General features: G+C 41.3%; 2 protein-coding genes across 2 annotated transcripts; both read right to left on the bottom strand.

The window, feature by feature from the left end:
* Positions 1–4,520: 4,520 nt before the first annotated feature.
* LRRC8C (leucine rich repeat containing 8 VRAC subunit C) lies at positions 4,521–27,599 on the bottom strand. The gene is made up of 3 exons (XM_021526529.2): positions 27,505–27,599; positions 13,056–13,197; positions 4,521–10,622 (listed from the first exon to the last, which is right to left on the bottom strand). The coding sequence occupies exons 2-3, from the start codon at positions 13,191–13,193 to the stop codon at positions 8,352–8,354; spliced, it is 2,409 nt and encodes an 802-aa protein (XP_021382204.1). The 5' UTR covers positions 13,194–13,197; positions 27,505–27,599; the 3' UTR covers positions 4,521–8,351.
* Positions 27,600–46,299: 18,700 nt separating this feature from the next.
* LRRC8B (leucine rich repeat containing 8 VRAC subunit B) lies at positions 46,300–62,348 on the bottom strand. The gene is made up of 5 exons (XM_021526551.2): positions 62,277–62,348; positions 52,391–52,445; positions 51,484–51,581; positions 48,664–50,822; positions 46,300–47,709 (listed from the first exon to the last, which is right to left on the bottom strand). Exons 4-5 carry the CDS (start codon positions 50,794–50,796, stop codon positions 47,437–47,439), a joined length of 2,406 nt encoding a protein of 801 aa, XP_021382226.1. The 5' UTR covers positions 50,797–50,822; positions 51,484–51,581; positions 52,391–52,445; positions 62,277–62,348; the 3' UTR covers positions 46,300–47,436.
* Between the last annotated feature and the right edge of the window lie 9,741 nt (positions 62,349–72,089).

Here is a 72,089-nt window from a genome sequence, read left to right as displayed (position 1 = left end):
CCCCATTCCTGCCAAGGGAGGGCCCCAGCCCTTCTGGCATCAACACAGGCCCAGGAAAAATCCAACTCTCAACAAAACACCTTTTCACTGGTCCCTCTCTCGCCAGGCCACAGGCCTCTCTTCAATGACTGTAAAAGCCTTTACTCTGCCATGGACAGAACATTCTCTTACAAAGAGTTTGCCTTGCTGCTGCAGCCCTGTTTTTGAAAAAGCACCACAACCCTTGAGCCCTTGGAGCATAATGGCCAGCAGAACCCCAGCAGCCCTCCCCACCCTACATATCATCACACTCCACAAGATGCAGCAGCCTCCTGCTACACTACCTCACTTTTTCAGGCCTGCAAGGTATTATTTGACCCCCTCAGACTCTTGATAAGCACTAATTTTTTTTTTCAGGTTCTTTTCACATGTTTTCAACCAAAAAATCTTTTGCTTTGCAAGATTTATGGCAAAGTTCCACTTGCAGCAGGTACAAGCTTAAGCTCCTGTTGATGCACAAGTTGGACTCACCAAGTCCCAGCCTCATTTCTCTGAAGAAAACAACTACAAGTACTTGGCTGCTCACAGGAGAGTATGGGTTATGATGCTAAGGAAAGAGTCCAGAGGTCTGGAGGAGCTGTGAACAGCACAGGCACTGTGGCAGAGCTGGATCATTGATGCTTAAGGTGCCTGGATGCTGGTGCCAGCAGGGATGAGGCCCTTGTGCAGCTGGTTTCTGATAATGGAATGCTATCAGCAGTTTGGAAGCACTACCTCTCCATTTTCACAACCTCTGTAGAAATACTTGCTGGCAAAGGCAAAGCATGTGCTCAGCAGTTCCTCCAGCAGTGTATCAGGGTGGCCATGCCAAGCTCCTGGGAGGGGCTGCTTGGGCAGGAGGAACCAGCCCTACCTGCCTGCCCAATCCAACCCTCAGCTGGCAGGACCACTTGGTTGCTCCTCATCTGTGCAAGTGCCAGGCCTTGCAAAGCCATTTCCATCAGCTCAGAAAGTTTCTTTGCTCATCTATTCTACTAATTCATGCCCCTGATAAGCTCTCTGGTTTGAAAAAGTATGTCCAGGCCCATGCCTTTGTAGAAACTTTCAGCTTATTGAAGGCACAGGGGTAAAACCCCCCAAAGGTTAGGCTGTGTTTCCAAGGAGCACTGTAGCCACCACCCAGAAGCACATCTCTGATGGGATTAATTTACCATGTCCTACCCCATGCAGAGTACAGTGTGGGCTCTGACGTGTTGCTGGTGACGGTGAGAAGGGTCAGTGTTTCCAAAATGACACAGGTGGCACACTGAGATCTTGCAGTGAGGACACAGCAATAGATTTCTTGTATTTAAATAAAATAATACATTCTGTCCCTTTGAGGCTGTCAGTTCTCCTCAGTGCATCCAGCACAGAGATGCTTCAGTCAAATAGGCAAATAAACTGCCTTACAGGTAGCATCACCTTCAAAACACAGGTGAGAAGTGCTCTGCTGCTTCCAGTTGTCTTGCATCCAACCACATTAAGGATTTTCTCTCATTGCAGAGGATCATGTGCCCTGGGAGGGGGACAAATGAGTAAATGAGGTCACAAGTCTCCCAAGCACTCATCCTGCCTATATTTGCTTCTCCACTTCAGTTTCCCAAAGCTACTCCGCTGAGGGTATTACTTTGCTCTGTGGTTTTGTTTGTAACTTGTTCTGAACTCTATCTAGCTCCTAGATGTAGCCAAAAACTTGATCCTAAGGATAACCTTGTGACTGTACTGGAGTTTTGTGCTACTTAAACTACTTTCTTCTCTCTGCTCACAGCAAGGAAACAGGATGCCAGAGCTTTGCCAAAATATTTTACTAAATAAACAGAACTGCAGGCAGTCTCCACAAGCCAGTCCAACAGTGCCACATGACCCCAGCTGGCAAGAGACAAGGGATACATTTAAATTCAATTTTAATTCAGAAAAACATCAACACTTATTTACCACAGTTCATAAAATTCATGTGACAAAATTCCTCTAAAAGACAGTTTAGCAGCCCTCTTACTGCAGCAATGTAAAAGCACAACAAACCAAGTTAGCCTGTGCTCCGGCGTATCATACCAGGCCAGCAGCAACACATGCACTTCAAAGTGACTCCTTGCTGAAATCTCTGGGTGCTCTGTGGCTCTTAGTGCATCTGGAGGTCCTGAATTCCCTTGCCACCTCTGTCAGGTTCCTGGGGGACCTCACAGTTGTCTGAAGTTGCTCAAGTCTGCCTTTTGTATAATTGCAGCACTGCAAAGAGACATGGTCACTCATGTCCCATTTGGCCCACTGAGAAAGGTTTGGAAGGAAGCCCCATCTTGCCATGACCATTCTTGATGTCCATGCCACTGCCACCTTATCACAAGAAGGATGCTGCTGGATGTGGTCCCCATACCCACTGCTTCATCTTCATGAGCTTGGCAGCAGGGGAGAGGATGGACTGATAAAATCCTAATTGACAGTAGAATGGTTCAAGCGTGCTTGTAATGCAGGTGTTTTACTCCACAATCCTGGGATCACACACCTTGCCACTGCTCCCCATGGGTGGTACCTGGGAATCTGGCCCTCTCCAAAAGCCATCAAATCCCACTACTCATGCTTAATTCACTCTTTGATGGTATTGCATTTTCAAAAACAACTTCCTTGTCAGCACAAGCTCCTTTAAATGTGTGCCTGAAGCCAGAGGACTGGAGTGAGGTCCTTGTGCTGGTCTGGGCTTCCTTATGTAGAAGCTCTGAGGCCATTGCCATTCACTGCATGTCTGCCAATCTCATGCTCCCTCGTGACACACCCAAGTTCTCAATCCCAGTGGGAACAGGGCAAATCCAGCCCAGATTTGTCCCTCAGGTCCTCTGCATCCAGTGCAACAGACAGGAGCATGATGTGTGATGGAAAATCAGGAGATGAGCCTGGTGTGCCAGGCATCTGTGGTTGGAGGCAGACCTGCAGGGAGCTGCTGTGCTGAGCTGTCCTGCTGGTGGGACACTGCCTGCCCGTCCCTGCCCTGCCACTGCCCCAGCAGAGAAGACGCTGAGGGGCCCATCCCCACCCTCTTGTCAGAGCCCCTCCTCTGTCCATACTCCTGCAGTGTCCCCAGCCTCTGCCTGCGTGCCATTGCTCCCTGCTCTGCACAGGGATGAAGGCAGCAGCAGGGCAGACCTGCACCCTTGGTAGGAGGGGCATTTCTGAGGCAATTGCAGAGGAAAAATATGAACACCAGAAACTTTTTCATCTGAATCTTTAGGGCTTCATGTACAACTCCAAGGAGAAAAAAAAGGACATACATGTAATTTTTTTACCAAAGCATGTAGTGCATTTTTCATACGTTAATATATGAAGATGTACAAACAGACTCATGGCCACATGGAATTTCCAGTAGTTATTGACATAAAGTGAAGGACTCACTGGCCCTAGCACTGCTGCTTGCTGGCAAGGAGAGGACACAGCTGCTGGTGGGGTTGTGCCTAGCAGTCCTCTGGGCACAGTACCTGCTCCAGTTAAAGCCCACTCCCAAGCACACATATTGAAGAAACTGCAAGAAGAGGTTTTCAGGGCTCAGCTATCTCAGGCCATGAACATCTCCTACTACCAGCACACCGCAAAAAAAGGGTGACATCTTCATCAGCAGCTGCCATTGCCACAGGATCCCCTTAGCAGTTATACCTGTGCCATGGTTCCCATCCCGCTGGATGTGGCCCTGAATCTCCAAGTCGGTGGGAAGGAGCAATGCTGTGAGGAATGGACCAGCTTTCCCAGTCCTCCACATTTTCAAAATGAACAGCATGAAGATAAAAGCAGGCACTGTCAGGAAGTCTCCTTTGACTCCTCTGTGAGTCCCACCATGGCCCAGGGGATGCCAGCTCCCTGCCAGGGCTTATCCAAAGGGAAAGCCGACTCAGGCTGCTGTGTTTACCACTCTCCTCCCTCCACTGGAACCACAAGCACCAGAGAGAAGCAATTCCTGCTCCACCTTGGCAGGACAGCGCTGTCTTGGTATGAAACACCAAAACTGAAACACACTATTCCTTACAACTTAAAGAAACAGAAATGAGGAAAGCATCCTATACCAAATGCAGGCAGCCCAATTGCCTTTGGAGCAATCTCCAAATCTCTTCAGATTTATAGGGGAGTATGTCAAATGCAAGGATTAACAGCAGCATTCCCCTGGCAGTGCAGGCACATGACAGGGGGGAGGAAAGAGCCCTCACACCCCTGGCTGCAGGCTGGCAGGGCTCCCAAAATACCCCCCAAGCCCTGGCAGAGCACAGAAACCAGAGGGGGGGAGTTGCTCCAGCAGGAATGGCTTTTTTCCTGGCCATTTTGCTGGCTGTTGGAGTCAGGCAATGGAAGGAGGTGCACAGGAAGCGAGACCATGCAGCTGTAAATCCTGTCAAGTATAACAATATTTTTAAAGCATATTTTCTTGATCTCCCTCCCAAGGGACCAAACCCAAAAGATGATTTGATCTTTAGGTAACCCAGAAACAAAGTGTTTCCCAAGCAAATAATCACATTGCAGTCTGACAATGGTCATTATGACAAAAGAGCATTTTATTTCTGTTTTTTTCTGGGTGTACTATATTGCAATCTAACACTATGCAGGTCTGTTATCATATTAAGATTCTTGCTACAGAATTAAGTTTGTCCATTTGGTCAAATTTCAAAGTTTTTTCTTGGCATTCCTGCAGGACTCGTCACCACTTAAGCACATGAATTACTGACGTGCCAGAAAAGTGATATAAGACTTGGAGCAGGCACTTTCCAATCAGAATTTGCAAAAGTTGTTGGGCTGGCTGGATGCACGAGGTCAGCACAAATATCCATTCTAATTTTGACAAAGGGGGAGATGCACATCTCCAGATTTTGATCACAAAGTAGATTTGCTTGTCAGGCTCAATGTGCTATGAAGGTTGTCTTCTTAATTTTGATGCAATCTTTGTCATCTCTAATTCTGTTACCAAGGAAGATTACTATTTTTGAGCAATAACAAAAAAATGCCTTGCTTAAATTCTGGAACTCTCATACTTGTTAGGCACCTGATTAATATAAGTAGTTATAGAAACTCTTTGTATATATACAAACCATGCCAAAGTATTGTCCACAAAATGTCCATCCATTCTAATTCAAACACTATTGGTACAGAAAAGTCTAGTATGAATCACATGTGAATATACATATGAGCAGTACATGATTCACTGAGTAAATATGGCACTTTTACATATTTTCCTGGATGTTACAGAGAATTAGGAAACCATCTTCCCTCAGCTGACTCATTCCTAAATTACTGTAATGTGGGTTTGGAAAATACACCCCAGAATAGACAGTAAGAGGTTTAGAAAAATCGACAGCGCAGCTACCTGAGTTTGTTTCATTACGAAATTAACAGTAATGTGGTATTTTATCATCCACTGTGAGCCTGAGGGTTGTCTACTCACAAAAGCCAAGCTGCCCAACCCTGCTATATATAAAACAGCACAGTTCTCCAAGCATGTGGCTCGGCAAGATGAAGAACTGACCTAGCATCTCCAAAGGGACTTGTCCTGTCTTCCTCTTGTACAGATCCCAGCTGCAGATTCCTGTCCCCTTGTTACTCCCATCCTAGTGTCCATCCAATCCTTTATAGAGCTGATCCAGCAGAAAATTAGTCCCTTTTTTAGACTGGCATAGTTTTCTGCTGGCTTAAAAAGTTGATTTATCCTGTGGAGGGATCAGACCAGCACCAGACCTATAAAGGTACATGAGAAGCAGCTGGAATGTGTTGGCAGGAATAGGGAGCATGGGAGGAGGAGGAAGCTGCCCCTTTTTGGTGACAGTGAGCTGTTAGCCTGAGGACACTGTCTCAGCTCACCAAACCCTTGGAGAAGATACAGTTATTAGCATGAAAGTGCTTAGACTGGTATAGTTTATTCCTAGCAAAATGAATAAAGATATGCCAGCACAAGGCACTTTATACTCATGTAACTGTCCACATGAGGGGTTACACTGATCTAATCAGTTACAAACAAAACCCCACATCCCCTAAGTGATGTATTTACAAAAATGGCATAGAACATATCTCCAACCTTCAGTTATGAGGTGTGCAAAACTTCCATTCAGAAACAAGACCACAAACTACACATTGAACAACATCAGACACAAAATAAATTAGGGGCTAAAATGCTACAGCTAGGAATATAGACTTTAAAAAAAAACTTTAAATGTAATCCCATATTTAAAATCTAAGTAAGAGAACTATACAGCTCCACCAATTACCTGGGTATTTCAAACAGTTTACATTCATCAGGGACAACAGTACTTTGGTTTACATAATTAGGTTAATATGAGCAATGAAATGTTTCTCTTCCTCACATAACATCAAAGTGAAATACATTTAAAATATATATACTGCGAAACTGTTCCAATAAATGCATTCCACACACAAGTAAGGGTAGCTCTTACAACAGCTACATCAATTATAGGTCTTAAATAGAACTAAATGAAACCCCTTTAAAAAAGCTTGATTTGATTCCTTCATGCCTGACCCATTTTTGATTAATCTGGATCTTCGCCAGAACATAGCCAAGTGCAAAAATAAGTCTGACCTGGTACTGTGGCAAGCTCACAGACCAAATGGCTTAGCACACCTGGATTAATGAGAAAGTTCTCATTGTAGTTTGTCTCCCCACCTTTGTAAGTCATACTCTTAAACCAATTGTAAGCTTTTGTACCAAGCTCAAGAACTCAGATGAACTGTAGCTCAACACAATGGCAGTTAGAAAACATTTAAGAGCAACCAATCTGACAACTGTCAAATATTTTACATAAATTTGAACAAACAGCAATTCGACCTCTGCAATTTATGAACAACATTACCTCCTAGAGAAATAAGGATTTATTCCTAGATATTCTTGTGAAACATCTATCAAGTGTCTGCATCTGACTCAAATATGTGTGCTGGATACAATGAAAAGATCTTCCAGCAAAATATTTTACTACTTTTGATTACCTTAAATTAGCTTGTGAGCAGCACATCCCTTTAAAACCTGACTAAAAGAAATCAAATGGCTGGATTAAATAAACATCTGAACATGGCTTCAGAGGATAAAGTTCCCAACCTGATGCACAATCATCTGAGATTACATTCTTTTAAAAAGCAAACTTCCAACTGTAGTATTTCAGATTTAATTGCTCTCTGGGAGATTAAAACATAGCCTTCATCACTATCCTTGGGTAAGTTGGGTAGGCTGAGACTTGTGAGAAATCAATGTATTCATTCAATCTAATTTTTGCAAATCTGCAAATGTTCCTGTGCTGAGCTTGGTTTTATGCCACCCAAGCTAAATCAAGGACATAGTAGAGGCTATTTCCTTGTCAGAAGCTTTACAAACTAAGAATGGTTGCACTTTTTCTGGATGCCATTCCTAGAAGGTGCCAAACAATTTGGTGGGGAAGTGGGCTGAGGGGGCCCAGGGCACTTTCTCTCTTGCAGTCCTGGTGTTTAAGGGAGGATGGGGTTTTTCAAGACAGCATTTCATCTTGCTGAGTCAGCATTTCCAATGCACTGAGTTCATTGCACCCCTTCCACTCAAGTTAGCAGGAAATGGGCAGCCATATCCCTTTTCAGTTAGGAAAACCTTTAACATGAGTCACTTTGGTCCTGATTCCACTGTGAACTGTGACCTTACTCCTCCTGCACCAGAGAGGAAATTGCAGTGAGTGCCTCCTGCTCAGTGCAGGGTGTGAATGGGCAGCCAGACTGAATGGCCAAGAGGCCCTGAAGGAGTTCTGCATGCTCCCTCTCACCTGTTAAAATGCATAAAGAACCTTTTCTACTTGCTTTGATCATCTGAGAAAACCCTGTTGTAAGTAAAAAGGGATTGTCAGCCTAGATTTGATCTTCTTAGATGTTGAACACCTTCTACTGCCACTGAAGAAAAGAGGAAACAAAGACATTCAACACCTGCAGCACCACCTGTTGAAGACCATGTCCTAAGGGATTAACAATAACTAGGAAGACAATATAATAATCTATTACAAACTATGCAACCCAAAGCATACATCTTAAACACAGTTTCCCTAGTGGGATTAGGAAATGGAAAGAAAAACCAACAGACAAAATCATTTACTTTTACCAGTAAAAATTAATTTACAGATGCCCATGTTCTCAGGGCAAAACAAACTAAAAATATCTTAAAACAGTGAAAAAATATGAGAAAATTTTATTTAAAAATATATGTACTCCTTACTCCAAATTTGTTTGTACAGAAAGGATTTGAAAAAGAAAAAAAATAATGACAAATTAAATGCATATTCGGAGTATGCATTCTCTAGAGCGTTTTTGGTAGAAGTGTTATTTCTGTAAAACTGAGCAAGAAGAAGTTATTCAGCTTTCATTTGCTCCCTGACATCAGAAGGCAAAGTTTCGAACAAGTTGTCCTCTACAGTGAAACCAGTCCTCTTCAGAGCTCTACACTCACCGAGCTCAGGTGGGAGGATTTCAAAGTGATTGCCTTTAATATCCAAGTAGGAGAGCAATGTCAAATTACCAATTTTAGGTGAAAGGACTGACAAGTTATTTTTCCCAATTTTCAGAGTCTTAAGTTTTTTGCAAAAGTACAGTTCATCTGGCACACTCTCCACTTTGTTGCAAGTAATGGAAAAGTACTGTAAACTCTGAAGTACTCCTATTTCAGGTGGGATAAAGCGAATGTCATTGTAAGACAAATCCAAATATCTGATTTTGTTGCATAGGAATAGGTGGGACGGAAGAACCTCTATTTTGTTATGGCTGAAGGAAAGCCGCTCTAGACTCGTGAGTTTCTTTATATGTTCTGGGATGTAGGTTATACTGTTGTACCACAGCTTTAGAATTGTCAGCTTTCGCAGATGTTGAAAACTTACTATTTCTTCAATGGATTTGAGGTTGTTTTCCTTTAGATCCAATTCCTGAAGACTGAGAAGGCTGAAGACTGCATGAGGTATGCGCTCTAAATCACAATGAACCAATTCCAGCTGTGTCAAGTTGACCATTTTCTTCAGGTTGTTGAGCATCACTAACTTAGTGCCATCATTATGGATACACAATTTCTGCAGGTGACTTGAAACATCAACTGCAGATTGTGGGATTTTGGACAAATTACTTTTTATGTGAAGAACTTTCAGGCTTTTAAGCTCCCGAAAAGACTCCAGTGTAATGTTTTTAGAAATATCATGACTTAGGGAGCCAATTAAATAGAGCTCTTCCAAATTTCTGAGGCCATACATCCAATGTGGAAGTTCTCTGATGTCATCAAACTTGACGCTCAAGATCTTGAGATTCTCCTTCAGAAAAGCCAAGGCAGCACTATGGATCTTCACAGAGCACTGGTGCAATGAGAGCTCCTGGAGGTTGTCCAACTGTGCAATGGTTGCTGGTATCATTACATTATTAATTATTTCAAGTTTTAACGATTGCAGCTCAGTAATTTCAAACACTGTGTCTGGTAGTCCGGATAGCATGAAAAGCTGTAGCTCCAAATGGCTGTGGGAGTTTGTCTGCAGCCTCTGTCGCAGTTTATCTGCAGTCCACTCATTGTTTAGGTTCAGCTGTTTCAGCTTATTTTCACTGACTTCAGACAGGAAGACAGCAAAGCGCTTGGAGTAGAGAGGATCGTACTGATCGATCATATGAAGCATAAAAGCAAAGTCATTCTTGACATCTGGGATATCATCGATTCCCGTCTCCTGCCGAACATACTCGAAAGAATATTCTTTCAGTGAACGGTAGAACAACCAGTACAGTGTATAAAGGCATGTCAGGCCGTAGATGCTTACAAAGCACAGGTAGCAGTAAGAAAGTTTAGAGAACAAATGTGCCATCGTGTGATTACAGCAAAAGTTCTTGTATCCTGTCATGTCTTCAATATCAACATTACAGACTACTGTAAAATTAACTTCTGAGACAAGTGCTGTGTTGTAAGCAATGATAATAAGGAATTTAATTACCTTAAGTACAGTCTGGCGAACGTACATGACATAGAGTATATCACCCTCCTCAACGTGCAGTCTAAATTTCTTCACCTTTTCAAACAGTGCTTTGGCCTGTTCACCTTCTTTTTTATCTAATGCCCCAGGTGTTCCCTTATCCACAACTAACTTCTCAGGGATTGATTTTAAAGACTGTGTCTTGACCAAAGTGCCTTCAGTGCTTGGTTGAGTAGTATTAGACTTGTTAATGTTGTTCTTCCTGTTATCCTTCTCTTCAGAGTCTTCCCCTGACACTTCAGATAAAGCTCTTGTTGTCCAGGGAGAATCAAAACATTTCCCAAGTATTGAAATGAAGTGTTCAATTTTGGAGCTTGATCCAGGGAATTTGAACCAAAAGTTACTACACAGCATGAAGACCAGTGTGTGTATAAGGACAAGGTAAGGGAAGTACTTGGCATACCAGTGCAGAGCCCGTTCATAGCACACCTGATTTATAAAGCTGTATTGCTGAAGGTCCAAGTCAGTCTTGAGTCCTTTCATTTCAACTGTAGCTGGAGGGGTGGATGGCTTCAATGGTGGAAGGGGGGTGGTATCTGGTATTGTGTTAAACACATTTGAACTATTAGATTGGTTCTGGCAAGGCTGGACGCGCTTTGGAAGGCATATTATCTTGTCTTGCATGACCTGGAACACACAAAAAGATATCTTTTGAACTGATGTACAAACAATGGTGGCAGCACCAATGGGTAACTGTCCTTGGAGTACCTCCAGCTGCCAGGCATTCCTCCACACAGCCTGCTACTTGTCCCCACAGGCTGCACTATTATTATTCTCAACAAGACACTTGTTCTGTATGCCAAGAACTAGGCCACTCTTTTCTATCTACAGCTAGCTTTCCATAATTTGAATAAGAGGGCATTGACACAATCCAGGAAAAGGAGAAATGTGGGGAATGCTTCCAGAAAAAAACAGGGAACTCCTGCTCTGCTCTCTCCAGAGACAGACTGTTACTGCCAGGTGTATTCACCCTGGCTACATGATGTTCAGAGATAGCTTAGGCTTGACGGCAGCACAACTGCATTCATGTGGCTACAATCCCATACAAAAATGGCTGACAAAAGGCTAATGTGAGCTTATCTATGACGGGACATTATTAATCTTCAGTCTATTTTAATAAAGACAGATAAGGACAGTTCTTTCATGGCATTTGTGTGGGCACGGAAATAAATTTTATTTAGTTTCTCACACACATACAGAGTCCTCACAGAATCATAAAATTATCTGGATTGGAAGGGACCTTAAAGATCATCTACTATTCCAGGGATAGGGCATCCATAATTTCTCCAGGAACCTCAACCTGTTCCACTGCCTCAACATCCTCACAGTGAAGAAATTCTTCATAATAGCTATCTAAAACTACCCTCTTTCAGCTAAAAGTCCTTACTCCTTGTCCTATCACTACATGCCCTTGTCCAAAGTCCCTCTCTATGGGGGTCTTTTCTAGGATGGACTGCACACTTGGTGGAAATAATCTAGCTCTGTTCTTGAGTCTGTCTATAAAAAAAACACAAACAAACAAACAAGAAGTTTTCTTGATCCTGGGTGGTCATCCATGTTGCCAAACTGAGGTCAAAGTGCCTCTAGGGACAAATAACCTTTGGTTTAATTTGGGATAACAGTTCTGAGTTCAATGTGAGGCTCCCTACAGGTCTGAATTTAAAATGTTAATCCATGTGATAAACCAAGGAGCTCTCTTACTTGCCCTGAATGATTAACTGCAATTAGCCCAAACTAAGAACACGTGTGTAGTGTAGATGTACTCTTTGACGTCATGGTTGTTGAAAGCACTAAATATAAGGCATGCAACAAGAGCTACCAAAATCAGATGATCTTGATGATCCACCCTGGTGTAGTGAGATGCTGAGATAAGACCACACATGTTTTGAACAGTGTCAGTGCCACAACTGTTGACACATCAAAAACTTCTGTAGTTAATCTAATCTATGTCTGCAAAGTGTCTGCTACTGTGATATACACCCTTGGTTACATCCTGGATTTATGTATCTCACAATAAGTTGGAATAAAAACAATTTGTCTATTATTTCAGTCTTTCCACACATTATTTTCCAGTGTGCTTTCTCCAATCAAGCAGGTAAATTTAAAACAGATAACACATATAACTATTTATATATAACTTTGTGGGGTTAAGCAAACATCTACTAATGCAAGATTTAGCTCTATATAAAGAGATTTTTAAACATGAATGTTGTATCAACTGAAAATACTTGAGAATGGAGAATACAGGCAAAACTACAGCTGATTTCATGTGAAATTTGAGACATAGTATATCTAAATCCTTACTAATGTAAGTGAGCAAATTCCTCTGAAATAAGAGCTCTGTCAATGTGTCCCTTTAGCTCCATTTCAAAGTTGTACCAAGAAATGTGAGATCCATGTTTGAACCCCTGTTGTAACTTTATATTTTTGTGGAGTCATCCCAAACAGTGTTTTTAATTTCTTTCTGCTTTTGGCTCTTCAGCAAAATGTAACTAACAGTGACTGACAATAATGTCAATTGTTTATGTGTAAGCATCCTCAGAGACATTTTGGAATGGAAGAGACATAATATTAGCTGTGGGTGTCATTAATAAATCAGCACCTTAATTTCAAATCTCTTAAAAGCATAATGACAGAAATAATATTAACATCTGCCAAATAAAGAAAAACAGGAATTTCAAAATTCCATTTTTTAAACTCAAACAGCAAAATGGTAACAAAAAAGAACTGAAGGTGATAATATGTTTTGTTATGCCAAACTGAGGTGAAAACAGTGATCCAGACACCAGCCAAACCAACAGCTCTTATCTTAGCTGGCACAGTTCCATTGACTCTAGTGCAAGTCTGCTGATTCACAGCTGCTAAAAGTCTGGTCTGTGTTATTTGATGTTGCTACTTAAACAGCTTTAATCCTGGGACCAGCACATTTTTGCTTTGTTCATGATCAGCCCAAGAGATAAAACAAGATGGGACAAGCATCCTTCCAAGGCTCTTCCTCATTTGTGGTGTTCTTCCAGCAGCCCCAAGAGCACCCGCCACACCTCCGTCCCTTTGATTTACCTGTAAGGTGCACCCGAACACTCCGATCATCAGCATGGCCACCGAGAGATAGTCCGTGAACACATCCCACCAGGGCTTCAGCACGCGGAACGCCGGCTGCTGCTCCGAGAACTGCCGGAACTCGGTCACGGGAATCATCCTCCTGCAAAACAGCAAGGCCGGCTCAGCCTCCTGCAGCTCGGGCCCCTCACCCTGTGCGAGCAAGTGAAAACACCTCCTCTGTAAATGGAGCTCCCAGATGTGACACAGAAGTTCCCAGCTACTGACGCCCCACCTCAGAAGAGGGCTGCTCGTGCTGTCACTACACTGCTCCTGGAAGGGAGGAAAGGAGAGCTTGCAATCCCATCCATGCAGGATGGGATTTGTCTATCCATGGGATAGACGAATAGGCAAATCCCTGTTGACTCCAGCCATCTCTGACGGGTCAGTGAGACCTTTTGCATCCTTGAAAATCAGCCTATTCTGTAGATAGAGATGTTCAGCATCACACAAAATCAGCCTTGATCTCAAAGGTCTGGCTGAAATGCTTGTCCTGCATTTAAACTTCACACACCTTTTGAGTTATCATGTTTCATCCATTTCCATTTTATTCATAGCGGTTTCAGGAATGCTATGGAATATTTTTGTGCATACTTACTGCAATTTTAAATCTACTGTGTTTTGAATGCAAGTTCCTAAAGTGGTTTAGGTAACCAAAACTACAGCCAGATCAAAGGTTTTATCTTCACCTCACATGCGTAGGCTTACATCATCATGTCCTCTGAAAAATCAGCTAACACATGAGCATGTACAGGCAAAGCAACTGACATTAAAGCCTACAGCATACTGTGTAACTAAATCCCTGAGATCAAACCAGTACTGAACCTCCTTAGTATGTTACAGTGGAAAGATAAATTCAGATGGGAATGTAACAAAAATACTCCCAAGGGCAATTAACAAAATTTGTCCATTAACTAACATCATAAATGTTCATCACAATCAGTTCATATCACAGTAACACTGGAAGTCTATAATCCTGATTCAGCTGCACTGGGACCCATTAATGTGGGTTTGGTGACATCCATTTCTGTGCAGGCTTAGTGATAAGCACACACTTGCTGAGAGGCTGCTCAGGAACTTAGGGGATTCAGTTCATTCAGAGCCAGGGAACAGGAAGGGAATGATTCAAGCCCTAATGGCTGCAATTCATTGCAAGTATACAGCCATCCTAAGGATTAAGAACTGACCCTGGCTACCTGGCCATACACGTGTGGAAGGATGCTCACTCTGGCACCTTCTCATGGACTGTTGTCTCTGCCTGCCCATCTGATCCTCAGGAGGCACTGCAGTCCCCAACGCCGTAAGGTGAAGGCTGTAAATGAACTTGTGGTAGTAGTTAGGCTGGGGCTTTGCAGCTGAGTAGCATAAAAACTTTTGTTTCATGCTGCCCTCTCCTCTTGCAATCCTTTCATGTTGCTTTAAAGCACTACTTGGCCAGAATCCTCTCTCAGCCTCCTGTCCTTCTGAAGTCTTCCCCAGGAGGCAGGCTACAATGCCAGATGAAACTCACACACAACACACAACTCTAGCACGACTGGCAATCCCCAAGATGAAGGCAGGCTGTCCCCCATACCCACTTTCAAATTAACAGACCATCAGTGAAAATGTTGGCAATGCAAGCCTGACTTCACACAGCCAGGTCAGAGGCTTGGTGGCATCCTCGCCAACAGACCTGAATTGCTGCAGTGCTGGCAGAGGAATGCATTTGTTATCAAATGGCAGGCAGCCAGGAACCACAATTCTTTTTGTATACTTGTCTTGCAAATGTTAGCAGACATATCAGGGAAGATATACCTCTATGGCAGAGAAAAGAGGGGTAGCTGCTGCCTTTGTTGCCTTTTACTCTTCTTTTATACATACTGGTGGGAAAAGTGGATCTCATCAATTAGAAGTGCCCCATGTAGATTAAAGTACCAGCACCCCTTCAGCTAAACCTCTGCTGGCAGCTCCCAGTGGCACCTGAGCTGAAGATCATCATACATAATCTCACTTCCATTCTCATACACATTTCACCGCCATTGGTAAGGAATTACCCCTCTTATTTCATTTGCACATAAAATGCAGGTGACTGAGTAGTTGCTGTTAAGCTTTCTTTTTTTTTTTTTTCAATCAAGCACTGAAAAACTTAGAAAATTCTCAAAGGAATCCACTAATACAAATGTTAGCTAAGCAGTTGCCATGCAACAGTCCTGCTCAAAGTTTTGTAACACATATACTACTGTTGGCTCAGGTTTTGAGGCCAGCTGGCTGAGTGGAAAGCCATCGGTACACCCAAGAATACCTATCAACAGATTGCTTTAAAGTCACCACATTTTCTTCCCACCCATGCAATAATAGCTTAGGAGTGCTTTTTCATATTCTGATGGTATAGCCTCTAGAAATCCTATTTGTAAAGTTCTTTTTTTTTTTGAAAAGGATGAACAATTTCATTGTCAGGTGAAGACAGAATTATGTTTCCTGCAGTGGAGATTCTTGACAAAACACAAGTGCTCACATGCACGGAAATGTGGGGAAACCCAGGAGTCACTGGTTAGACACCCAAGCAACTGTGGATCAGAGCCACGGTGTTATGAAAGGCAGCAGCCCTAAATCAGGGGCAGTGCCTGACAGCAGATGGGACTAGAAACTATCTTGCAAATTACTGTGCAGTGACAGCTTTCAGACCAAAAAATCCTTTGGCTGTTGTTTTTTATAGGTTTCACTATGTATTTTTAGGGGTCTTTGTTGTATCATATAATTGCTTTATTTCTCCTAAGTGATGTGTGTGGAATTTAGATGAAGGCAGATAGGCTCTGATACCACAAACACATGCTGCCCTGATCCCTTGTATCCTTCAGAAGCTGTTGTTTGCATAGTGTGACTCCTCATTAGTAGAGTGCACATACTGTTACCCCAATTAATGGGCCAAGCAGAGGCAGAGCTGCACACACAAAGCCCCTCTGAGCCATCTTAGAAAACCCATCTCTGGAGGTGGAAGGTTTGCAGTCCAGCATCAGACAACAAAACTGTCTAACACTAATGTTTTCCTATACTGCTAAAAAAAGAAAATAAACATTACTGAATGATAATAGTACTGCACATAAAATAACAGTAAAAAAGCCAACAATGTCTGGTGAGAGATGATATTTTTTAACTTTGGGGAAAAAAGATATTCACAGAAACTTTAAATGGCAATTGAATGTGACAAAGTAGGAAAACCATTTTCCAATGCTCACTGGAGGACCCTATTGCCTCTCCCCTTGCTGTATTAAGAATCAAGGAAAATGCTGGAAAGAATTGCAGAGCAGCCTAGGCTAACCAGCACTGCTGACATCTGCACACAGAACAAAATTACACCAAGTCGCTTTTCATTTGCCTCATTTCCCTCAAGCTTTTTTTTTCCCTTCTGGCATCTCCAGGGATGGAAAGGACATCTATCAGCAGCAACTCAGACCTTCAGAAAAGACACAGCAGGTCCACCTGCAATCCTGAAAAAATCCCTCCTGGCCATGTCCAAAGCCCAGCTCTTTCCCACTGCTGCACCCAAAGGTGCACCACTGTCAGCCTCCTTTATAATCACACACAAACCAGGTAATGATTTAATTAATCATCAATTTGAACAAATCAAGGAATGTGAAAAAGTCACAATGCAGTCCAAGTCACAGCATTTACTGTAGGACACCATCTCTGGGACAGCACACCACACACTGTAGTTTATCTCTCCTTGTAACAAGGAGATAAAAGACAAGGAGTTCAACATTTCAGCTGATGAAGACTAAGACTAATTAGCATTACTAATTTTCGTTCACTCACACTCAAAATGTTATTTAATTGCACAGTACATTGTAGCCAAAATATGGTATCTGACTTATCATAAAGTATTATTCTAACCTACTTTAGTAAATACTAGAGCTCTAAATATTAGATATTCTTTTCAATTAAAACCAGAACTCATTCTTTTTTTTTCTCTTGTGTTTTTAATAATCCTCTGACCCTAGAGAAAATAAAATGGTACATGAGATAAATCATCTGCTATTCAGCTACCAGAAGGAAATAAAAAAGGAACTTGGATTAAAAAACAGTTGTACTGGCTGTTAAGCAGTGTCATAGAACAGAGCTGTGGGTTTGCCAGATTAAATAAAAACAATAATAATAAAACACCAAACAAGAAAGAAAGTAACAAAAATTCCCAAAACAAAAGGAAGAAAACCATGAGAACACTGGAGGGGAGAGAAATCAGTGGAAATTCTTATTTTAAAATTTCTAAGAAATGTAGAAAACTTGGTGAGTGAAAATGAATATGTCATGTTAAGATTAAATACTTGAATCCAGGTGTGAGTGTGATACCTACTCCATAAGAAAACCCAGCTACAGGAATCAGCTAGCTAATGCATAGCAGATTAGGGACGAGACACAACAAATTAATGTGACCTGAAAGAGCTAAGGAGAATAAATAGATCCAAGTCAGAGACAAAAGTATTGGAAACAAATTAGACTCAATAAATCAACAGATTGAATCAAAGGCTGATTGTGAAAAACTGCAGCATGGAGCAAACCAGCCTCTCAGCAATTGGTTTGTATCAGAGTGAATAAAGGAAAGCAGCAAGGACAGTTTGGAAGTAAGAATGGCTCCTGCCAGTGCGGCTAAAGAGAAAACGGAGGCACTGGGCAATCCACGTGATGTGGATTCAATCCCCAAACCTCCTGCCCACGGGGGCTCAAGGGGCAACTCAGGGGCAGCACGGGGGGTCTGCGGGCCTGACTGCCACCAGCCCGGCTGCCACCAGCCCCAGCAGCCCGAGGGACCGCGGTGCCCCGGTGGCACTGCTCGCTGTCACAGCACAAAGCCCTGGGGACAAGCCTGGCCTTGGCTTAGTGCTCCACAGGTCGCACTCTGAGTTCCTGGCACGGCTTCGTGCCCACCGAGGTGCTGTGCCCTGCCTTGCAGCAGCACACAAGGACCCAGTCAGAGCCGGGACACGCCGTGCCAGATGGGCAAACACATGGGGACATGGAGGTTGACGCTCCCCCTTGTTAAGCTGCATTCGTCTTGCATCATGAGAGACTCTTCAAAAGCAAAAACATTATTGCTCAGAAAACAGCCCGTCTACTATAACCCTGAACAAAGCTGCCTTTGGCTTCAGCACCTTCCAGGCCCCAGGCCCAAACTCTTGCTAGGTGACAGCTGCTATTTTTAAGTGGATTCTCATAGAGTCACTTCATTCATTTCATGGAGAGGATTAGCAGCACCCTCAGGAGAATTCAAGGGTCACGCTGCTGGGGAGAGCTCTGCCACCAGTGACACCAGAAGGTGCCACTCCCACTGCCCCACCTCAGCTCTCAAAGCACAGCCTGTAGAGAGAGACATGGCAATTAAAACCAGCACAGTGAGCAAAACAAAGGGAATAACCCAGGCAGGTCTGACAGCACGTGCTCCTCACTGAGGCAGAGCCCCAGCGGCTCCCGCCACTGCTCCCCACCATGCCAAGCACGGCCTGCCTGCGCCGTGCTGGCAGCGCTGCCAGCTGCTCCGTACCCTTCCCTGTGTCACCCTATGGGTGACAGACAGCAGCCACCCTTTGTCCTGGCTATGGCCTCCCTGCCCAGCAAAGCCCAAGAGCCTCTCTCCACACCTTGCTGACCCCTCATGGGACAGAGAAGTGGAGTCACTGCTGCTTCATGTGCTCAGGCAGGAGACCAAGACTTGCCAGAGCTGTTTGCCATGCTACAAGTGTTACTCACCAGAAATCAAGCCCTTGGCTATTTTGTCCTTCCACTAGTGGTTACTCAATCATGTCACATGTGTTGAAGCAATCAGTGTAATCCATTGCTTGTTTTGAGGGAACAACCAAAGCTATGCACCAGAATCAGAATCCCTGGACGTCAGGCAACTATCATCCACAAAGTGCTGGCTTGGCAAGGGTAGGGTATGAATTATACACACGAGGGAAAAAGGAAAAGGAACATAGCCGGAGGATAAAGAAATAGTGATATTGGCATCTGGGAAGCACAAAAAGTTGGTGGGATTTCTTAAGCTGCCTAGAAAAGATGTTTAAACTATTAGCCATTTAACCTCATTTCCCTGACATCCCATCTATCCTCCTCAGATGTAGGATCAGCATCACCACGTCCCATGAGTGGCACAGAGTTCAATCAAGCCCCATGTAGTAGGGATACAGCCCTGATCCCCACTAGGGAAGGCTCTTTCTTCATGAGGAGCCTCGGGTTAGAGGCTGCAGGACCACAGCTGCAGCCCAGCTGAGTATAACAGAAGGGTCAAAGCTCAGATGTCCCCAAAAGCCAATTCAAACTGGCAGTGCTTGGTCTTTCACATCAGAGATCTACTGAAAGGAGAAAATGCTGCTCCCCTGGTTCTTTTAAACATACTTCATGTTAGGGTAAATGATGAAATGCCTTTTGGGAATAGTGCTTCAAGCTCTCTGTGTTGGTTCCCAAACATGATTTACTGCAAATTCATCTTCATTAAAGGAACCGAGTACAGCTCATATATAACACAAAACGAACTTGTGACCTGGCAGCAGGGACTCAGTAGAGCCCAAGGGCTGTGGACCATGTGTGCAGGGGCTGCACACCAGTGGGTTTTTTACACAGGATAAGGCATTGCACACTCCAAACCCCTCCATCCTTCATTGTAAACATTTGTTACTCTGCACAGATACCATAAAGTCACTTTTCAAGTGTTTTGTGCTGTTTGGCCTTGGCTGCTGTGGGCCAGGAGATGAAGTTAAGCCGGAGTGCTTCTCAGCACAGGCCTGAGGCTGCACTGAAAAGCAGAATTTTACATTCCTATTTTACCTGCCTTGGAACTGCACACTGAGACAGTAAAACAAGCATGAGTTTTGCAGTCAGGTTGATGGTGATGTATTCTCAAAGAGGATATTTAAACAAAATCCCTGGTCTGTGCAGAGCCCCAGGGTTTAGGGCAACAGTCTCCTCTAGACAGCTGACAGACACCCCCTGGCATGAAAATGGCTTGGTGCTATAATCAGTCATATATTCTGTCGAATATAACATTGCTAAGTTCCTATTTTTGGGTCCCAAAACAACAATAAGGAAAAACCTGTGTAATTTAAACCAAAATTTGAATGAAGGCCTAGCCAGCAATTGTTCAAACTATTCTAGGAACAAGCTTAGGAAAACAAATTGGATGTGAACCCTACAAAAATTGTGGTCATTTTATTTAAAACTTTTCAGATCACCCATGCCCTAAATTTGACCTGTCTATTGGGAACACAGTTTTTACTGCAGTGTGAACAGCCACCTACAGCTGGCTAATTTATAAACCTTTGGAAACTGTGTGTTTGCGTCCTTTGATATTAGCAGATGAACACTTAATTTTCAGCATGTGCCCAGAAACTCCTCAAAGCTCCTGGCACTGTCCATGCTGGGACCACAGATGACAGATCATGGACCTGCTTCATTTCATCACTTAACCAGGAAAGGACTAAAAGTAGATACAGGGACAAGACACCAAGCCAGGGAAACTAAGATTAGACTAAGGGGGAAATATGATAATAAGAACTGGAATTAGTAACTCCTAATTCCCAAGAGGTTTATGTTCCATTCTTATCTATGTACTCTCACACACGTTGTACACACAGTGAAATAATGTCTGAACTACCCTGACATTCAGTTTTGGTAATTATTTTGCTACATGTTTGCACTGACCAAAATGTCCAGCATTTTGGTAACTGTAGGTGCTTGGTCAGTTCCCATGTAACATATGGTAAAACCTCTGCTACTGACTTCTTGTATTTGCAGCATTTCAGGAGAGCAGTTTCCCTGCTAGGTTATATTGCCATTGGTGTTTCCTGTAATATAAAATTCAATTTTAAAAATAATTTTTAAAAAGGCATAATCTTTTTGGCTGGAAAAACTACTTTGAACGCTGACTTGTGTTGCCACTGTTTGAAACATGATGGCTCCCCTTTTGTTCTGTTGACTGCAACGGAGATTTTCATAGAAGAAATACCATCACTCTTCAGTAAGAAGTACAAACAAATGATGCAGTTTCTTAAACATAAATCCCATGTAAAGGAACCGAAAAGACATTAAAAACAAACCATGTGCATCCAAACAGTTATTTTTAACAGTCCATGAGTTTACTGTGTTTTCAAACAACTGAATGTCCTTGTGGCTGAAGCTGGTGAGGAAATATGACCTGGAGGAACAACAGAGAATGAGTCAAGGGTCCCCACTGGGACACAGGCATGTGCACGCCACATCAACCCACCATGCCACCTCTTCTCTAATGCCACCTCTTCTCCAGCTGCAAAACAGAAAGGTATCCACTTTCTTTAGTACTTTGGTGGGAAATATGAATGAATAGTACTACAAAATCATAACATAGCTTTTCTCCAGTTTTCTGCAATGCCTGAAACCAAACTGATAGTATGTCAAAACTCCCCTAAAAAGCCACTGAAGTGAATTTGATTTCATACTACACATTACCAAAATTAAACATCACAGTTGGTATTAGTTTCCCAATCTGGGGAACAGACAAAACACAATTAGCTCACAGAATACATTATTCCAGTACCCATAGTTTGGCGGTTCTGCAAAACAAGTGTCCCCTGTGTGACAGCTGATCAGAGTAAGGAAGGGGTTTCATTTTCAGGTGCACTGACTGGGGACAGCTAGGCTGTGCCACCTGAATTCCAGCAAGGTCCCAACCAACAGCTGGAAAGCTGTGTTCCATTAAGCCAGCTGCCAGAACCGAGCTTCCCCAGAGCCACAGCTCTGCAGGACCACAACCTGGCACAACAAGGGCAAGACACCAACAGGGGATTTAGTGCTGGAGAGAACTGGAAAGGGTGTAACTTCCAGAAGCATGCTGAATACCTGGTCCACTCCTTCCCTGCAAGTCCCTGAGGCCCACGCTGCAAGCATCCAGTGTACACTGGGTTTCAGCTGCCCCGCTGCCCAACAGCCAGGAGAGAGCGTGGCAGCACTGAGAGGCAGCAGCGAATCCCCCTGCTCTGCTCTTGGTACCATCTGCTGTGGTCACTGGAGACTCAAAGACCTGAACCCAGAACTCAGAGGAGACGTAAGGGTCATAAAGAAGAGACATAAAGGACATAAAGAGGAAGCAACTTTAATAAACTGCATTTCAAAATATATGTTGCAATTTCCACCTACATATACAGCAAGTGCTGCCTTGGCAACGAATCCTAGACAATAACCTTGTTGTTAGTTCCAACTGAGTCATAGCACTTTTTCATGTATTACACACAAAAAAGACTTCTTATTGTCAGCAGCTCTTTGACTTCAGCTTGGTTGGACTAAAGACAAAGAAATGTTCAGTGCAAAATTCTGCCAGATAAAGTCTCAGTGAAATCAATAGGAGTTCCTTCCGTACCAATCACATGGGCCTGTGTGGAGACTTGGCTTTGCTGAGCTATTTCTCCAAATCTAAAGAGTACACTCCACACATTTCCATGTCAAAGACTACTTCAAAGGCAATACTTACCATTTTTCAGCTCTGGGAGTAACATTCTTTGTTTATCAGGGCTATCACTCAAGATGCCTGCCCTCTTTCCAGAGCTGCAAAATGGTTTTAATGTGAGTAAAAGACTTTAACAGCAAACCAAAGAACCAAGCAACTAACTATCCAGTAAGTTCTATTTTAGTATTCCTGAAATGAACCTAAACAATTGAGAAAATAAAATCACATGAAGTTTTAATCAAAGTTATACCAGCTTATCCACAAACATTATTTAAGATACTCAGATAATGAAGACAGAAACAATGCTGTTAAAATGTCTGAGAACAGACAATATCACACAAATCAGTGCCATTCATCATCAAAGAAATAGGCGCCTGAGGCTAATACAAGTGCTCGTATTTAAAAATGTTCAGCTGATATAATTAAAAATTAATTCCTAATTGGGACAGGAAGCACAAAAGGTCCATTCTAAGTCTTAAGCAGCTCAATCATCTGACAAGTTAGTAAAAAACATTTTATGCAGTGACTGAGCCAAAAATATTAAAGAATTCCTGTTTTCATGATTTGGGAGACTTTTTCATATAAATAATCTTTTTTGCTCCTACTTGCATGCAACACAAAAGAACTTTCTAAAACTTCACAACAGTCTCATGAAACATGGATCCCAAAACACCTTTATAAATATACAGGCATTCTGAGCCTGAAGCAGCTAGTGGATTTTCTTCCCCCAAACCATCTTTTGTTACAAAAATCCCTGACAATAAATATAAATTCATGGTCTCATCCATACACCTGAAAGAATGACTAAAATAAATAAATTAAAGCTTGCAAATTGAACGCGATCTACACACACTCAAAGCAATACACTAGTAACTATAGAATCAGAATTGGTATTCACATAGAATTACCTTTAAAGACCATGAACTGGAAAACCAGGACTACCTTCTCTACTGGACCTTTTCAGGACAGTGTCCGTCCATAGACCACCAAAGAGGGATTAGCTCTAACATCATTCCACCAAAAAGTCTGTTTCTGCATAAAACAGAAAAAAAAGGCTGTTTCCATCAAGCCATCAAACTGTGAGATAAAAGCAGTTGCTGGGGGGGATTCTGACAACACTATAGCAGGTGTGCAAGTCTTTGAAATTACATCATCATGGTTAAATGATTGCAAAGAGCAAATACTCTTTTTAGTCACATTACAATTAAAAGGGTTTTTCCGAGACTACTGTCTCTGAACACTGGTGAAAACTACCTACCTCGAGACAGCCCATCAAACATTCACATCCACTGGAAAATGTGATCTATAATGGTCTTTGCTCAAGAGCACCAAACCTCTGACAGCAATCTGCACATCTGAGCTGTTGCAATGTGCTCTAAGTGGCACCTGTATCAGGATCTTACATTGCTGCTTGCTCAGGGCAGGGCTTGATGTGTCCTCTGCTTCACTTTATGCTCCAGAACAAGCAATTAGTCCAAACTCCCACTTTCCTTTCAGTGATAAGTAAATTAAACTGGAAATGTTCTCAGCATGTTGGCAGTCTTATTGCTGGATTGTTGAATTGAGGTTTCCCATCAATAAAAAGTCACTATGTACTATTGCCACCAAAGGGAGATGTGAGCTAGCATCTCCACTTTCAGCAGATGATAGGTCAACCCAGGATTAGAAGTTGGTATAAAAGGCTGTATTTTGCTCACCTGGAAGTCAATGGAAAAGTTAAAGTTTACTTTGACAGAGAGAGATGGATTTTTAATACTATGGTACAGAACCAAATGTTTTTATATATTCTGGTTCAAATGCAGTGGAACTTGATACACCTGTCGTAACAGTGGCGTTAGCAACTTGCCCCGGAGAACGGTGCCATCCTGTGCTTCAGGGGAGGCCTTTGTTTTACTTTAAAACCAAGAAAAAATATGCACTGTATCTTAAGGTAGGATTCTCCCAAACAAGTGGGAAATGTGCAAAGCACATGCACAGTGTTATCCTACCTTTTAAGAATCTGACCAGATCAAACACCAGATTGTAAATCAGTCCTTCAAGGGAGAAGGAGACTACAGAAACTGCACTGGAAAAATTCCAAATAAACCCTCACCCTAGTCCAAACCTAAGACTCTCTGAGTGATACAGTTGTAAAGTTTATGCTGTGTCTGATTAGCTGCATGTGCCAGGTACTAAAATGTAAAATAAATACAGTGACAGAAAACTCATGTAGGGTCTAACAAGTCAAAAGACAACTCTAAGACTTTACCTACCTGGAGATGGGAAGGCAGAAGGGCCTGCCATGTGTTATGAATGAAAGCAATGGAACAAATGACATAATCACACCTGGCCAAGAGGCTGAATCAAATCTAGTATCTTCCTAGCCAGAAAGAGGTCCTAGAAACACAAACCCAACAAAAGTCACTACACTATAGCTTGAATTTGCAACAGAGTTTTGTTGCACAAAATCCCTGGGTGAACAGCTCAAAGATGAAGAAGAGAGTAAAGTTTCCATTATGTTGAGCATCTGAAATCCAACACACGTTAACAGCCCTTTGACAAATCATTTTGGAAGGAGAATGGCTTCTTTGACTTATTAAGAAAGGCTTTAAAATCTTTAGAAGGTTTCTTTTTCCTGTGGTCAATTGTTTCATTTTCAGTGTTTTCTTTACTATATAGCCAGTCCTCCCCTGCCCTTCATAACTCTGACAATGAGGATAGCATCTTTCTACCAGGTTTCCTTAAAGAGGAAAAAAAAACTATAAAATTAAACTCTAGCTCCTGTTATTGTGAATTGTTTGGCTAGCAATAGAGGTTGTTTTTTTTTTTTTACACTTCCCACAGCTCTCAAAAAGCCTTGAGTTGGGAATCTGGCGGTGAATACGGCCCCCTTCAAGCAGCTGCACTGAGGTCAATGGACAATCAGGGGAACTGCTCCTCCCAGCACTGAGCCAGTCCATTACCCTGGGTGTCACTGTGCTGTCCCTCCGGCCTGAGGCCACCTGAGTATTGTTCAATGCTCTGGCCTGCCCAGCCCGGATGCTGCCCCCCTGCTGCTCACAGCTCCTTCTGGTGGGCCTCAAAAGCCAGAGACCGAGGTGGGATGAGGCTGCCTCAGGAAATCAACTTCAACTGGTACAGGAACTGACTGCAAGATAGCACAGAGCACTGAGTGAGCACTTGTAGGGAGAATTTAGCAGTCTCTGATTTCATTTTTCACTGAAATCCACCACTAGCATTTTCCCATACTGGGCATACAAAGCAAATAGATTTCCAGCCTTTCCATCAGAAAGCTATTTCTAAAACTGCTTACAAGAGTAAATAATAACAAATAAAACACAGAGAATGTTATACTGTGGCAAAACCTCTAGCAGGACCTGTCAGTATTTAGACTGGAAGAAAACAGCAGCACGGATGCCACAAATTTAGCAAACTCAGAAAGTAACTGGAAAAGGAAATGATTCAGAAACCACAGGTGCTCAGCACCAGGCTGCTGTGCCTTGCTGGCAGCCCTGGGACATAGTCACTTGTGAGACAGCAGGAATACAAGGGCAGGTTAAAATTAGGAATCATCTCAGAACTCTGCTCAGCCTAGCTCTCCACGCTGATCTGCACCACAGGAGCAAACAGGTTTTTCCAGAAGAAGAATAAGCCCAGGGGAGTGCTACCCTCTTGACTGCTTTCATCATACCAAAAAGAAAAGTAAAAGCAGGTCTAATACACCCAGGGGAAGGAGGAGGGGGGGGTGATTGGTGGGGAGAAGGTAAGATGCATAACTGGTTGAATTGGGAAGGGAGATTTTAAAATTTCTTGATTTCCAATATTGTCATGTTTTTCTCCACTATCTTGCAAAGTATTTTTCTGCCTGTATGATCTTTTACAGCATCATTCAAACCTACAGTGCTTTGTGGGAACAAACATTATGTGGTTGTCTTCAAACAGTTGTGCTAATAATACTGAATCTCTTGTTACAGGAAGTACTAACTCCAAAAGTAAAAAAAAAAAAAGGAAATAATTAAAAAGCCAAACTACACCAAACATACTTATCTGAGCAATAAAATTCCTTACTTTTAAACACTAACCCTCATGAAATTCTGGTAGGATACATTCAGTGGTCTTTCGTAAGCGTCTCATTTTGCTTGGTCAACTCTTTCTAATGAACTGGACAACCTACACTTGGTGAATAATGGGCAAAACTGCCCATCACTCTGCGACAAGGCAGCGCTGGTTTTAAACTGATATAAAATCGGGCGGGTTTTTTTTTTTTGTTTGTTTGTTTGTTTGTTTTTTTTTTGTTTGGTTGGTTGGGTTTTTTTTGCTAATCTCTTCAAAAACCTTGCTATGGACGCCGGAGCAGCCCCCGGGGAAGGGACCGGCGGGCGCGGTGGCGGCGCGGCTGGACCGCCCCTCCCAGTCCTGCTCGCATCCTCCCCGTAACGCGGGCTGGTCTGGGGCTCGTTTTCGGGGAAAATAAGGCCATGGGCTTCCCCAAGCCCTTTTCCCCAAAGGCTTTCCCAAGCCGCCCGTCTCCACGGCGACTGTTTCCCACCAGTGCCCCCTCGGCGGCCCCGCTCCCGGGAAGCCCCGCTTGGCTCGGGGCCGCCGCCGTGCCGGGAACCCCCGGGGCTGCCCCGCCCGGCAGGGGATGCGCTGGGGTGGATGGGGCGTGGGGGGCTGCCGGGGCCGCTTCCCGGCGCCCCTCCGCGGGAGCGGAGCCGGCGGCGATCCCAGATAAAGTTTGGCTCCTCCGGCACTGCCCAGCTTCGGGAGCGGCAGCGCTGGTGCCGCCGGCGGGCAAAGGGGGCCCCGCGGCCGCGGGCCGGGCCGGGCCCCGTCTCTTCTCCCCGCGGGGGCGCAGCACCGGGCCCTGCGGGACGGCTCCGCTCCCGCGCGGCCCCCCGGGGTCCCCTCCCCGCGGCGATGCCCCGTCCCCGGCGCGGGCAGCGGAGCGCCCCGGGAGGCGCAGCCGGGCGCGGCAGCGCTTACCTGGCGAGCGGCCGGGCTGCGGCGCGGGGTCACGGGCGGCGGCGGCCGGGCGGCACCGCGCACATCCCGCGGCGCGGTGCGGGGCTCAGTGCGGCGGGCAGGGCCGGGCCGGGAGGCCGCCCGCAGCCGCGCTCCGCCCGCCGCCGCTCCGCCCCCGCCGCCGCGGGGCCACGTCTCCGGTCTGACGCACGCGGCGGCGGCCGGGGGGCGCCGGTGGGGCCGTGCCCGGCAGCTCCGGGGCCGCGATGGGCGGGACGGGCGCGCTCCGCCCGGAGACGCCGGTAACGGTACCGGGAGCAGCGGCCGCCGGGCGCGCCCCGGCATCCCCCGCCGGAGGAGCGGCGAGGCGGGGGCTGGCGGAGCAGCCGCGGCACGGACGGGCCGGGCTGGGGCCGCTCCACGGCCCGCACGGAGCGCGGCCGGTGCCGCGGGAAGCTGCGGCGGGCGGGGAGAGCCCGAGTCGGTCCCCCCGCGGGCGGGCGGCTTCGCGCCGCGGCGGGAGAATGACAGCACAAATTGTGGTGGAAAGATCTGGACCTCAACACGCAGGGCCGTGGAACGACTATAAAGAGACCAGGCTGTAAAGCGCCTGGGACTGTATTAACAATGGAAAAGCGTCTCAGAGAGTGACAATTGGAAACACAAACTTCTGGCCCAGCAATTCAAAAAGCGCAGTCTGAAAACTGCTGCTGAAAGAAACCGCATGTTTAAAGGGACTGTGGTCTAACATTTCCAGAAAGATTTACATTTCTAGCAGAAAAAAGAGGCAGGACAAATTCTGCATCAGAGGGAGGTACTTGCCCTCCAATAACTTGCCCCTAACCTTAGGGGTAGTGTGTATATCCCCCTAGGGACACTACAAATATGTAAACAAGGAAATACAAATATATAAGCCCACTGGGGAGGAGTTAATGAAAACAAACACAACATGATGCCTCACAGCTGTTTCGCTGCAAAAATATTAACTACATTAGGATGTGAACCAAAGGTCTGCCAGGGATAGCTGTGGGGAATTCTGACTTCGTGTACTTTGTGACCGTCTGGTACAGGGTCTGCTGAGGGCAGACGCAGGTTCCTCGTTTGGGGATCATGGATGTGATTTATAGCTGTGGGAGTTTGGGTCATCATTTGCCTGAAGTGTTTGCTTAAGTTCTTTGTTGTGTAGAACTGCTTTTCTCAGCTGAAACCTCAAGGCATTCTGAGGCACCTCAAGAAACGAGAGTCTGAGTCTGACAGGAGCTGGAAGAGGATGTCGGCACAGCTCCCTCACAGTCCTTCAGAGCCGCCAGCCTAAAATATTTCGGCAATACTGCACCATTACATAATTTTAAGTGTTCCCCCCATGCTTTGTGGGACACGGCTAGGAAATAAAACAGGACAAATGAGCTAGGCTTTCACACTGATAAAAGCACTGGGTTTCTTTTTCTGAGCTGAAGAAATAGTTATGGTGACTGCTGTGTTCATTTTATTGGTTTCTTTCCATTACTCTTAACTCCTGGCAGCAGCTTAGAGAATCCCTCCCTGTCCTGGATGGTTTCTTCTTTCAAACATTTGGAGGCAGTTGTTCCGTTCACCCTTTCATCATTGCTTAGCTCATTTAATCTTTCCTCATAAGTCAGTCCCTCCTGTTACTTAATGGTGGTGCTGCTTTTCCCTGAACTCCCTCTCAGTTGCTCGTTTATTTTACGGTGACATGGTGGCCAGTAATCCTGCCATTGTTAACGTTTCCTGTTGTGGACTTTGGGGTTATTTTTGTTCAGAGTTACTGCAGTACTTGGAGGACTGAGCTAAGCTTCCCCTGTGAAGAATAATTACAGGCAAGGTCACTGATACTGCAGTAGAAAACATTGGTCCATGGATAAATATAGCTGCTGAGTTTGGGGATGGAGGCTTAATGCAGTTCTGGTGGAAGAAGGCCCAAAAACACATTTGATACTAAACACACAACTGGGGCTCCAAATACCTTTGCTCTAGTGGAAAAATTTGGCTGCCTGCAGAAAACTGTGATTTATTTGTGAATTCCAGCATTATTTTAAGACCATCTAGGCCAGTGAAATCTGAAGTAACTTTGGAGTATTTATTTTACTAACATGGTAGGCAACAGTAACTGGATTCAACCATCTGTATGACTGCGAGTTTTTGACATGCTTTTGACACTGTTGCCTCTTTTTCATTAACTCCAGAGGAGTGTGGGACAGATCACATAAGAAATGTCATTTCTCCAAACTTACTACATTTGCCTTTTACTGTCAATCGGCCTATTCTGTCATTCATAACTTAGAGATTCTCCAAGTGTCATTGCTGCTACTGAGTGCTACCTTGCAGTACTTACACTGCGGCAGAACCAGGGGCAGGATTTGATTTGCACCCAAGTTAAAACTATCACAGACCAGCCTGCAAACTCATTTGAACACAGGGATAGATTGCACTGCCAGTGCTTACACTACAGTTACCCTCTGTTCATGGAGCCATGGGCTGATTCTCACATGTGATCCAGGTTCAGGATGCCTAATCCTGAAGTCCTTTCTCAGGACCAACTTCCAGGATACAGCCCTCATCTTCTACTGATTCCTGTTCAGAGTTCTGGAGGGTTTTTTTCCCCCTCTCCAATCCCTTCATGATTTAAGGATGCACCCTGAAAAAACACAAAGCCATCCCATACACTGAAATCTGGGGTCCCAAGAGCCACACTGAAGCTGGGTCTGAGGGAATAGTGCTGCACAGAGCTTGACAGACCATTTACCCTCAGCTTCAGAAGAGATCTGGGGAAGAAAACCAGGGTTTGAGTGCCACAGCTCTGTCTGTGCTTGGGAGCACACCCACAATGAAAATGCTTTTCATCAGTCATCTTTCCAACAACTGTTGAAAACAGCATAATCTGCTAACACAGAAAAGCTAAATTGCTTTCAGACGAAGCACTGAAAAAGCGCTTCTGTGATTTGATTCAGCTCAAACCCAAAATGCATTATTTGACAGCTCTAGTACTTCTTAGCTGCTTGAAGTTTCTGTCAGAATTTATCTTTTCCCTAGTTTGTTTTTCTCTAGTTTCACATTTTAACCTTTCTCCCCCCAGATTAGTGTTTTTGAAATATGATTTTTAAGTGCACCAGATGTTTAAAGAATAGCAGTGCACTGGGAATACAGACTTCTAAAATAAATTGCATGGATGCTATGGGCTGAGTCTGGGAAGCTGAAGCAAAGCTTCAGAGCAGAATGAAGAATACAGTCATTTCTTAAGCCCACAGCATTTTCTAAGTACTAAAACTTGCTTTAATGAGAATGAAAGCACTGAAAGAATGTTTAATCTTATGAGCTCTTTTGTTGTTTCTAAGTGAAGAAGAGCCACATTCATCACCGGTATGATTACAATGAAAGCAGTGCAACCACCTCAGGGAAGAATTTGGCCCAAGTAGATGTCTCTAAACCTCTAGAGCTATTGACAGCTGACCCCACATATTGTTGAGAAAATACAAAGCTAAAGACATACCAAAAGAAACAGAACTAGCTCCCATTTTTCTTTGGTTGAACTGGAGCTCCTGGATGTGAAGGCTGTTTTACCTCTGTAACACTTCTGATCATCAAGTTTTTTCAGTGATCTGTCTGAAAACATCTTCCTAACTGAGGAGCTGTGCAGCTGTGCCTGGTCCAGCCCTTGCAGCTCTGAGCTACTGAGCCCTGCACTTCACAGGATACAGCATCTTTTCTAATTTTAGATGTGATGCAATGAGTGGGGGTAGCTCACATGAGGCAGGAGGGATGAAACCCAGCAGCTCAAGCTCAGAGCATGCACTTGATAATTATCAACTGCTACTTTCAAAATAACAGAGGCATTTATTACTAGCAATACACATTTATGGGTGTGATTTAATAAACAAGCTGTAGCAAGGACAAACACTTCTAGTGGAGGATATCAGGACAAGAATCAAGCAGCAGGCTTGGTGTCCTCAGGTGGCAGCTGAGGCTGCCTCAGTGCTGTCCCCCAGCCTCCCCCCTCTGATGTTCTCTACTGAAATGCTGTAGCTGGATCAGACATACACACAGGCTTTCTTCTGCATGGCAACCATCTCTTCCCCTCATTCAAGCACTCACAGAGAGATGGCTTAATTCAAGTGTTTGGTTTTCTCAACAGCTTTCTGCCTCTCACCAAATTAGTCCGCTCACAAGCAAACCCATGCACAGAATCTCTACATTAGTATGAAGAAGCTCTACTTTTAGGGGAGTCTCTACTTGCCAGAGCAGTGACCTCTCCTGACCAGTATCTGGCTCCGTGCTGTACTGGATGGAGTCACTGGTTACATGACCTGCTTCCCTGGCTGACATCCTGCAGAGATAACAGGCTGTTGGTGGTGCTCCAACTTGCATCATGCTTTGGGCTTGAATCTTTTACAGAGGATTCAAGTCCTTCACTGTCCTTAAACCAGATTAGAATGTTTATGCCTAGTTCCCCTCCTCTGAAATTCCACCATGGAATCACCCACCCTTTTGTTCACTGTCTTTAAACAGTTAATTGTATATCTTTTAGTGGTAGCAAACCTGTGTCAATAAATCATTTTCTAAAAAGCACAAACAGCACATTCTTAACGAAAATATCTTTTACACATCTAAATGATAAAGTAAATGTTTGAGAAAGAAGTCTCTAAATTTTTTTTGTGGTATTTTAAAACAGTCATCTCAAAATAAACAAGAAGAAATGTTTGTTAATCATCTGGAATTTTTAATTTCCTATTTTGCATGGGAACCTGAGTAATCAGACATATGGTATGCTTGTTAGTTGGGAAAGGGTCAGGATTAGAATAGATTCTCAAAATTAGAAAGCACTAAAATACAGCAGCAGTCTTGGCTGCCTAAACTTAAATAATGTTTTGCATTAATTGCTAGAAGAGAACACCACTGAAAAAACACCACACATCTAAATGATTCCCTGAAATTCCTCTTGATTAGCAGGAGAGGAAGTCTCAGGGGATTGGGGATGAGCTAGTCCATAACTTACCTGCACAGGGGGTTATCTGATAGAGACATAGCTGATAAGGAATTAAATGTGTTGGTGGCTTCTGTATAAGCTCAGTCGCTTTAAGAGTTGCGAGATTAGACAGTAGAGGCTGTTGAGATCAAACCAATGGTATTTTTGGATTTATAGTGCTAAGCATCACTGAGGCAGTCAGCAGTGAAAGCACACCCTGCTGTCAGTGCTCCCGCTGGGTGGAAGGCACAGTTGGTGCAGGTACGGGGAATGACCATCAGCCTCCTTTGGGGCGAGTCCTTCCCTCAGTCAGGAGGGCAATGGATGGCAGCAGGCAGCTGCCAGCACTTCCTGCCCCATGGGACACGGCCCACACAGCGATGCATGGGAACGTGTTTTGCCACTTATCCATGACACAGATCCAGGTCGACTCCACTTCTGCCAGCGAAGTCGGCGTGGATCCTGTGCTGTGCTTCCTGCATTTTCGTCAGCCACTTAACGTGGAATGCCTCTGACCCCGCTGCAATTATGTCTGCTGTGTTCAGACTTGCCTCCATTTCAGGGCTCCACAGGTAAAAGAGTTTTCTTCCACTGTTGTTTTTCAGTCATGTATTTGCTCCTGGCAGTTCACTAGGAATCAATTTGAATCCAACTATTGGAAAAACATCCCAGCACAAAAAGCTTTGGGATAGTTTACAATTTCAGTTCTGGCTACTTCCCTCTGCTTCAGTGGTGGAACAGCTAAAAAGACCATGCATTTCATGGCAGTGTTTGGGAACACTTTGGAATAAGCTGTTGTGATGAGGGGGCATAAGTAATAGCAGTCTGTGGCCTGCACTAATGTCAGTCCAATGTCATGACCTCATATACACAGTATGCACCTGATATTTTCATTTTTACTCTCACCTTTCCTTGATTGTCAGTGGTTTGGTCTCTCCTGGGACCACCAAATTCAGCCAAGTCAGTGACTTCACATTTAAAAGTCTCTATCATTATTTCTAAAGTGCCTTTGTATTCTCCATGGTCTGGCTGTAAGCCATTCACACAAGTAAAATATGATAGTCTGAGGGCTCTAGTCTTCCCTTCTCACAGCTGGAGGTGTTTCTGGTGGATGTGATTTGCAGACTTGTACAAGCAGTCCAGGCTGCATTGCCAACACTTTCTATCAATATGAACAACTATCACATTATTCAGAATTAAGGCTGTATTTCCATATAAATATATAAAACAAGCCCTCATACAGCTGAGATAAGAGATATAGAACAAATACAAGGAGATGAAACATCCATACAAGCTGTTTTGGTCCAGCTGTTGGTTGAAATGGATGTGGTACATTAACCCTTTTTCAGCAAGAGGTTGATTATATACCTGCACTTGAGACATTTAAAACTCAATGCTTCAAACAACTTCCCCTATAGACTGGTTAATAATAATTTAAGAGACGGAATTGTGCATTTTTCTTTGTCTGCCTTCATCTGCTGTATTGTGGTTTTAGAGCACCATATATGACAAACCTTCCAGGAATCTCAAACACAAATTGAAGTTCCACAGAATCACTTAGAGCAGTTGAAAAACACCATCAGAAAGGCCACACAACTGCATGGAATGTGATGAATTTCCAGGAATAGGATTGTTTCCTGGAGATTATTGTGTAAAATACAAGCATAAAGAAGGAACAAAGGTAATGCTGACAGAGTCTACACCACCAGGCTATTTTAGTTTGTGAAAAGAAGAATGAAGAAAATAGACATGCTGTAAGACCTTTGCTAGGCTAACAGGAAGCAGAGATGTCAAGAGCAGACTCTGAAATAAAGCAGTACAAAATTATCTCAGCATAAAATATAACTTCGCTGTGATTTTATCTTTAAGCCAGATCCACTTTTAGCTTGAATGGAGTCCTAATAGAGAGGTTAGGAGCTTTATGTCCATACTTCCATCCAGCAATAATAAAAGAATGACTAGGTAAAAGGCAATAATTATATAGAAAGAGGTGAAGTCTGCAGTTCTGAGGAGAAAGGGGCACACAAGCAACAGGAAATCTGACCATTCATTTTCATTAAGAAATCAGTTCTGCTGACTAGGACCTACTCTGAAGCAGAGGTTATACAGAGAACTTTCAGAAGAAAGTACCACATAGCACGTGCAAAAATTCGGATTCTGTATATAACAAAAACAATCCTTCCAGGAGAGCTTTTTGCTCTTTTTCTTCAGAGAGACATACTGGAAGAAGCCTGATTTAAAAATAAGTGGACTATTACAAGTAAAAAAAATCTGTTATGGTTTCAATCCTGAAAGTGTTTGCTTCTCAGCTTTATCAAGCAGATCTCAGGTCCTGGTTATTAGTGAGTAAAGTCTGCAGCTTCTACTTAGACATCAGGTGTCAAACCCAGGTGACATTGGGGTTACTATTCAGTGTTCATGTTCCTCCTGTTTCAGGAGGTACTTGAATGTACAAAGATGCTTGGATGGAACACAGAATCAATGTATAGCACTTCATGAAACAGGTTTTCAAATGCTCTCATATTTCTATTACTTATTTACTTTTTGGTGCAGCAAAGAGGAGATGTGGGAATTTAAAAAAAAAAAAAGCCACTTATGTGTTTCCAAGGATGAGCAACTAGCCACAGGCAGCTTATCAAAATTTAAACAACAAGGATATGATACTGGAGTTACTTTTCATATTCACATATTGCCAAGAACAGCCTGTATCCATACAGCTAAACTCCCTCATTGCCATCAACAGAGCTACACCCAAAGTGCCAGCAGGACACAGTCCCTGGCCCCCGTGGCCCAGAGTGTGACAGGGAAGGTGCAGCCCAGCCCGGAGCCGTGCCGTGGGTGCACAGCACGCGGGATGAACGGGGAGCGTGCCCACGCCCAGGCTGCTTTAGCTTACCCCTGCATTTCTGCACAGCTGCAGGAATAGCTGCAGGGAGGGAAGGAGGGAGAGGGCAGCAGAGCCACGTCCCTCAGCAGAATCATCAGCTTGTGCCAGCTCATGCTGTTCATGGAACTTCAGCTCAGCCCTGACAACAACACTGTATGCCAGATAGATAGAACTCCTCCAGGCTTATACTGGGAAAACATGCAGCAGTGCCAGCCTCCCAAAAGTGATACACTAGCTTTGAACAGAGAACTGGAAGGGATTTTTTTTGCCTTGCACCTGTATTTTGCCATTACCTCCACAGCATCTCAGCGGTGTGGCCTTTAGTCCATGCATCAGAGTACAGTTCCCCCACACAAGGCACCGCTGTGCAGAGGTACTGAGCCAGTCCTGAGGAGCTGGGAGAGCTGCCTGGCACAGCCCACAGGCCTGTGCTTATAGCCCAGAAACAGTCAGGCTGCATTAGCTGAAAAGGAAGACAGCAATGCAGGCAGCCAGAATGGAGAGCAGTCTGCATTCCCTCTTCTGGCATGTTTGTTAACAACAACTGAGGCGAGAACTCCTACAGGATTGAAAAAAAAAAAAAAATTCTATTACTGTTTAAGTTCCTTTTTCTTCCAGTCTAACAAATAAAACACTGCTGGCTACACATTCTATGAATTTGACAAGAACATTAAGTCATTATGAGAAAACAGAAAGACAGGAAATGATGAGCAACTTTCCAGCAGTAGCAACAGCAACAACAAAACCCCTGATTAGTGAAAGCCTTGATAATTACACCCAGGATCACCCAGGCAATCTTGTTTTGTGCCTTTCAATAGGTCCATCTTCCTTTTCTCTTCTCCCATCTGTTAATGTTAGACTTTGCTGATAAAGTTAAAAGCTGAAAGGAGATTAGGTATGTATAGATGCATACTTGAAACCCTGATCCATCCTCTCACTTAAAGTATTGCTTTCTTCACCTCTTTCAAAGTTCAAAATGTGGAATGGATGCATTGACCCAGAGGTTACTGCATTTGTAGTAACAAATACAGCTTCTGCAGATTTCTTAGGAGGAAGACTATTTACATTATATTCCCAGAGGTAATTAGGTAAAGCATAAACATTAATAAAGCAATCTCTGTCATTCCTCTAGAAAATATTGAATGTGCTGGTTGACTTCAAACAAATATACCAAAAGAAGTCTCAGTTATACAGGAGTTCCTTCAAGTTGCATGAAGAGAGATAAGTGGCTACCTAGAGGAGGAGGACAGTATTTCCAAAGTTCTAGCCAAGAAAAAACTTCAACAATTAAGTTAAAACACCAGAAAACCTGTAAAAGGGAGGTCACTTTTAAATAACTCAAGTATGAGGAAATCTTCAGGGACACTGATCTGTAGACCAGGCTTCATTCCTTCAGCTGTTTATGAAATGATGCAGTATTAGACTTTTCCTCCTGGGTCTCAGTCTTCTCAGCTTCCTTCCAGTTATGAAATAGTTTGCCAGACTTCAGACTGATTGTATGCATCTCCAAGCTAGAAACAGTAAAAATCATCTTCAGGTAGGAATGTAAAGACAGTACCTGTGTGTCTTGAAAGTCCTAGGGATCCCCAAGAGTCCTGACACTGAGAAGCATCTGTGTTGTACTGACAGGAGCCCCTGGCTACACACATTAGCTGCAAGACCTACAACTCTGACACACAGCTCTGGCTCCAGACCAGTTGCATTGTTCCATCCTCTTGGCTTTGCCACTGTTCCTCACCAAAAGCTGCCTCAGGCACAGAAAGGCAAAGGCCTTCAGATTTATTATTTCTTTTGCTCCTGGTACCTTTAAAAAGCTCACACTGAGAAATTACTAATTCCAGTGTTCCATTTTCTGTTCTCCTAACCTTGGAGAGTGGCAGGATCAGGAATATGCCTTCATGAACATTCAAAGCATTTTGGAGTATGTTCTCCTACAAGCAAGCAACCATCCTATAATGATGTGGTAGTTGGTGCTCCAGCTGGAGGTGATGTTGACCTCTAGTGATTAGTCTGGGGATGTCTGGTGGCATGATCACAGATTTCTGGGAGCAGCTAGCCAACTGAAGCTGGCACATGAACACAGTCACCCTCTTCATGGAATTATGGAGTTGCACATCCCTTCCATGGAACAGAAACACCCCACTGAAACAAAGACCCCCAAAAGGCTGCCTTATAGCCTCAAATATGCACACAGAGAAATTTAACTAGAGGACAACTGCACAGTGGCTGCAAACTCAAAAGAGAAAATGCACACAGACTGACAGGACTGAACAAAGCAGTCTGTGGAGACAGACATCATGGTATAATCCAGTAGAAAATCAGAGAGTGAGGAGTCAGTTGAGAAAGCAACTTAGCTGGCAGCAATGTATTAAATAGATTCCTCAAAACACAGAAATGAAGCAAAAAATGACATTTGGGATTCACTGCAAATAAGTAAAACAGCAGAGGAACACCCCAACTAACCATCTATTTGTTTGCTGACATAACACAATAGACACAACACTTTGCCAGACTGTAATGTAATGTATTATTAGACACTTAAAAATTCATTACCAGCAAGCTATGCATTTGATTTTTAAATCTCATTCATTCTACAAAATGAAACCACTTTTTCAATTATATTTGAATATCATGTAACTTGTGTTATATTGCACATTCATAGAATAAAACCAAAAGACAATACATAATGCCTTAGGAAGTTACTCAGAACTTATCTACGGATTCAAAATAGCAAGTGTTTTGTTTTCCCACTTATTCAAAATCAATGAAGAAAAAAACACTTTCCAGCAGAGCCACTCAAGATACCTGAAGAAAATAAGGCACTCAAGAAAAGATCTAACAACAAAAATTACTTGAGAACTGGAAAGGAGAGTACATTTCAATCTAGTGACACAGCCTAAGTGATGTAGTGACTTTAGTGCCCCATGCAGAAAGAGATACCAGCAAAAGGGAAATTAGGTGAGCAGAGCATGCTTCCAGATAACTATTCTGACACTGGGAAGAAGATTAAAAGAAATTATATTCCCTCCAGAATTAAACTGTTTCTCAATGGAAAAGGATTCCTCATTTCCCAAGATGTTTTCCATTTAATACAACTTCTGTAATAGTAACATCCATCTTAATAACTTATTTCTCAGCTTAGACTGATTAGGATCAAAACTGGGCAGACACCCTAACAGGAAAAAGTAAACTGAAACTGCACATTCTTCATTCCAATTCATACATTAAAATAAGGAATTCCTTAGAGTTTTGCTATTTGGGTATAGCATTTGCTTTGCACACAGTGAGGACAAACTGGTATTGCTGCCCCCATATAAGCTTTCCATTCTGGTTTCTAGTGTATTGCTCCATACCGCAGAGACTGGAACTCAAGGGTGTGTTTACAGTCAAACCTCAAGAAGCTTACCTTATAATTTGTATTTAATTAATTTAAATGCTTTTTTCAGCCGGTCTTTGCAAAGCAGAAGCCGGGAGCTGCAGCCCTGCCGCGGCTGCCAGCCGGGCAATAGCGCCGTCAGGGGGAGACGCAAGGTACCATTGCCCGAGGCGGTGGGAAGTACGAGAATGCAGTAAAAACGCCTTGTGCAAGTCCTTGGAGCATTTCAAAGCCGAAATAAATTGGCATCTCAATAGGAGATTAAAAAACCAAAAAGAAAAACAAAACACTGCAGAGCTTTTCAAACGCTCGCTTTAGCTTCCTGGGCAATATCTGATCATTTCTGAACACTTAACCAGTAGCTGAATTTTTGAATCTTTAATTATCATACACACATACCTTTTACATTTGTGTAACTGTTCATAAATTACGGCAGTCCTTTTGTTAGCATTCCTCAGCATATAGTTTCTCTTTCAACTGGAGATGTTCTCAGGATCCATTATCATTTTGGGAGGGAAAGGCGAAGACATGATTTGACAAATATGTCAGGTCCCCAGTTGCACAGGATGGATTTTCCATGTTTCACTGGCAATGTGATTCAGTATCAGTATATTCAGCTTACACTAAAAAGCTCCCGATTCTCTAACATATACTTTTGCTAAGAAAAGTTTATGGTAAATGTTACTCCCTCCCCACTGACCTCTGGACTTAAATAACTGCCAAGGAGCCATTGACTTAACTGTATGAAGATGGCAAAAAGTCCAGCTGTTAGCTAAACACTGCTAAGGATGTGACAAGAAATGCTGGTAAGGGGAGACTCTGACCTACAACCAAAGCTTTCCCTTCCAAATAGTATTTTTCCAGTACCCTTTGCCAGCTCAATTCTTTCAACATACAGTAAGGACAGCCTCTAGAATGACTGAGTTTCCTCCCAGTCTGTGTTTCTTACTCCATGTTTTATAGTTGGATATGGCCACTATGTAGGTCTATCTATGGATGATCAGAAGTGGCACAGCCACTGAAACAATCAGTCCTACTGTGCCCTTCCCAGCTCCTTCTCTCATGCCAGCATTAGCCTGAATTCTCTTACATACCAGGTTGTAATTTGGTCATCAGCTGGACCCCAAGAGAGAGACAGCAACCACAGTGATGTAGTATTCCCTGACCTCAATACAGAAGCCAAAGGAATGCTTACCTAGACACACAGGAGATAATTTTCTCTGTCATCCAGAAGCTTCAGGGGACTCTGTTGCCTGATGGAATTATTATTATAATTAAAACTCACTTAGGGGTGGGCTGTTAATGAGAAAAGGCAGTTGAAATCAAATGGCACACAGTTAAAGATGGAAACCTCTGAAAAATGCAAGAGGAATTTTACAACTTAATGGAGCTCAAAGCCTTATTAACCATAGAAGATTTCGGCTGCACAGCTTTGTTATTTTCTGTTAAAAACCCCAAACCAACCCAAAACAGAACAAAACAGCAGCTTTTTTTCAAGGAAAAAAATTCCCAAACCTCAGCTTTTACTCTGCTCCACTTCCGTTTTGAGTCTGCAGTGCCCTGGATCAATACTCCAAGGAAGCAAATGACTGAGATCTGAACAGATTATCCCTGAAGTCTTAAAAGACAAGTTGTCATGCACTATTTGCTACTTCACTGCTGACTCAAGAACATTCAGCTCGTGTGCATATTCCACTTCCCCATCTGCTCATTGCTTCAGCTTCTCTCTGACAGTTGTGCATTTCCAGAACAAACATCTTTGATATATTAAGAACTAAGTGCAGGGCAGCATAAAGCATTCACCACTTTTCATCAAGGTATCAGAAGCACTACTCTATTCACTATTAATTTTTATTTGTGAGCTTAGCTTATTAAATGCCTCCATTTTAACATAATAAATAATGTAACTATGTATGGAAGCCTACTGCAACCTGAACTGTTATGTAGAATTTCAGTCTCCTCTGCTATGGAATATGAGGCTCTGTTTACATCATGGTGGACCTGTGTAAATCTATGGCCATGAAAATCAACCTGTTGTAATAACATGCTAGCATTACTAAATCCAGAAAAACAGGCAGCTATAGCTGAAAGCAAGACTCAGCAAATTTAAATTTTTTTACCTAAGCTTATCAGTTTTCTCTGAAGCAATGCAGGAAAGAATACATTCTCAGTTCAGAATGTTTAGTGGATTTATTTCTCAAGCCAGCAAAACAATGCCCACTTGGCATAAAAACAGATTTAAATCAAATAAGATTCGTAAGTGCTTGCCTTTGACATTGTTACTCGTTTCTAGCTATTTTTTATACCAGAAAACTCACCCATTTCATTTTCATGCATATAATGTACAACCACACAACAGAAAAAAAAAAAAATCTTTGTTTTACAAGATCCTTTTACCAACACATCTTGAAGAATGAGTGGAATAACTTGAAAGAGTTATTTGGAATGATGTGAATACTCTGAACTTCTGCTAGCTTTGGGTGGGAGTCCAGTACCATCACTAAGCAGTTACTCAAAAACTCAGCACTTACAGAATCAATCCCCTGCACAGCCCTCAAGTTACTTCAGCAATTCAGTTACTTTTCTTTAATGAGACAGACTGCTTTGAAGGAAAAACTAGCAGTAGCTGTCATCAGCCAGATTCAGCAGTGCAAATGACTTGCTCTACAACAGCTGGACTAGCTCCTGCTCTAGCTTTTCTCCCCCACTACATTACACCCTGTTGCTTTGACACAGCCACTTTGTCCACCTCATAAAAAGCAACGCCAACTCTGGGTCACCTTAACACACACTGAAATACAATTCAGCAACTGCTGCTGAAGAACCATAATCATCCCTAAGTAGCTGGAAATTTTATACAGAGCACAGAGACTGCTATCACTGCTCCATAATAGAGCACTAATCTAGATAAAACACAAGCAACCTGAGGAAAACAGAGTGTTAGAGATTAATGAGCCCACATATGCACCAGTAATCATGGGTTACACAACATGGAAGTGTAATTATTTTCCATTCTGTTCCTCAATTTTCAGGCAGCCATAGCAACTGAGCATATCTGTTATCTGATAACAACAGTTCAAGACATGCTATTTACAAACTCTTGAGTTTTTTAAAATCTATCCTTACACTTTCCACTTCTTAAGATTTTACTTTAGATAAACATATTTAGTATATTTGTGTGCCCTAAGCCTGTTTAATACCAGACTGTCATTCAATATCTATGTATGTGCATATATATATTATAATCAATGTAAAGAAGTCATGCCCATTCAGTTGTAATGTTGTACTATAATTAAAAAAAAAAAAAAAACAAAACTAAAGAGACAGCCAAGGATAATTACTCTGCAAGCAAATACAAAGTTGCATCCTAAGCAGTTATCGTAAGGAGAGGTACTGATCTTTGTCCTGTTCTGCTGCTTTTGGTACTTGCCAGACTGTATCAGACTAATTCAGCTTGTTAACCAGCAGAAAACTAGTACACTAAAGCATTTTGCCAGGCTTTTGCACAGAATTAGCCGAGCATTAGGTCCACCAAAAACAAAAATAATGGTTACACCAGAGGGCCAAAGCACAGAGGTCAGATTGATGAATACCTTTAGCTATAATGAACAGCTTCACTAAAAAACCCCACCCAACTGTCTCATCACAATTTTATGCATTGTTGCTACTGAGCAAGGCCAATTTCAAATGATCAATCAATTCACTATTTACTTGCAGGTTAGCTGTGTTTGCAATGAAGAGCAATGAGCTACATTCCTTCTTCCCCTTGCCATCCATATACTAGAAGCCTGAACCCTGACTTGAGAGATTGTCAGGTTGCACTGCCAGGGAGATTGCACTGACTGGCTTTTTTCCCCTCCACACTTTTCAAGTACTTGGTTTACAACATATTTTGACAAGAGTATTGGTTCTGCAACAGACAGATATGCAAGTATGAGGGAGGGGAAAAGAAATAACTTTGTTCAGGATGTTGTAAGTAACATTTATAAACTGTAGCAGTAAAGAGAGAAATAGCACTTTTATTAGAGGAAGAAAGCAATAGCAAGTAATAAATGTACCTGTTTAACAGCAGGCCCACAAGCACTACAGACTGACACCTCCCTGTGTTAAGCACCACACTGCCCAAACTGCCTACGAGCAAGCTCTGCTTCCCAGGAAACACTTCCCAAAGAGCCTGCTGGACTAAGCAGTAATAACCATCTCTCCTGGTACTTGGAGGAATTATTCCTCTCCCCTCCCTTTAAGGTAGACTCATTTTCATCCTCTCTTCTCCATGTCTCCAAGTGTTAAATGCATATGACTTGCTTATCTATATGACCCGAGTCTTTTAGCTGGCTCCTACAAAGCAGAGTGCACATTTGTACAAAGAAACAACAACAAATTATAATTGGTTGAACAAAGAGGGAATGGATATTCACATAAATGGAGCAACATAAAGAAGCAACAAGACAAAGATGAAACGGTCCTTTAATAAACACACTACACTGAGATAATGCCCGAACCCTTCCAGATGCCAGTCCAGCCCCAGAGTGAGTTGCTACTGCCCCCTGCATCACCTACATGTCCTAGCAATGGAGCACTGGGAGACTCTTCATGCAGTGCCAGGATGGAGACTTCCCCAGACACAGGAATTCCTGAAACTCTGCTGTATCCTGTAAGCATAAAGGACCATAGTATCCCTGCCTACTTCTTCCTAACAACTACCATTCCCCCTCCCTTGCACAGCCTACTTTACACGCTGTCATGCTGGAGCTATACTGCAGTCTCTGGGAAATGCACTATTATGCTTGCACATTTGCCCACCAAACAAGGCCAAATAAAGTGACAGCTTGATTAATTCCTGATCTCCAGAAACAGAGTTCTGCAAAATCCTTCCTAGAAACAACCCACAGGATGATGTAAACTGCCTCCTGCTTTCAAAACTTATATCCATGTATTTGGTCCCATGTTGTTTTCAATAATCCTGGCATTTATGGGTGTAGAAAGGGAAGAGAGAAAGAGTAACTTGTTAGAAATGGTTACAGAACAAACTTCAGATTACATTCTTGAAGATGAAAAAGCAACATAACTAAGGAAGTATGTTAATATGACCTACTGACTAAAAAAATTTAACTATTGGAGTGGCAATAAGTTGCCATGAAAATAAAAAACACAAATCTATAGAAGCATGAAAAACTAGTTTTTAAAATCATCATCTGCTTTATTGTACAAGCACTACCTCCTCAAAACAGGCAAGCTGCATCATTTTTTATTAGTTATTTCATTGCATGCCCAAGAAAAAAGGGCCACAGTTCCATAAAATTTACTAGGAAGGTTCTCATTTTGAAAAATAAAAATACTTTACTTTTACTTGAATATGTAATACTACTTGCAAGTCTGAGCTTTTTCCCTTGGTTTAAGAACATGGAGTCAAACCCAGGCCTGCAGAAATAGCCATCAGGTATCATCTTGCATTTCAAGAGAAATGAGATGTTTGAGCTAACATCACATGCAATACTTGAAATACATTCATGATTTACCATGAGCAGCATTATTTATGGCAGTTTAGCCACACAACAACTGTATGTGCCAAGCTGGGGAGAGAATCATTGCCCACCTGCTTCTCCCAGTACTAATCCAGTCTGCACTTGATACTTAACCAGCTCACAAAAATTAAAATTGAAGACTTGGAAAAGGTTCTGCAGCAACAATTAAGAAGAAAATTTTGTTCCAAATCAACACAAGAACTTCTCTCCTGATCCAGAATATGAAACTCTTTTGACATGGACCATAGTGTTCATTTCCCATCATTTTTCATTATCTTCACACTATCCAGTAGAAGACAGACCTGCTACCACATAGATACAGACAGCTGGAAGCAAACTTCTGAGCTCTGCATTAAATGCAACATCTCTGATGAAAAATAAAGAACGGTTCATAGAATTGTAATGCAAACAAAAATTTAATCTTTAAACAAAACATTCATGATACGGAAGGTCACAATACAAAGTTCTTAAACACAATATAACACAAACAAGTTGAAAAGCCTTTTTTTGATTGGAAATGATTATTTATACAAAGACTAGATGCCAACAATATTATTGTACAAAGTTTGTCAGTGGATTCATAAATTGATTCCCTGAAAATTCCCTTGTTTTGAAGAAACAGTGAATATTAAGGTAATGGCTGAAGTGAATTCAAGGAATTCAGGGTTACGTTTGTTTCCATCCTCAATTCTAAGCACTTGGATTAGGTTTCATGGTACAAAAGGGATAGTAAAGGCACACTGTGGTTTGAAAACAAGGCTAGATAGCATAGCCTTTACATGTTCTGGCTTTTGTCTGGGTGTTTTTTAAACACCAAAACATGCAGCTAAAATAATCCAACCCTCCTGAGGGGGTGCAGAGTGAACAAATTAAAGTCTGCAAAAACCATAACCCATTTAGCCTATAAAACAATATTACTATTAATTACACATTTGAGTCTCAAATCCTCTACCATTTTAGAAATTAAGTACCTTTCTCCAAGTTATTTCTGTTAATTCACTCCTGACATAACTAGTGTAAAATGCACATTTAAGATCATTTTTCATCTTCATCAGTTTGGTTGATTATGGAAAAGGACTGATGCATTCCTAAAAAGGTGAAGCTACTGGCCAAGTCAATTACTTGCTGATTTAACTTTTCAACACAGCTTCCTAATTTAGAAAAAAGCTTTAAAGAAAATGCTCATTTAATCTGATAAAAATTATTAGACTGCAAGTTTTAAGTGTCAAATTCTGGCATAAAGTGTTCTTTAATGTTAGGTTATGAAGTCCAGACAGGCCTATTGCAATTATTAACACAAGTCTTGCCACAGGGGTGTAAGTCAATACATTGTAATTTAATCACATGTACCACAGCTAGCTCTGTTGATGAACCATGTCAATTCCTATGGAACTGTTATACAACTCAAAATTAATTAACAGAGTTTGGAGGAGTTACATACGGACATTATGAAACACTGTTCAAGCAGCGCTGGTCTGCACATAAATACAACTAACCAGTTTAAACTAAACATTTCTAGAACTACATAGAAAGCAATTGGTTTTACCATATTTTGGTTCCCTGAGAAGAAAAGTGCTCCAACTACAAAGGTCTTTGGAATGCCATCAGTACAGTGGATAAACATGCACCTCTTGCACTGCTCCTGCAAAGACATCTACTTTCATGTTGATCAGACTTGTTTGGGCATTTTCATTAAAAATAATATTACATTCCACAAAACTAACAGTGGAATGGGAGCAAGAGATGACTAAAAGTAGTCTAGTACTAAAACTAGTTTTATCTGTGATGATTTGTAATTACAAACTGGAATGCAGTTTGTTAGCACACTTCTTGAACACAAGGTCATTAAGGGCAGTTTACTTCATCTGCTTAACCCGTAACTGAGGTTGGTTGTTGAAAACTGTGTTATGTTAAAGTTTTAAAATATATTTTTGGAAAGAATGCTAACCTCTTCTTTCCCCAGGGGAATAACATGTTTTTGGTGAACATGATAAACATAATGAGAATTAAAACTTCAAATATAATAAAACAGCGCACAGCAGAAGAATGAAGTCAGGAAACATTTTATTTCCATCCAGTTTTGCAAGTATTAAGGATGGCATAAGAGTTTATCCCACCACTATGATTTATGAAATTATTACATCCCTAGAAGAGGCAAAGCTTATAATGCTTCCTGTCTTTTCCTCCCAAATGCTTATAAGTTGTTTGATTATTTAGTTTGTTGTATCTGTGTCTTTCTATCCCTATCTAATACAAACCTCAAACCTCCTTCATCCTCTCCCCAATAACTGGGTGTGGAGAAGCTGCACTGAGGCAGTCAGTAATGAGAAGTTATAAAAATATTAATCAGCAACATACACTACACTAACACCTGGGATGCTCACAACATACAGAAGACAACTTTGCAACTATACTGTGTTCTGTTTGCCATCATTGTTTCTGAAGATCAGAAATGTAAGATTATTTCTCTAGGACATGTGCACAACCGTTACTTCAGATTATTCTGATTCCTCCCAATTTATAGGCAACAATTAATTTTGTATTTACTATTTTTAAGACAAAATGCTGAAACCAGTTCTAGGTATTTAATAGTAGGATTCAAATGGCATCTTCCACAATTATAGAATTAATGCTTAGTACTTGTCAAAATCTTTTAAAAATTAAGTTATGTTGAAAAATTACTTTCTGTATACCCCATGCAATTAAACGGCTCAAATAGTTTAAACTTTTAATTTAATAAATCCTAAATTAAAGAAGAGTTCATATTTAGAAACTAATTCCAGACAGTTCTTAGACCTCATATGACAGGAATAAAACTATTTTAAATCATCACTCTCAACATAAAAAATTCTCATAGGAAAGAAGTATATACACTCTCACTAAAGCCAGGCAGTCATCTCTTCTTTTTCAATACTACCATAAACATTTAGCTGAATTATTTCAATCAGTATAACCTAACCAACAATTCATGTTCCAAAATTCAAACATGTTTACCTGTAAAAGGCTGCATCTTTTGTTTGAATATGAATAAATTTTTCTTTTCCAATACAATCAACTCAGTTCAATGCATTTAAGACTGATTTTTAAATTGCTCTCTCCTTCACTCCTCTCTACCTATACAGATCTTTAGAGAGATATTAAGCAAGATTTGTAGAATGCAACGATGCAGAGTTTCATTTTAAACTTAGGACTTATCTGAGCATGCCTGCAAACGCTCTCTTACACGAGGTGGAAGTGTTTTTAACAACCTTTCTTCTACAATTAGATTATTTCGCTTTAAGAGCTGACATTCTTCCAGTTCAGCAGGAAGTGATTCAAGATAGTTTCCAATGAGCTCTAACTGAACAAGATTCAGTAGCTGACCCACAAAAGGGGACAAATTCATCAGACTGTTATTTCCCAGAAGAAGAAATTGCAGCTTTTTGCACTGAAATAATCCATCAGGCAGCATTTCAATCTAGAAAAAGGAAAGAGAAGAACAAAAATAAAGTACATTAGAAGGTGTTAGCCTAAGTGCAGCTGCATGTTTTGACATTTCCTCTTTTTATTTTAGGGTAAAAACCCCTCTTAGTTTATGAAAAGAAGAGTGTAATTCCTCTATCATTATGTGATCAAGTGCTTGAGAGCACTACAATGGTTTTATTATCCCTGTTTTCTTACAAAGCTGCTCAGCTCCTGGCAGAAGCCAAGCCTGGAAGGAGGAGCACATCCACGCGTGCACGCAGAACTGCACGCAGACGTGTGCTGCTGGCAGGGGAGAGGAAGAGCCTACTATTCCTAAGAATCCCTTATTGAAGAAAGCACAGACTGTGGAGAGACATTAGCAGCTCCTGTGTTGTGAAGGCTGTACAAGCAGTTATCTGTGCAGTACAGTCGTCCTTGCCCACCCTACTGACACCTAACATCCAAAACCAGCTTCACCAATGTGAGCAAAGGAGTCACAAGCCTGAGCTCCACACTAATAAGCCAGACAGTTTAGCACTGATTGTGAGGTTACCAACCATAATTATTTCCCTCTTCCCAGTCATACACCTGAGCTGCTCATCAACCACCTGTTCATTTACTTTAACCTTCAGTTTGACATTTTAAGGTAAAGAGTAAACACTGTTCACTTCCACTAAAATACTACATAGGATTGACAACTGCAGGGAAAGGGAAGATCTGTTTCTGCAGCCATGCTAACCTATACCTTCTCTGGATCAAAGCCCTTAAGCAGCTACAAATCAGGATAGTACTTATTCAGCATTATGTGAGCTTTGCTGATACGAAAGCTTTAGTAATTAAACAAGCACCACCCCTTTTTTCTGGTTTTACTTTAATCGTGAACACCACAAAAACTAGAGGCTATTCCAGAAGAATAGTAGCTTAAGTCTGTTTTTGGTTTTGAGTAGTAATTCAAAGTTCTACTTACATGGTTTTTTGTCAAAGCCAAGTACTGCAGGTTGGTCAGATAACCGATTTCTTCAGGGATGGAGGTTAGCTTATTATAGCTAAGATCCAAATAGTGTAACTTTCTACAAAGAAATAGCTGCAATGGAACATTCTTAATATTATTATAATTTAGATACAACTGTTCCAGGTTTGATAATGCACCAATCTGCACTGGGACATATGAAATACTGTTATGCCACAATTTTAAGCAAGAAAGATTTTTAAGATGTTGGAAACTAATTATTTCTTCCACTGTTCTGAGATTATTTTCTTTTAAGTCAATTTCATGCAAATTGTTTAGGGTAAAAATGGAATGGGGAATGCGCTCTAAATCACAGCAGATTAGTTCCAAGGTTCTCAGGTTTACCAGCTTCTTCAGGTTATTTAGCACTATCAGTTTATTTCCCTCATTGTTGATAGACAAGTGTTGTAAAGAAGGCAGAAGATCTGTAATCACTTGAGGTATACGGGAAAGGTTGTTTTTTAAGTGAATTGATCTCAGATTTTTTAGCCCCTGAAAGCCATCATTGTATATGGAGTTGTGATGATCTAGCATGAAATATCCTGTTAAACACAGTTCTTGTAGGTTTTTTAGATGAAAGACCCAAAATGGAATTCTTCCCATCTCACTAGACTTCAAACGCAAGGTTTTCAGAGTTTCTTCTAAAAAGCTGACTGCTGGATAATCCATCGTTAGTGATGTGTGATAAACATTGAGTTCTTTGAGATTGACAAGCTGGGTCACAGCTGAAGGAAGTTTGGCTTCAGGAATAAGTTCCAGGCTTAGAACTTCTATTTCTGTCAGTTCAAAGACACTGTCTGGAAGACCATTTAACATGAAAAGGTGAAGTTCAGTCTTGTCTTGGGAGTTTCTTACTAGTTTATTTCTCAGTTTTTCCACTGACCATTCATTGTTAAGATTTATCTGTTTGAGTTCATTTTCACTCAAATCAGACAGGAATATTGAGAATCGTTGGGAATAAAGAGGATCATACTGATCTGCCAAGTGAAGAATAAATGCGAAGTCATTCTTCACATCAGGTATATCAGTGTAATTACTTTTCTCTCTCAATTTCTCAAAAGAGTATTGTTTAAGTGAACTTCTTAACATCCACCACAAACTATAAGTACAAGTTAATCCATAGAAGATCACTAAAACAACATAAAATGAAGCCAAAACTTTAAAAATTTCTGCTAGCGAATAAACACACTGGTACCTTTTGTAGCCTGTAAAGGCTTGAACATTAACTACACAATCAATTTCAAGTGTAATAAACGATAAATAGTAGGGGACATAAATTACTATTATAACAACTACAAAGACTTTCACTATAATCTGTTTCATATACACTGTGTATACGACATCCTTTTCTTCGGCATGTACTCTGAATTTCTTCACTTTTTCAAATATAGCTTTAGCTTGTTCCCCTTCTTTTTTGTCGAGAACACTGGAATTTTCTCTTCCAGTTGTTTCCAAGCCATGTTGTGAATATGGCAGGGACTGTCTGCTGGCCCCTATGTCTCCTGAACTCTGAGGTGATGAAATCACTGTTTTTGATTTGGCTATCGGCAACTTCCTCGCAGACTGCTCAGCAACTGTTTCTGAGAGGGCACGCGTTGTCCAGGGAGAGTCAAAACACTTCTGAAGAACGGCTACAAAGTGCTCAAGCCTGGAACTTGTACTAGGATAGTAAAGCCAGAAATTACTGCAAGCTGCAAAAATAAAAGTATGCAAAAGCACTAGGTATGGAAAAAATTTGGCAAACCAGTGAAGCTGTCGCTCATAACATACTGCATCAATGTAGGAATACTGCTGCCGATGGAGATAATTCTGGATTTTAAGCGGGATAATTATCGGTGCTGTCGAGCTAGCTGACATGTTAAGGTTGGCTTTAACTAAATCCCAAGGCACAGCACAATGATTGTCAAATTCTAGCTTGCAAGGAAGACAACACAATACTCTGGTTTGAGTAAGCTGGAGAGCCCCAGCAAGCACAGCAACGAGCAGCATTATCATGGTGAGGTAATACCAGAAGACATCCCACCATGGTTTTAGTATGTGGTAAGATGACTGGGCATCTGCTAAGCATTTGAGTTCTGTTAGCGTGATCATGACTTTCACCTGTAAGAGAACAGCAGCTGGTACAAGAGAAAAAAAAAAAAAAGACAAGACATTCTTAGAGAATTGTTAAAAACAATTTATCTCACCATGAAATACTTGAAGTTTAATATTGTTTTCACAGTTCTAAATATGTGTAACATGTGGCCTGGACTCCAGAGCATAGCAAAAGGATCAAAGAACTTCTGGGACCTGACCCCAGCCATCATCTCATAGATTTATTTTAAGGAAAGGGAGTGCAAAAACTTAAAGAGTGAAACTAGCATGAGAGAAGGTATATTAAAACCTAACATTTGGGTACTGCTGCAGTATAAGCAACAAACAGGTATAAGTGAAAGAAATGGCAGATGTATTATGAGCAGTCCTTCACTACCATCATGAACTTACATAAGTGATATCTTATTTATGAAGAATTCCAGAATCAGAGCAGTACGTTAACATGATGGCTCTTGTAATTTAGAATTTTCTACCAGATTAAATAATTCTGCCCAATTAAAAATACTCAAATTCCCAAAAAGCCCTTCTTATATGTAACTCCACATCTTCTACCATCAAGAGAATTAAGCATATTGGCAGAATTAAAATTAGGGTGGCACAATGTATTATTGCTCAATATTGCTTTATATATATATATATATGACACATTCAGCTCCCAGAAGCATAGGTTTTATTCATACTTACTTTACTAATTAAAGACAATAAAAAACAGCAATGCTCAGTCAGGAGGTCTACACCTTTTAAAATTCCTTGGACATGACATCTTTACATTTGTCTTCATTCTGGATGGAGAAAACATTGAATAAGCTTATTTAATGGCTTAACATAAATAAAGAGCAAACATTTTAGCTTTCATTACAACTGCTGCCTCATTATGCTTCCATTAAGCTCTGCATTACTACAGCTACATGAAATGGAACAGGTTGTATATATGTGATCATGCAGCATGCAAAGTCAAAGTTTTGCAGTCACATCAACACAAAAATCTCTGAACACCCAGGGAAACTGCCTACAGCTAAGCCCCATTTCAAAAAGGAAGTAATTTTTTTTCCCCCCAAATAACTGTGAACTTGTTACTTGGGAAACTGACCCCCAGCTGGCCACACTCTCCTTTCAGGCACTTGTAGAGACTGTGAAGCTCCCCCTGAACCTCCTTTTCTCCCGGATGAGCTCCCCCAGGTGCTCCTCACAGAACATGTGCTCCACATCCTTCCCCAGCTCCACTGTCCTTCTCTGGGCTCACTCCAGCCCCTCAATACCTTTCTTGTAGTCAGGGGCCCAGAACTGGAAACAGCACTCGAGGTGGGACCTCACCAGTGCTGAGCACAGGGAAGTGCCCTGGTCCCCCTGGCTACACTGTTTTTGATACAGACCAGGATGCCATTGCCCTTACCTGGGCACACTTGACTCTTGCTTATAATATATTGATACTGTACCTTTCAATTTTAAACAGAGATTACAAACTGTTGTAAAAAGTCAAACAGTAGCTGAACCTGATTCTTACTCCACATTCAAGTGGAAAGAATGACCGAAAATAAATTAACCCTTCTTGTGATGACAAAGCTATTTATAATAGAATACAAAAACTTACCAGGCCCACCCAAGGGAAAGCAGCTGAAGAAGGACTGGATGGTTACAGTACACTCCTGGAAGGAAAATAAATTGTCATGAGATTGTGAAAAATTTGGACTCCAAAAACTGTGAGTATTAGAACAGCAGTTCATTACTGTTTCAACAACAGCATTTCAAAGAGCCAACATCTATGAGTAAAAGATCTAAAGATCTACAAGACGCCACCCCCTTCAAATTATCTACTTGTTCACTATCTGAAACTTGCTTATCCTAAAGTAGAGAACCTAATGGCTTCTCTCATTGTCCCCTTTCTAAGCACTAAAAGCCATTTAAGCTTAACAGTTTTTGCACTGACAAAGTTACAAGTTCTGCAGCTGAGATGCTCTACACAGCAGAAAAATAGAAATTTCTTTAATTGCTCCACTTCAACTTCCAAAGCATATCCCAAATGCCTTTAAAATGAGTTCTTTTGACATAATTCTTGTGGTTTGCATATAAATTTGTCAGTATAAAAGCACATAGAGATACTAAACCCATTCAAATGAAGGCTTTTATTCTGCAAAGAATACCTGGATCACATCTTGACTCAAGCCAAACATGCTTGATTTGAATGTAAACAAAAGAAAATCAAAAACATTTTTTCCCTTCCAGCCTAAAATTTAAACCAGTCAATTCTTCTTGCTTGAAGTTTGTTATAAAAATGAAAGACCTGGGACCTCTGTTAAAGTTATAAAGAACACACTAAGATTAATATATTGAATGATGAAACAAAGTAAGATCAAAAGGTAAAAATAGCAAATTTTTAATAAAGAAAAACACTTGAAAAATCAAAATTATCACTAAATTGGCTGAGAGTTTAACATAGTGTGAAAGGTCTAATGAGCAATTTGTCTTTTCCTGACAAATGTGTAAACCTCATCAGGGACTTGGGAAGATATTAATGTTTCAAGATTATTTATATAACTAAATGTTTACTGGAGTATTCTTGGGGAATAAGCATATCTGCCCAGTACAAAGGACAAAATTCAGAGTACAATAAAACAGTTAACGCTCTTCGATAAAGCACTTTCCCTAAAATTTAAAAAAAGAAGAACAGAAAATGAAACTTAAGCCAATTCTGTGAAAATCATTTTGGTATACTTAAGAGTATTAATGACATAATGCTAAAAAAAAAGTGCTTTGTTTTTGCACAGACTGAGAACTCAGTCTGAAGCTGACCCATATAACTTTGTGAGGTTTGTTTCTATAAAATGCTTTGTCACCTCTCTGCCTTGCAATGAAAAGCTGTTAGTCCCCATTCCAGAAAAAAAGACTACATTATTTTTTACAACACTTTCCAGCAGAAAGCAAATGTCACAATATTAAGTATTTAAATACTTGAAAGCAGGCCTGGTGAGTGGCTACTTTTTCAAGTCTTCCAATGAAGAATGTGTATCCATTACTAGTCTCTGTTTATGAAATAAAGCTTCCCATTGGAGGCGTACACAGTATATACAATTGTAACATAAATGTGAATTATTGATGATAATTTTGCTGAAGACATTTTTCTTTCAAATCCTATCTGTACGCCAAGAGTGGCTAATCAAATAGAATAATGCTGAACTGTAACGGATTTGATAAACCTCATCTCCAGCAGCTTTCAACCCATATCAAAGCCATGAAAGCTTTTCAAAGTGGCCTAACTCAATTGGCAATCTTTCTTAAAAGAAGAAAGAATGAAGCTTAGCTCCAGGCAAAATGATGACTTCAGGAGAGTTACTCCAGACCAATACAGAGACATAGGCCAGAAAAATAAAGTAATAAAGATCACTAATATAGAGGTAATTTTTAGTTACTTCAAGACTTATTAAATCAGAGCAACAGAAACATATCCAGAATGTGAATAAAAGACTCTAATTTTGAAAAATATTATCTATAAGCATCAGAAGCCACCAGAGTTAAATATACAGTTATAGTTATAAGACTTCTAATGGTAAGAAAATACAGGAAAATGAAAGGTATACCAGCTTTGTTTTCATGTAATTGCATCAACATTACTGATATCTTTGAGAACAAGCTGTCTACTTGTCCAGAGACTCTAAGTCCATTTGTAGCCATGGTACTTTCTAAGATCCCTAATGAACCAAGCAGAATCTGGAACTCTGAATCAAATTTGAGCATTTCTAGTAAGCAATGTTTTTTACAGCTTTGCTGTCTCAGTACTATTCTCAAACTCAGAGATGCATTTTTAAAATATATAAATTAAGGTTAGAACTTAAAACTTGAGACATATCAGCCTCTAAAATACTGACTAAAATAAATATCAATGCAAGCATCTGTTCAGAAGAGTGCTTTATATTGATCATACAATAAATACTTACCTAGTTTCATTCCAACATTTAATTAATATATAATTTGTCCTCATTGGAAAATCTAGCACTCTTGTTTGCTCCATTAATTTACATTTCTCCAAGCAGCTGTATATTTCTATATTTGACTTTGAAAAGGAAATTATTGGAGGAACTTGCCAGCAATGATGCAGCTCTCAGAGCAGCAAAGGCTGTCCTTCACTAATACTCAAAAAAATACTTGCAGCAACAAGGGGCACCATCCTCATACAAACCTAATGTGTATGTCTTAAGAGCCTTATTGCCTCAATTTAAAAAAGGCAACAAAACCAGAATCAGAACTGCAAGACTAAGAATGCTCAAAGGAATGGTGACTTAAGAAAGGACAATAAAGGAGCGGGCTTTCTAGCATAAGAGAAAGAAGAATGAGAATACAGTGGGGATGGAGACAATGGGAGAGAACTGTATTGGAAATGTATCTACCTTCTTAGGCCAGAAGCACATAGTCCATCAGTGCTCAGCTAATGCTAATTGAAACCACAGGAGACAACTCTCACCAGACATGACTGCAGGCATGCCATGCTGTCAAGCATTCCAGCCCAAATGTGTCAAGGAAGATACCAGGGAATTGGCACGGTTCACACTCTCAAGTGCTATCTAGAAGAACAGGCCTCCTTTGTCATTCCCTCATCTCCCAAGTAGGTTTTATAGTCAGTAACTCAGTTCTAAAGATACTACAGTCTTTACTTCCAAGTTCCAAAGAAATCTTGGAGCAAGTTTGGAACATTAAATATGAAAAGTCTCCTTGGTTCTTCACCTGTTCTTTCCTAAACAAGTATGATGACACCAAAATCAACCTCCTCAGTTCCAGCCTAGGTCTTTTAACTGCACCAGAAACCATCTCACACAACAGTACATCAAGTCCTTCATCCCAGAACTAGCACAGCTGACAAAGAGTCAGACACCTTCCAACTGCATAAAATAATATTTTCCAAGTTTGCTTATTATACCTTTTTATTCTTGTAACCATGTTTCTGGGAAGTATGACTGCATAACCATAAGACAATGGTATCAGCAGTATCCCTCCACCATTTTGAATGGGTATCAATGGCATATATTTTATTTTGCATACCAAGATATGTATTACAATAGAAAATTAATTTTTATCCCTCTAGTTTCCGTAAGTCAGAGAGATATTATGTCAATTCATCGTGCTGCCATGCTCAGGACATCAGAAAGCAAAGCAGAGAGAACATCAGAGAATATTCACAACTTAAATACTATCAGATTTTTCTACAAGCAGATTATTTATAGTATAGCTTATTATCTTCAGTCTTCAAGAGCAGTAACAATACAAAGGACCCAGCAGCATAAACCAGTAAGAATTATATAACAAGAGACCCTCTTTCCTGGGGAAAAGGCAAGGAATTGCTCAGACACCCTCTTTCCATTTTCACTGATCTTCTCAATAAAACCATAAATGGCCAAAGACATTTGAAACAGCCAAGACAACTTCAGTAACCTTACTGGAAACCAGTCTGAAATAAGAGAATATTCTCAGAAGGAAGAACTTGGAAATATGTCCACAAACCTGAACCAGCTCTGAATTAATTTCTCAAGCATCATCAAGAGTGCTGCTGTCACAGCAGAATAAAGTACACTGACTACAAATCCTACTTAAAAAGTCAAGGAAGCATTTGTGTCAATTTTGTCATCCACAAAATATCATGTTGCTATAACTAGGCTATCAACATCATTTGTTACATGGCAATGTAATACCACAATGTACTCAGGTATTAACTAAAGCAGGTTCATATTCTGATTTGCATCTTCTAAGTAAAGGAATAAGGAATTCAAACACACTGCATTTAGACAATGATAGAAGGTGCCAACATTTTCCATACTACTTCTACAGAGAGCAGAATACTAAAATCCAGTGGTTATAATTATTCAGAACCTCCATTCTACATTCATTTCCTAGCTCAAACATTGCTTTCCAGTACAATACCCATACCTAACCAAGTTAATAATTTACTTCTGACAGCTGGATCGCTTCATACAAGTAATTTTCTTTCTTTCCAACTCAAACTTAACAACTGTAAAATTAGGGTGACATTTCTGCCATTCTCTAAAAATTATTTAAAGGAGGAATATTATACACTAATAATTTCTTACTAGGCATTTAGCTCTTTTGGATTGTACTAAGTTTCTGTTTGGTTCTGAGAGCTAGAAATACATGCTATTCCTTCTCCTAATAATGGCCAAACAGTTATCACCTTTGTCTGATCTCAGAAATATTAATTTGTATTTGCAGTCCTCATTCTATCTAGAATAATTCTGATGTTTCCAAAATGTGAACGGTTATCTAGTACATTAACTTAAAATTTCAACATTTGGCTGAAGAAATGATACCGAAGTTTTTCAACACTTACAGACTGCAGCATTCTCTTAGGATAGCAGATGCTGAGAATGGAAACAGCAACTGAGGCCATAAAAAATATATACCAAATGTATTCTATCTCTGCAAGATAATTATTACCATGTAGAAATATAGCCACAGGATTCAAGATTGGTCGAAAAATAGTCGTTTTAAGTTTCCCTGATGTTGCGTATTAATGGAGAACCTTCTAGAAGGGAATATTATTATTTCCACAGACAAGAACTTAATTGCATCTAGGAAAATGTAATTATCAGGGCAGCAATACAGAAACACATTTCACTCTATTAGTTCTGACATCAGAAAGCTGATTTAGATTTTCAGTAGTGGCTCATATCTCCTTTTAGAAGGAGCAGGTTTTCATCTTGTTTAACAGGAAAGAGTTACTCGGGAATGCCAGCCTGATGAGCAGAAACTCGACTCTAGATGTTTGGTCTAAACAGCTAAAATAGAATAATAAGAACAGATAAATTGATTTCCAATTGATATCTGACGCAAACTCAGACACTCTTTTTGTATGCAAGCTCTCCTGAAACTCATTATCTTTTTGAAGAATATCCCCACCCCAAAATAATACAAAGAAAAACTTGAGACTGGAATCAAATACAAGCCTGCTTGAAATGGAAAATGAACAGGCTTTACCAATCCTCCAGCAGTGTGCAATCTGGCTGCACAACACCCTCAGCCTCTTAAGTATCTTCCTATTCATATTGCTTTGCATGATATATTTACTAATTGGATAAAGCAACCAGCTATATCTCTTCTTTTAATAAAATGAACAGACTGAAAGACAAATTTCACATTGCACAACCTGTGTGGCAGTGTATGTACAAACTGCATGCCTAAACATAACTGTACAGTTCAGAGCTGCACATATGCATGGGATCAGGAGAGCTGAAAGCCGTGCTGTACCTATCAGAAACATCTCCTAGAACAATGCTAAGTTTCAGAACCACAAACAAGTGATCAGACTTGAATTCTACAGTAAAGCCACAGTAATCCTACTTTGTTTCCTGAACAAACACGAAGTTAGTTCAGGACCTCTGTTCACGCGTTGTACTTCCATCAAACCCAAGTGTGCTGTGCTAGTTTCCAACTGCGCAAAATTTCCTTTTTTGAGCAGGCTGTCCGAAGGGACCCAACAGCTGGGAAGGTTTTTCAGATAGCAGTATTAATCAGAAACACACTTTGGTAGGAAGCCAAGTTTAAGAACTACAAAAACAAGAGTCAAGGTTTTATCATCACCTGAATCAATTAAGAACTTTGAAGTAAAAAACCTCAAGCCCTATATTTGTAAGAAACTAAATAATAATTTGAAGTAAAGCAGACACTGCTTTTAACTCCTCTTCGGTAAAGCGCTTGAGTATTGACATAACCCATCTCACTTCAATTAAGCAATAATTTTCCCAACTTTGTAGTCAGTATCACTGAAAAGTTAGTATTTAAACAATGTTAATGTTTAATAAAAAGTGTTTATTTGGAAAAGGCACTGGAAAACCAACAATCAGTTTCACACTTGCATTGGCATAGGTTGGAAATTAAAGTTTATCTTGTGAATAATTTAAACACAAGCTAGAAACAAACAGTTTTTAGTTAAAAATTTTCAAATTCCCTCCCTTCTTCAAATATTTTGGATTACATAACAAATGCGCACCAAGATTTTGCTTTCATTCAGATGGAAAAATTAGTTCAAAGGACTAATACTTCAGCATTAAAAACAATGTGCTATTGTTAAATTTCAGCTCAGTAGCTCCTCATATTTGGATGCAGATCATTTTTTAGCTACCAGAAAGTAGCTAAATAAATATTTCACAACCTGAACTAGTCACAGAATACTGGTATTTTCCCCAGAAAACTAAGGCAATAATGTCTGGGAAATAAGGGGTTACATTTTCTGGGGTTTGAAATAAGAGCTCTAAAAATCAATGTCACTTTAACTAAGCCTGAGCAAACTACATGACCACAGTTTTGTAGCTGTTGTGTCACAAAACTGAAACTTTGCTAAGTAAAATCACGATTCAAACTACTGTCTCACAAAGAAATAAAGTGTTTGTAACAATGCCTAAATTCTACTCACAATTAGTAGCAACCAGATTGTGTTACTACCATATTCTAATTGGTATCACTGGACCCCTTACCAGCATTTTAATCCCTTTAGTTTCTCACAGGCAACTAAATTCTCAATTTTAGAGTAAGAATTTGCATTCCATTTTACAGCATCCAAACGTACTTGGAGGCTGAGCCCTTATGGTGGAAATGCAGTCACATAATTTATTTCAGTGTGTGCAAATACATCATTTTGAAACAGAGCAACACCAATGAGAATTAAATTGAAAAACTCCATTACATGTTCTCCACAATTCCCTTCTGATTGTTGAAAGACCCTAGAATCCTCATAGGTTTACATTAGAGGAGAGTATGTCAGCAGTGTCCCTTGAACTGCATTTGTAACAGCTTTACTGAGAGCTGCATCATCTGCCTTCCTTCCAATGTACTACACCACTACAAAGCACATATTTTCATATTGGTAAGTCTAAATCAAATAGCTGGGAAACTATTCATAAGTATTATGACTCTTTAGTTCAATAGTGAATTACAATTTGATTTCAACAAGCTAAAAATTAAATCCAGAATTCATTGGTAGCAGACTAACAACTCTTGGGGAAAATAATCCCCAAACCCAAGCATAAGTACAATAAACTGAAGCCCACTCACCAAGTCTGGTAAAGCTCTAACTGGAATGTTATAACCTATACCACTTTAACATTAAAGAAAGCATATGTAAACTTTAGAATATTAATTCTACTTTACATTTCTCAACCTTCTACATGGCAACCCATGATATCTGAACCAAATAACTTCGTGACCACAGCACAGACTGCTAACTTACCTTTAAGAAGAGTAACTGCAAAAGCAAGTGGCAGAGTAACACTATTTACATGACAAAAGCTGAACAGCTGTTACAAGAATGCCTAAGGATAAATACAGCCCACCGGTTAGCGCTTAGAATACAGAGAGCAGCATGAAACATTTAGATAGGCAGCACAGAGACCCATAAAAACCACACCTTATCCCCTTAGTCACATGAAACATCCATTTCTAATCCTAGCTGAGTAAAGCTTTATGGCTTTAGCAGTAGGTATTGTAAGCTGAAGTAGCGTTATTAGTGCCACAGTCTCTCGCTACCTGTAGCACATCAGGCAGAGCAAGCACAGCAGCAGCTAAAGCAAGACAAGATTTCCCCTTCCATCCCCCTTCAGAAACCCCTAAGAAAAATACTTCTTTGACAATGACATACTGCTCTACAAGGTTTGTTTTACAATGCTGAAATACTGATGGATGTTTCTTTAGCACTGTTGATCCCTCTCTAAAAATTATTCAACCTGTTTTCATTAACTTCAAACAACAGCTGTATTGGTAACTTGCAATAAACAAAAGGCAATTTTCTCCTCATAAAAACCATGTTTTCCTGAAAAAGGAAACAAATACAAGCCAGACCAGCAACTCCCTTCTCTCAAAAGCATAAGGGAACTAGCAAGTTAATACAGCACTATTTCTAAAAGTTACATGAATCCTACTGAAGTTATAAGTCAACTGCATTATGTGAATGTAAAATAAAGCAGAATGTAATAATATATGCTAGTGTAAAACTCTCCAATAAACATTTGTTATCTGGCTACAACAGAATGCTTTAAACACTCAAGAAAACTCTTTAAAAATCCCCCCTGTATCACATATTAACTACTGCTTCTCTTCCATAATCATTCTCATTTCATTTCATGTCCTTTGCGCTGTTCAGGGCCAAAGATACTGAAGGGAACTTATCTCTTCTATTCTCCACACTGTCATCTGAGCTACATGGATTCTGAAGAAAACATGTACAATATAGATAGACAATACTTAATAAATTCTACAAGTACTGTAAGATTTCACTACTTAAACCTCATGGGCTTTTTTCACCCCTCTCTTTAAGTTAAATAAGACAGGCCAGTAAGGCCTAATCTGTTGCCCTTCCTGCTAGGAAGGTACTTAAGAAAAAATTCCAAGATACCTAAAAGAATTGATGCCTTACCTTATCCTTCCAGCAAACAAAGAAAGCTGAAAGTCAGCAGAAGATATAGCATAAAGACTTGAATAAATAATAATAAACCACATCACTTCCAGCTTGTTCGAGGACTACCTCACAGGTATAGTTTTAAATGACCCAAATAGGGGCCAATTCAAACACAGTTTACCTGACCAGCATAATTAATTACATTATTAATATAAAATTAAGCTTTAGGGAAATCTACTTTAATCAGTCCTACATAACTGGTCAACTGCAGCATTCACTAGGGTCAAATTCTGACCCAAAGCCAGGAAGTTGCCCCAGTTTCCCTGAGAAGACGGGCACAAAGTCTGCCTGGCGCCACTTGCACAACTCGGCCAGGGCGCAAAGAGAAGCTGCTATAAGATCCCTGACTAGCTGGGACGAGAACGCATTGACCAGGCAGGAGAAAGGAAGACAACGACAAACAGGACGGTTTTTGTTCGACACGCAGAACTGTCAGGCCTCAACACGGAGTTAACTCTTTTCTCCCTTGCGCGGAGGCTGGGACTTGCTCCCGCCTGCCGCTGGCTCGAGGGCAGGTGCCGCCGGCACTCCGGGGCCGAAGGGCGGCTGCTCGCCCAGCCGGGCGAGCCGGGCACGGAGGAGAGCGGCCCCAGGCGACCTGTAGCGCCCGGGTCACTCGAGGACACGCGCAGATATCGGTTACGCAAACCACAGAGCGGTTTTCGCCGAGCTCCGCCCGCGGGCCCCGCGGCGGCCACGGACGCGCTCGGCGCCCCACGCCGGTCCCCCTCTGCCTCGGCTGGCCCGCGGGGCCACGGCAGGTGAGCGGCCCCGCTGCCGGGCGCCGCCGAGGGACGGGGCGGCCGCCACGCAGCCTCACCGGCTCGCCCGACGAGCGGCGCCGGGCACCCCGCAGGACGGCAGCGCCCTCCCGCTCCGCTGGCGGAGGGGCAACCCCGGGAAAAGCGGGGACCGCGAGAGCTGCCCTCGGAAAGCCCCGCTCCGCGCCGCTCCCCTCCTTCCGCCCGTGCTCCCTCGCTGGCCGGGGCCGCGGGGCACCTGTCAGCGGCGGCCGCCCCTCCCTTACCTGCCGCCGCCGCCCCCGGCCCGCCCGCGCAGCGGCGCTGGGTCCGCGCGCCCCGTCCGCGCGGCAGCCGGCGGCGCAGCGCGAGGCACCGGCTCCAACCGGCGCGTCTGGGGCGGGCCCCGCCGGTGTCACGTTACCGCCCGCGCAGCCAATGGGCGCGGCCGGCGGCGCCGCTGACGGGCCGGGGCGGGGGAGCTGCGGCGGACAAAAGCGCCGCGCTCGGCCCCGGCCCGGCCCCGCCGCTCACCTGCGGAGCCGCCTCACCGCGCCTCCCGGCGCACCGGGGAGCTCCCGGTAGCCCGGCCGGCTCAGAGCCCCTTGCTGCCGGCCCGCAGGCAGCGACCCCCACCTCCGTGCCGGCGTTTAAATAACCCGAGCGTTGGAAGAGGTGGAGGAAGTGAGAAAGCCATTGTCGCCGGCCGTTAGCAAATAAAAATAGACACGGTGCCACTTGCGAAATGCAATTTAATCCCACCGGAGGCTTCGGCTGGGACGGGGTGCGGATCCCGGAGCGGCCCGACCCGCGCTGGGGCGGGCGGAAGGGTCGGGGCTGGGGATGCGGGGAGCGGCACCGCGCGGGTGCGGTCGGGATGAGCTCCCGCCCCAGCCGCGGCACCGCCGCTGCCAATGTCCTGCTGCACCGGGGGCTCCTCCCGGGGCCAGGGACACCCAACACCTTTCTGACAGGAACGGTTAAAAGTCTGTGCGGCCAGGCTCTTCTGTGGCTCTTTATTCCACTGTAAACCCGATATCGGTATTATAAAGTTCACAATTAAACACAACGTTTTTAAAAAGTCATAATTCATTTGACTTTCCTACTTCACCTCCTCCAGTGGGCAGTGCAGCTCCCTTCTCCAGCTGTCAGAAGTGGCCAGTTCTGCTGGATAAAGGCATGAAAGCCTGAAGGAAAAATTTGATTCCTACCTAGATTTCTACAAAAACTGGGACGAATGGGCTCTGTCTCCCTCCTCTTAGTCATGCAAACAGCTCAATCTACTCAAGTAATTGTCCTGACATATTTTCATTCTTAGTAGCGCCATGGCGAGGACCTAGTATAAACTCTATTTACAGTACACTCTATTTACTCCTTACACTGGCTCTGCTATGGTAATGTTTATTCTCTGTCTAGTCATCAATTTCGTGGAAAAAGAGACTATTTTCAAAATAACGCTTTTCCTCCGTGAAACACAAAAGTCCTTTTCTCTGCAGCTGTTCAAATCTGCCTTCATTTTAAATAGCAAAGACACTAAATTTTACAAAAGCTAACAATTTTTAACTTGCATTCACAGTTTTCAAATACGTATTCAGTACACATTTAGCTAGTAGTGTTAGTTTCAATTTAAAAGAGATATTAAAATAAATAATACTTTTGAGGAAGCACCAGCATTGCACTGGAGCCAAAAGTGAAAATAATGAAAACAAAAGAGAACCTCACTTTTTAATGCAAACTTGTAGAAATACCAATGAAGAGGTGTGTTGAAAGAAAAAAAAAACAAAAAAAAAACAAAAAAAAAAAAAAAAAAAAAAAAAAAAAAAACAAAGACCGTTTGTTTTTCTAGTTTGCAGTCCCGGTGGTAGCCTAGCAGGGAATGTATTTGTTTTAGGCTGATGGTTTCTACTTAGGGTATGTACACTGATAGTAATCTAACCTCAGAGAAACAGCTGCTGTCACCACAAAGATGTCAACATCTGTGGCATTGTCTGCAATTCCGCTCCAAGAGTCGTTGGTGAGGTTTGGTAAACAGCAGAGAACAGGCCAGTCTCTTCCCAGGAGACCAATTCCCTTTTGTCTCATGACCTGCCGCCTCCTTAGCTGGCTGCATCATCAAGACAAATTTTCTGCTCTATTAGGGTTTCCCTGAGGAATTTTTTAATCCGTTTTACAGGGACTATTTCCCCCCTCCATGAGCAAAATAAATAAAAGTACATCTTGTTTTATAATCTTGCTTTCTACTAAAACAAAAATGAAAAGTCTTTCTCTGGGATCTGCCATATTTTCTTTTTGTCAGCAATATACTAGGAAGACAAATTCATGTTTGACTAAATTACAAAACCAAGATTGAATTAAGTCAGAACACGGAAGTTAATGCTCATAAGGTTCATAATTTCTTGAGCAGAAGATTGCAGCAAAGTTATCTAGGTTTAGTTCTTTACTCTGGGTAAATATAGATACTGGATAGCTCATAGGGAAGCACAAGGGGAGGACTAAGCCTGTCAGTCACACCATACCAATCTCTGAGCAAAGGAAATATTTGGTTAACACCTTACTCAAAACCAGCACCATTTTAGCAGTGCAGCTACTCACTGTATACCTAGCCAATCAAGCTCATCTTTAAGTCAGCTTAGTGACAATTATTTCAGGATGAATTTCTTCCAGTCTTTTTCAAGCAGCATTATCTGGAAAATGTTCTTCAAGCTCCAACACCCATTCTATTTGTTTGTGACAGCCATCTATAAGATACTGAAAGACAACAGCTTGACAATACTGTGAAAGTTGAGCTTCCTTTCACACATTCTGCCATCCCCTGATTTTTTAAACTTGCTATTTAGATGTCACAAACACAACTATATGTATATATATATATATATATGAAATAATTATTTCAAATTTTATGCTTGGTGTGACTATTGGGTATCCAGAGCACCTGCTTCAACCCCTTCACTTGTACAATTTTGGGAAATCCCATGTAGTAAGAAAGGGAAAGCTATATAGGAAAGTGCTGTATATTTAAAAGGGCAATACAGTCAGAATTTCACTTTAAAATATTTTCTATTGAAAATTCTTTTTGATATTACAGAGATTATATTTCTCTTGTCTTTTAGCCCTCCAGCAGTGTTTGGAGTTGCAGGAGCAGCAGCATCTTGATCGGTGATCATGCTGGCAGCAGTATCTAAAGCTGAGCCTGTTCTGTAAATAAAGCACCCTATGACAATCGCTTTGCAATCACCAAATGCATTTCTGCCTATCTGATTCTCAGGATCCTGTATTTAGATTTGAATGGCTACAGCTGCATGTTTAGGTGAAGCATGAACAATCGGACCTCAACTCTTTAACTCCTAAAATTCCATTCTACCATTTATTCTACTCAAGAGAATAAAAAACATGTAAGCTTCATAGTTATTAATATAGTTTCATTTAATTACCTGGTACATCCTTATTATCTTACTTGCTCTTTCTAGCATTTGCTAAAGCTTCTTTGTCTTCTACTGACAATGTGTAAATCACATGTTCCATACGCTCCAGGTCATTGATTCCTGGTGCTCGAAATGACAAACAAAGGCTCTCCTGCAGGGACGGGAATTTTAGAACAACACTTCCCTCTGCCGGACCCGCGGGCAGTCACAGCTCTGCCTGCCCGAGGGACCTGCGCTCCTTCCTCTGCCTCTCGCTCCGACAAGACCCTGCTCCTCCCAGGCCGCGCGGGACAGTGCGGAACTAGCAAAGCTCCAAAGAATTCATCTGATGAATAGGATAATCATAAAAATTTCATCGAGTATCAACTGGACAGAAATATCAATATACTTTCTTCTCAAGACAGGAATATCTCAAAGCCATAGATAATGTGAAAACTGGGAATCTCAGAGTCTGACACTTCATATTCCCTCCAAAATCCTGACAGCTTTATGCCAGATGAAATTAGAACAATATTTAAAAATACCATTTACCCAAATAATCAGGCATTTATTTCTTTGTAGTGTGTAAATATATAGGGCCATGCAGGAGAAAAAAAAAAAAAAAAAAAAAAAAAAGGACAGTTAAGAAGAATTACCTGTGCCTCTTGTGACTATGAAAACTAAGACAGTGCTACAGTGAATTTTAATTGAGTGACACAGTTCCTACCTGGCTATCTGTTCCAAATTGCTTGCAATAATCAGAGTATGACATTTTACAAGGGGGTTGATGGAAGCTGCTATATTCAGATACAGCTGTCTTGACTTCAAATCATTTAGTGGTTAGAATATTGTCAGCTGAGGCTGAACATTAGAAGGAAAGAGACAGAGAACTGCAGAGATACATGAGTAAGACTGTGCTTAAATCTCACCCTTCACAAGGACAGGACCTGGTCCCAGTGCAGTGCTCCTAACACGTGCTCCTAACTCATAAGAATACCACTGTAAAACATAATTAAGCATTTTACTGAACAAAGATTCTGTTCACATACTCTGCTGAATGAAGTCTTTTAGTGGGCTTCAAAACATAGGAAGAAGATGAATAAGCTGAAGATAGAAGAAGGGGAGTAGAAAATACAGATATAATTCTAAAACAAAATTCCCTGTGAGTGGAATTTACTTTGAAAAGGCAGACAGAAAGACAAAGACTTTTTTTGTCCCACAGAAGAAATGTCAAAAGATTGGATCAAGGTGGTACTCAGTGTTGAAAGGCAGAACAGGTAAGAGTGCTGAAAGCCATACTGAGGTTAATTGGAATAAGCCACCATTATAAAACAGGAACTAGCTAGGTGGTTCTTAATCTGTGTTTAAGACAAAGCCCATGCTAAGAACACAGAGCGTCTGGTTAGAAAATATCATATGAGAAGTATTTCACATGGAAAAAAATGTTTTCAAAGGGTTTGGAGAAGAAATATAGGCTTGAATAAAGAAACCAGAATGTCAGGATTAAGGAGGCATTCTGAGTAACAACAAAAGGGAAAGAAATAAAAAATCAAACTCAACTGCATAAGGGGGCATAAGCAATGCTTTTCTAAGCAGGTTGTTTTCCAGTCATTGCCTTGCTTTTTCATGCTGAAGAATGGTGTTCTCTGTGTCATGTCAATGGTATTGAATTCTTGCCTCCTGGTGATCCTTGCATCTTGTTGATTATTTGTAAAGTCTCTGTCTGAGACTTTCCAAGGAACTTCTAAGGTGGACTCCAAGTAGACAGCATAAGATGAGAGTATTTGTCTTCCAAGACCTTTCAACACAAAATAAATGTTTGTTGGCTCTAGTAGTGCTGCAGGCATTATCAACTCACATTTGACACTTAATAGTGCATTACTTATAATTGCTGTGTGTCTGCTAGAATGCTACTAACAAATAATAATGATAAAAAAAATTAGTGCTTTGGAATTCAAATACCATTCACTCCTATTGCTCAAAAAATGCTTTGACTCCACTGTACAATTCTAGTATTGCAAGTAGAAGTTATAAAAAATGCAATTAAGAATCTAGCACTTGAAACACTACATTGCATGATTTTCTGCAGAAATATACTTCAGTGTATTCTTATGCAGATTCTGGTTTCTCTCAACTATCCTGGGCCTCTTTCACTTATATCTTATTTTTTACATTTCATTCACCTTGCACAGGGGACAGAAATTTACACCTAGTAAATATTTCATAAATGCCTGCTTCTGTTTGCTCAGCACTCTTGAAAAGTCTTGAATTTCTTGAATTCAGCACTTGTCTGGGGACAACTTTATGCTTGCTAGAAATCAGAAGTCCTCCAGTAGGGAACTCCTGACTGTTGTTTTATATCGTCACTGCTCTTTTGCTTGTTAGGCCTCAAACATGCATCCCTGATTTCAGTTGGAACAGCCCAAGAGAGTCACTCCCTTCAAGTTTTCTCATGTTGCTGATTATAGTCCCCAGCTAATTTTTCATCAGAAGTTGCTGTTGCCTCAGGTCTGCAGCCTGGTTTAGGTGTGATGTTGCTCCCCACTTTGGGGTTATCCAAACTAAGTGAATCAGTTAAACACTCTTAGTTACAAGGTTTCACTTTGCATCATTTTGAAACACTCAGTTTGGGATCTACCAGTATAGGCTGTTTCCCCTTTAACTTGCCCTTACAAAAAAACAGTATCTGCTCCTCACCTTGCAGTCTCAGATCCTCAGGGAAACTGTTACATCAAAAGACCAAAGGCAAATTATTTGTCTTTCAGCACACATTTAATCTGGATCATCTCCTCATTCCCTCAGTCTTCTTTTTGAATGTGTATTTTGAACTTGGTCAGTAATTTATCTGAAAAAATCATTCCCAATATCCCTTCAGAGAGTGTACACATCAATTCTTTACTATTTGAAGCCTGTGCCAAAAAAAAAATGTCACCAAATCACTTTCTGCTAACTTGAGGAACTCATAAGAAAAAAATTTCTCTGCTACATCTCAAAATAAACTTGCTTTATGTCTTCTAGAGAGCATGGGAAAAATAAGGCAAGAAGGTCTGTTATACCAAAATATCTTTACCTCAATTCAAATACAAGGAAGGTACCACTGGAATTTGTCAGAAAATACTTCCATTTTCATACCTTCTTTCATTTTTATTAATGGCATGATTCTACAGGGGAAAAAACCTAATTTTGTCCACAAACCCTCACTACATAAAAAATACTTTTTTTTTATAATACTTCTAAATTTTATAAAAAAGTCAAAGACCCATAGACACAATATAAGATCAGCATTGGTGGTATGAAAAATATCCAAATAAATTAATTGTTCGTGCTACTGCTAAGAAATGCTAGAGCTTTCCAACACCTGCTTCACTCTGCAGTTGCATTCAATTTTCTTTCTCATACTTTCATTAAAAATGTATGAGGTCATTTAAAATTGGAGTCCTCTCAGCACCTTCTAAGATTATCTCTTTAGAGGCAATAAAGCAAGTATAATCTGAATTCCAGGATCACATTAATTGGCCATTATGCCTTTTTTAAAACAGTGCCAAGCTTATACAGTAACTATTATCTGGTAAGCAAATTGTAACAGTGCAGGCTACCAGGAAAGGAAAGAAAAACTCATTATTTTTTAATGAGAATCAAAATAAATGTTTACTGCACAACCTGTTATGGGGAGTTCCTTGGCATATATTTGGAATGTCTAATCACAAAACAATGAGTCATATACCTCACCCCAAATGACTGAAAAATCCTATGCATTTGTTTAATGCTCCATACTCTGAGTAATATGGAAAATTCTCACTGAAGTACTTCCAGCTTCCTAGATTTCCCTTATGCAATCCAGTGTTAGTCACACAGTGTGGGAGCAGAGTCACATCCCCTTCTCAATCCAGCTGCTGGCAGGACTCAGCCTTTAGGAATAAAGCTGGGCTTGTGAGATATTTGGGCTGTACTTCTTCATCTGTATTATCATACATTCTTTTCAAGATGGCACACTGATTCCTCATCTCCTCAAATAAGGATTTGCAAAGGACAGGATTCACTCTCTTTCTTGAGCAGGGCTTGCAGCCACAGCATGGCAGACTGTGAAGTGGCAGCAGGGCCATGGGCCAGGGGTAAGGATGGTCCCTCCCACCCAAGAGACTCCAAGTTATCCATGGCTGGGAGGTGTGTGGGTATCTGCCCAATCCACTGCACAGACATGCCTACAGGACACCGAGCTGCTGCAGAGCCTGCCTTCCTGTGCTTTTGCTTGAAAAGCAGGACTTGAAAAGCATAGCTGGGCAATTCTGAGGGAGAAAAGGAATTGAGGAAGAAAATGAGAAGAGGAATTGTGAGCAAAGAGATTCTCTCATCTGCTGTCCAGTGGATTTTGTAATGAGAAAAACAGGCTTTTGTCCGTTTCTTGTTAGTAAACAAATCTGTGACAAAGACTTGTATGTTCCATCAGTAATGAAATGTTTTGTCTTTTCGATGAAAGAAATCTTTAGAGCCTTAAATTCATATAAAAAGGAAATTACCACACATATCTGCTTTTTGGAACTGCCACATATAAGGTTTTATTTTTATGATTTGTATAATACCACTTTGGAAAGTATTGGCTATATGCCAAGGGAAAGCTTATTTAAATTTTATGTTTTTCATTTCTACTTTGATTTGACCAAGATACAGTTTTATTAGAATCTTATCTACTGCAGCTGGGGCTGAAAATTCTGATGGACAAAACATAGCTGAAGTCAGCTGATTTTTTTATGGACTGTTAATAGTGTGCTTGGGCACCCAAATTCTGTCAAGTAATTTTGTCCTTTTCAATTGAACTGAAATCAGTTCAATTGAAAACCTCACTAATCAGTTTTGTAGTGTACAGACTCCTGACTTCCTTTCCTATTAAAAAAAAAAAAAAAAAAAGGATCATGATTATATGAAATTAGACTAAAAATGCATTAATTCCTACTTCTAATGAATGAGAATGTCTTAAGCTGCCATGGTAGACTTCTATCAAAAATTGCAGAGGCATTATTAAGCATTTACAAAATGAACAAGATACTTCCAAACTGAACCTCAGTACAAGATACTTGGGGTCCTTAAAAAATGTCAGGAAAATTAAATTCAGGTGATGGCAAAGATACTTTTAAAATACATAAATAGGTATTATTTTTATGTATGAAAGATAAATCTAAAAAACCAAATGCCTCACCACACCTAAATTTATTACTTTAGCTGAGCCCTGGGTTTCAGGACTGATTTAATTTTATGAAAACTGTTGCATCCTCTATTCATCAGACAATGTATTTAAACATTAGGTCCAGTGTTCCTGTTTTTCTTGCTGTGCCAGAACTGCTAAAATTCTTTTAAGCCAGTGATCTTTGAAACAGAAGTTTTGGACCTACATACTGCTCAAAGTGTAGGAAAGCTGGACTGCTTACTCAGTTTCTCTAACACTGATGAGACAGGCCTCCTTCAAGACCATCTGACTGAAATGCAAGGTGAGGATTTGCTGCTTAAAGCACAACATACAATTACATTTTTAAAAAATTGTCACTTTGGGGGTACATTTTGAAAAGTTGCTACTGCACATAGGTAGCAACAATTCCCATAGTCATCCACAACTACAGCAGACTTTGATTGTTGCAGAAGTTGGACCTCTTTATAAATTTTTCATAATTCCATTGAAATTTAAACAAAAACTCTTGCACCAGAGGCTACAGAATTGTAACTAAATGAACAGACACTACTGTCTTTGCCACATTAGTTAAGCTGCAGTGGATCCCATTAACTCACATGCTCAAAAGATTCTGTTGCACCTACAAGAGTCACAGTCTTGCACTAGAAGAAATGTCGGTGCCAGTTGGAGCAGACAAGACTCAAAACCTCCTGGACTCCAGCAGACTGTCTCTGCTGATCTGGCAAACACTGAGCAGCACTTAGGGCAAGAACTCAAACAGTGCTTGTTTCATCATATGAGGATGAAGCAGGAGAATCTTATCAACATCCCTTCAGCTGTCTGTATTATGGGCCTACAGCAGACAGGATGATGCAGAAGCCTGGGGAGTATCACAGTTCATGGATTACCCCTTGACATCTGCTTTGTACACAATTCTCTGAAAAATACGTGCATCAATGGAACAAAAGGCCAATGGTAGGCTAAAGTTTCTTTTTTCCCCCTTTTGAAGCTCCTCATGGCATAGCAGAGGTTGGGATCTGCTGCCCTCCAGTGCATGCTTGCAGATGTCCTGTCTGCCAGAAGACTGCATACTGCATTTGGAGACCACGAGAATTCTCAAGAAGATTTAAAAAAAAAAAAAAAAAAAAAAAAAAGTGTCAAATTTTTGGTGTGCCTTATTTAGGATCTAAAATAATTGCTGGGACTTGTTTCTTAATTTTGCTATATTGTTCTGGCCTTGTCAGAGTATTTCTATATCCAAGTAGTGTTCTAGTTTGTTCTATGAAATTGGTTCTCTGCAATCAGCTCTTACTCTTTCATTTTCTATGAATATATATACAATGATTGTGTACAAAACACAATACATATGGTAATGATATGCAAATAGTGTGTACATCCTATTTTGTATCTGCATTCTGCCTGTAATTGTTATCTTTGTGATTCCTACTGACACATCAGAGACTAGTATTAAAAGGAAACAATGAAGACTTGCTATGGAAAGTATTTTCTCACTGGCTTGTACAGTTTTTTCAAAAATA

The sequence above is a fragment of the Lonchura striata genome, chromosome 9 (genome assembly GCF_046129695.1).
Source record: "Lonchura striata isolate bLonStr1 chromosome 9, bLonStr1.mat, whole genome shotgun sequence".
Classification (NCBI taxonomy): Eukaryota; Metazoa; Chordata; class Aves; order Passeriformes; family Estrildidae; genus Lonchura; species Lonchura striata.
Note: the sequence above shows the minus strand (reverse complement) of the source record. Positions and strands in the feature narration are given on the sequence as shown.

What these genes read in the sequence shown, in the direction of transcription:
- LRRC8C (XM_021526529.2), bottom strand. Translation starts at nt 13,193, where the DNA reads ATGATTCCCGTGACCGAGTTCCGGCAGTTCTCGGAGCAGCAGCCGGCG. An exon ending in TGTTCGGGTGCACCTTACAG is followed by an intron (nt 10,623 to 13,055) that starts GTAAATCAAAGG and finishes TGTGTGTTCCAG; the next exon opens with GTCATGCAAGACAAGATAAT.
- LRRC8B (XM_021526551.2), bottom strand. Translation starts at nt 50,796, where the DNA reads ATGATCACGCTAACAGAACTCAAATGCTTAGCAGATGCCCAGTCATCT. An exon ending in TGGCTTTGACAAAAAACCAT is followed by an intron (nt 47,710 to 48,663) that starts GTAAGTAGAACT and finishes TCCTTTTTCTAG; the next exon opens with ATTGAAATGCTGCCTGATGG.